The sequence below is a fragment of the Balaenoptera borealis genome (assembly GCF_965194805.1).
Source record: "Balaenoptera borealis genome assembly, chromosome: 8".
NCBI classification, from domain to species: domain Eukaryota; kingdom Metazoa; phylum Chordata; class Mammalia; order Artiodactyla; family Balaenopteridae; genus Balaenoptera; species Balaenoptera borealis.
In genome coordinates this window covers 99,661,593-99,733,681 of record NC_138865.1, presented here as the reverse complement: position 1 = coordinate 99,733,681, position 72,089 = coordinate 99,661,593, and the positions used below count along the sequence as shown (strand labels likewise).

At 40.9% G+C, this 72,089-nt stretch overlaps 1 protein-coding gene and 1 long non-coding RNA gene across 2 annotated transcripts; one reads left to right on the top strand and one right to left on the bottom strand.

Moving 5' to 3' along the window:
* Positions 1–23,430: 23,430 nt before the first annotated feature.
* On the top strand, positions 23,431–43,697 carry LOC309634274 (thioredoxin). The gene is made up of 5 exons (XM_082404253.1): positions 23,431–23,650; positions 34,515–34,619; positions 35,069–35,128; positions 42,867–42,932; positions 43,426–43,697. The coding sequence occupies exons 1-5, from the start codon at positions 23,627–23,629 to the stop codon at positions 43,486–43,488; spliced, it is 318 nt and encodes a 105-aa protein (XP_082260379.1). The 5' UTR covers positions 23,431–23,626; the 3' UTR covers positions 43,489–43,697.
* LOC309634337 lies at positions 43,563–55,255 on the bottom strand. Its single transcript, XR_014247997.1, has 2 exons — positions 54,387–55,255; positions 43,563–54,356 (listed from the first exon to the last, which is right to left on the bottom strand). It is a non-coding gene; the product is annotated as an uncharacterized lncRNA (long non-coding RNA).
* Between the last annotated feature and the right edge of the window lie 16,834 nt (positions 55,256–72,089).

The following is a 72,089-nucleotide window of genomic DNA, read 5'->3' as shown; positions in this document are numbered from 1 at the left end:
TCTGTCAATGTCAACATACCTTAAATAGAAGACCAGTATTGTTCTTACTCTCCCTTCCCCTCCCCTCTCCTCCTTTTGCCTCCCCTCTCCTCCTCTCTTTTCTTTCTCTCTTCCAACAGGATGAACAACTATTAGAGAGGTGTTAAAGATAGAATGGCACCAAATTAAGACTTTCTTCTTGAGTGATCCGTATTGAAAGAGAATAAAAAAGGTATCAAGAGGAGGTATATGGAAACTCCCTGTACTTTCTGCTCAATATCTCTTAAACCTAAAACTCTAAGAAAAAAGCCTATTAATTTTTTTAAGTGTACTCATAAAAATAAAATTAAGAGTTTTAAATTGAACAACAACAAAAAGAACTAACATTCTCCCTGCATGAGTCAAGGCTATTTAATGCTGCATTCCCCATACTACCCCAAATCATCAGAAATTACTATCTGAAATTACCTCTCATGGTCACATGGGTCCATGGCCTCCATTTTGTGAAAATGTAGCCAAAGTCTGACTATATGAAAAAATAAGAAGAAAAAGTAGAGATGGGATGGTTTCCTATTGATGGCAGAATGAAGTTGTGAATCATTCATCTTTCTGTCAAAGCCCTTCATGATCTGGCCCTCATGTTCATGTTTGCCCTCCTCCCATTGCCCACAGACCCCAGGCATTATCATTATGTCAAACTCTGTACTCTTCCCTGCATCTGGAATTTCCTCCCCACATCTCTGCCTGTCAAATCTTCTTCCTCAAGATCACCCAGCACACACACCATTCCTTCAAATGGGCCCACACAGTCATGTGAAGCGTCCCTCGGCTATCCCAGACAGGGAGAGCATTCTTTCTCTTGGGTGTCTGTGGAGCTGTGTGTGCACAACCATTAGAGCCACCATCTTTTGTGGGGTGTGGTGGATTTTTACATCTGCCTAGGGTACTAGATAAAATACATGGTGCCTAGTAAAATTTGACTTTCAGGTAAACAAAGGATAATTTTTAGTATAAGTATGTCCCATGTAGTATTTAACTGGGTGTCCTGTATTTTTTATTTGCTAAACCTAGCAACCCTGTGTTTGTCTCCCGTGAGACTTAGCTTCCTAAGAAAAGGGTGGTAGCTTTCCATCCCTGTGCATGCAGTACCAAGGACATTACCAAGCACTTAGTAGAAGCTTGGTAACTATTAGATGGAGAAATGGCGGCATGAATGACTTCTGCCCAGACTCACACAGGAAACCCTAAGATTGCAAATAAGGCCAGGAATACATTTCTATTCCTGCCTAGAAATGCAGGTTTGGAAGAGGGAAAGATAATGTGCTCAAATCTAATACATTCATAATCTACAAACTAGAAGGAGCAAAGCTGTCTACATTGTTCTCTAGCTTGTCTTTAACACATGTAATAACAAGTCACAGACTGCTTGGTTTCTGTAGACTTTACAAGTCTACAGTCGGCTCCCACACGGATCCCATTATGAGGGTGAGAACTTGGTCTACTGAATCCAAAGCCAGGCATGATAAATAGTAGCCACAACCAAGAACAAATCTACTCCATGTTAGGGCCAGTTCTGTCCCTATTACTCAGGTAGGCAATGAATCACCATGTTTTGCTTTCAAGCCTTCCTGTGAGGGCAGTGTGTGGTGATGGAAGAAATCACAGGCTCTAAAGTCAGATAAACCTGGATTTGCAGTTATGACTCAGCCACTGCCAGGCCAGAGGCCTCTCTGGGGCTCAGTTTTCTCATCTGTAAACTGGGCTATCATGGATACCTCCAAAAGGTCAATGTGAGTATTAAATGGAATAATGTACTTGAAGCGACTGTATGGGACCTGTTCACAGCAAGTGTTCCCGTGATGATGGGGATAAGGATGATGGTCTTTTTATTTCTACTGTTCCAGCCAGAATGGAATCTCTTTGAACATATGAACTGATTTATTTATTTTCACTTTTTTTTATATGGTCCAACAGCCTCTAGTACTGTATGCAATAAAGATTTTTCATCCTAGAGACATCAAAAGAGACCAAAGTTTTTAAAATGTTCAGTGTTTTAGGGCCTTTCAGAAATCTGACAGTATTTAACCACAGTAGGGTAGGGTAGGGCCAAAAATTAACCTTTGTAGGTGACTCGTGGACTGCACATCGTCTTTCATAAATCCTTGATAGACTAAGTCTGGGCAGATAAGAAATACTAGAGAAGTAAAGAAGTAGGCACGTCCTTCTTAAAATAGTAAAGAATAGTTTGGCATAAGAACTGCCATTCTCACATTTCCTGCCAAGATGTTCTATTGGATGTGTGCCCTAATCACAGGTACCCACCATCTGGAACACACCTTCATGAGGTGATGGTTGCCCTTCTCACCAGCTGCTCAAGTTCAGAATGATTGATAATCTACTCTCAGCAAATGAATACTCACCATTTAGAAGGCCTTCTCCAATCTTTTTTTTTAACATCTTTATTGGAGTATAATTGCTTTACATTGTTGTGTTAGTTTCTGCTATATAACAAAGTGAATCAGCTATACGTATACATATATCCCCATATCCCCTCCCTCTTGTATCTCCCTCCCAACCTCCCTATCCCACCCCTCTAGGTGGTCATAAAGCACAGAGCTGATCTCCCTGTGCTATGTGGCTGCTTCCCACTAGCTATCTATTTTATATCTGGTAGTGTATATATGTCCATGCCACTCTCTCACTTCGTCCCAGCTTACCCTTCCCCCTCCCCGTGTCCTCAAGTCCATTCTCTATGTCTGCATCTTTATTCCTGTCCTGCCCCTAGGTTCTTCAGAACCATTTTTTTTTTTAGATTCCATATATATGTGTTACCATACGGTATTTGTTTTTCTCTTTCTTATTTCACTCTGTATGACAGATTCCAGGTCTATCCACCTCACTACAAATAACTCAGTTTCATTTCTTTTTATGGCAGAGTAATATTCCATTGTATATATGCGCCACATCTTCTTTATCCATTCATCTGTTGATGGGCATCTAGGTTGCTTCCATGACCTGGCTACTGTAAATAGTGCTGCAGTGAACATTGTGGTACATGACTCTTTTTTTTTTTTTCTTTTTTTCTTTTTTTTGGTTTCAATTTTCTTTAGTTTTATTTTTTTGAATTTTTGAATTTTATTTTTTTTTATACAGCAGGTTCTTATTAGTTATCTATTTTATACATATTAGTGTATATATGTCAATCCTGATCTCCCAATTCATCACACCACCACCACCACCCCTGCCACTTTCCCCCCTTGGTGTCCATATGTTTGTTCTCTACATCTGTGTCTGTATTTCTGCCCTGCAAACCAGTTCATCTGTACCATTTTTCTAGGTTCCACATATATGTGTTAACATACGATATTTGTTTTTCTCTTTCTGACTTACTTCACTCTGTATGACAGTCTCTAGATCCATCCACATCTCTACAAATGACCCAATTTCATTCCTTTTTATGGCTGAGTAATATTCCATTGTATATGTGTACCACATCTTCTTTATCCATTCGTCTGTTGATGGGCATTTAGGTTGCTTCCATGACCTGGCTATTGTAAATAGTGCTGCAATGAACATTGGGGTGCATGTGTCTTTTTGAATTATGGTTTTCTCAGGGTATATGCCCAGTAGTGGGATTGCTGGATCATATGGTAGTTCTATTTTTAGTTTTTTAAGGAGCCTCCATACTTTTCTCCATGCCTTCTCCAATCTTAGTTCTTATTCATTCCTAGCTTCATTTAACTACAGCTATCATTAAATTTGTATTTCCATATTAAGGTACCTTGACTTAAACCTAGCAAATTCCTCATTGACACCTGCCTTTATAACCATGTCTCTCTCTCTCTCTCTCTCTCACACACACACACACACACACACACACACACACACAGTCATCTTGGAATTCTGTGGCTTTGAACAGTTTACCTGGGATGGAATTTTTTCACCTGTACAATAAGAAAGTTGGAATGGTGTGGTCTCTAAGTTCCCTTTTAGCTCTGTATCCTTAGGATCCTAGCCTTCTGTTTTGTCACTGCATCTCCTTTAGTTGATCTGGAGTCCCACCCCCCCGCCCCCCATGCTGAGTCTAAGTCTATGAAAGAATGCATTGGTCAAATTATTTTTTTCTCATCATTTTCACATTCATTCCTAGATCAGCTCTAATGTGTACTCAGGCTGATCCAGGTAACAAAGGATCCCAAGATTGAGGTTTACCTCTTATTAACCAGGAAGTCCACTGAGAACTTCTTTCACAAGGCTTGGAGATTGAAAGGGGCCTGACACCTAGGAAACATACAGTAATTGTTGATTGTGTCATTGCTGTTACTGTTGTTATCACTGCAATGGGGAAAAATTAATATATTGGAATTATTCCATCCTTGTCTATGCCCTTGATTGAGCATGGGAATGCCCACCCAGCTGCTCTTTTGTGCAGAGAGGGCCAAGATACAGGAAAGGAGAGGAAGAATCAGCTAAGAGTAACAGCCTAGATTGATGAGAGCAGAATTTGATATTTCCCAACTTTTCTCTCTTTTCTTATTCAGTCACCCCACGTGTGTAGTTTGTATGAGGAGCTTGTCCATACTGAATGATTTAAAGGACTCCAGATGCCTTCAGTTACACCAGTAGTTATTCATTTCCTTATGGTAAACAGTATCCTCTCCCAGTGGTCTTTAAAATGTGGATATACCCAGGTGGTAAGACATCAAATTCCTAACACTTTTTTTAAGGTAAGTTCTTTGGGGGGAAAAAAAGAAAGAAATATCCTGAGAACAGTTTAAAGTTAGAGATCAGCTAGAGGAAGAGTGTTGGTGAAGTGCATAAGAGAAAAGGATGCTAAGATGGGGGACAAGATTCTAGAAAGGTCGGGCAGGAGACAGAGAAGATATGCCCCACTTCATGGTTTCACCTCTGGGCTACTGCCCCTCCTCCACCCCAGATATTAACAGTTTGTGGAGTCCCTTGGGAGCTGGATCTGTCACACATACATCAGAAGAGCTCTGTGCCTGTGGCATGTGTGGCTTCTGACAGCATCTGGTTGCCCTGTCCTCAGGAGACCTGGCAGAAACAGCCCTAGAACCTTTGGTGAGGAGTCAACTCTGAGGATATTATTGAGGACCTATAAAATCACACTGTGACAGGAGGATGATTGTTCTTCTTGAGAGAAGCTGGTTTTGACTCTCTGGGCCCTATGAACCATGAAACTGAGCAGGAGTCCTATAGCAGATGCTGTAATGTCCCCCCAGACCCCCTACACCAAGTGGAGGTCCCCAAACCCCAGTTGTTGTGGTTATTGGCTGATAATGGCTACCAGCTGCCCCACTTCTCCTGAGAATTATCCTTGGCTGATGGGAGCCCTTGGCCCAGGTGGTTATGACCCCTCTAAAGGCAACCCATAGTCAATAAATAATTTGGGAGTAAAACTATGGTGGAGCTTGCACTCCGGAGCCCACTTCCTATGGATCCGCCAGAGGCTAGTCCTGACCTAAGATTTTGTTTGGCTCTGTCCCTGTCCCTCTCCTGCTTGATTCCCTCCCTTACAGGCTTTTTTGAATAAAGCACCCTCAATAAATTGTATAAAGCCCAAGACCTGTCTAGGAACTTGTGCCCTTTACTTCATTCATTCTGAGACACTACCAATGGTAAGGTTATTATGTATCACCAAGAAAGAAAAAAATGCTGACACTTAATATGGGATTTGCTTCAGTTCTGAGACATACCCTAATTTCAGTGAAAAAAATATGCATCTTTGAGTTAATTAAGGTATGTTTAATATGTATGATCTCGCTCCATTGCATACATCTCTCTATGCCACATGTTTATACAAAGGCAAATAAACTTTGTTTCAACTATCTTTTTATACATAATAATTTACAAATCTAGAGAACCATTGCCGTGGTCTGAATGTCTGCTCCGGCCCTCCCCCCAGTTCATATGTTGAAATCCTAACCCCCAAAGGTAATGTTATTAGGAGAAAGGGCCTTTGGGGGGTGATTGTGTCCTGATGGTGGGGCCCTCATCAAAGGGATTAACGGTCTAATAAAAAGAGATCCCACAGAGCTTTCTTCTGCCACATGAGGACACAAAGAAGTCTGCAGCCCAGAAGAGGTCCCTCACCTGACTGCGTCTGCACCCTGATCTTGGACTTCCAGCCTCCAGAACTATGAGAAAGAAATTTCTGTTGTTTACAAGCTACCTAGTCTGTGGAATTCTTTTTAATTTAATTTTTATTTTATAGTGGAGTATAGTTGATTTACAATGTTGTGTTAGCTTCAGGTGTACAGCTAAGTGATTCAGTTATGCATATACATATATCCATTCTTTTTCAGATTCTTTCCCATATAGGTTATTACAGAATATTGAATATTGAGTAGAGTTCCCTACGCTCTACATTTGGTCCTTGTTGATTACCTATTTTATATATAGTAGTGTGTATATGTTATTCCCAAACTCCTAATTTATCCCTCTTCCCCCACCATGTTTCCCCTTTGGTAACCACAAGTATGTTTTCAAAGTCTATGTGTCTGTTTCTATTTTGTAAATAAGTTCATCTGTATCATTTTTCTTTAGATTCCACATATAAGTGATATCATATTGATATTTGTCTTTCTCTGTCTGACTTACTTCACTTAGTATGATAATCTCTAGGTCCATCCATGTTGCTGCAAATGGCATTATTTCGTTCTTTTCTATGGCTGAGTAACATTCCATCACCTTTAGAGCCAGTTTCTTCCTCAAGCTCCCGAAGACCAGCTGCTTCTGGGCTTTCATTACCATCTGCGACACCTGCAGATAATTCTAGGCATTAGTCTCCCATTGGTGGTCGGAACTGCTTCCTTCGCCAGGACGATGCACTTATAATGAAGACTTCTTTGCAGCTCAGGGAAAATTGCCACTGTCCTTTCCTGGTTGTCTGCTTCACAGTCTCCCAAGTGCCTATTTTACCAGTAGGATCCAGGTAAGTTTTTTCAAGCTTGATCTGTTGTCCTTCTGAAATTAACTCCTCTGAAATAACAGACTGTTTTGGTATTTGGGAAGAATCTGTTGGTTCTTGGTTTTCCGTTTTCAAACGAGTTAGTCTTCACAAGTCCTCTGGCAAGAAGTGCAAGTCCAAGATGTGGGGTGAAGGGAAGGGGGCCAAACGAAGAGAGCATGAGCCCAAGGCAGCGGTCTAAATGCTACTGCGTTTAGATCTTAGGTTGTTGTGAGAATTGTGTTCAAAAATTCAAAGTGCATCGTTTATTCATCTAAAATCCTGGGCGCACAATAATGAATCATCATCATCTCCTGGCAGATACGACCACGTCTGCCAGGCAGCCTTTAGCCTCAGTGTCCTTCCTTGGACACCTCTGGAAGGACCAGGCCAGCTGACGTTGCACAGACAAGGCACAGCCCTCAGATGAACTCATTCTTTCATTCATTATAGTAATGGAAACAGTCAGGAGCTGGGAGAAATTCAGGCTTTTTCAACTGTGCAGCTGGGAAATTACAACTCCCACTAGAACACCAGTACCATGAGGGCAAGGATTTTCGTCTGCTTGCTAACCACCATCATCCCAGTGCCTGGGACAGGGCTGGGCACCTAGCAGGTACTCAACACACTTAGCTGAATGATTGTGTGAATAACTCCACAGATATTTACAAGAGTTAATAATAGTGAGATGAGAGAATTCACACTGGGGAGGAGATGACTCACAGCTGAGTCAAATGTGAAACAGGCTTTAATCCTGTAGTCTCCCCTTTTCTATAACAGCCTTTAAAATATCCCAGTTTTTTGGGGCATTTTAATGGAGATAAACTTAATAAGTTAAAGTTATGTAATTAGTTATACTCAGCTTCGGTTATAATTACTTATTGATCCAAGGCTGCTTATGGAGCACCTGGCAACAGTGAAAGAAAAACAGTAGCAGGTGTTTGGACTTAGTTTGTGCTTGCTAACTAATTAGATGAGGATTTTTTTCCCTGGAAACCCTAAGCAGTTTTCATTTGGCTCCAAAATTGAGAGTCGGAACCCAGGGGCTTCAGCCAACTCTGTTTCTCTCTCTTGCTTCTGGACTGGAAGACATTCTACCATTAAGATGCTTTTGCATATTACTAATGTTATTCATTAGAGGTTGATTTTGTAGTTAAAGTCTCAGCATTCTATTGATGCCAGAGTTTACACAGTGGGCAGACTGGAGTCAGACTGTTAAGAGTTTGAATTGCAGTTCTACATTTACTAGCTGTGTGACCTTGAGCACATTACTTAAATTTTCTGTGCTCCAGTTTCAAAATCTGTAAAATGGGGATAAGGATGGTATTTACATCACTCGATTATAATGACGATTAAACAAATAAACAACGCCTTGGACACAGTAAGTGCTATATATGTTCCTTTAATCATAAAACTACTTGAATTTCTAATAGTTTAGTTCCCAGTAAAGATTTTGTTAATAATTGATTATCTGATAATTTAGGCATATGATCGAAGTTGTTACAAACAGGCTTATATTTACACATGCCTAGTAAAAATTAAAAGTGTAACTCCTAAATGAAGCCTGGGTTGTGTTCAAGGATTGACTGGGTGGAGAGGGTCAGCCTGCCAGAGAGATTCACGCTGGCTACCTTAAGCAAATGGAGAGGCCTCCAGAATCAATCCTCAAGAAGGACAGGAATCAGGCATTTCCAGGGATCTCAGGAGCAGGGACCCAAGGGGAATCCGTTTAGGAATGACTCCAATGATTTTCCCTCTTGCATCACTCCCCTTGAGAGCTGAGCTCTTCTAAGAGAGTTTGACTGGCCTGAAGTCAGCTGCCCACTCTTGGGCCTAGTGGTAGGGGCAGGTCCTAACAGGATTACAGGGAATGGAGGAGAGAGAGTTATCCAGAGGAAGAGCAGGGTGTCGTTACCCAAAGAAATGGGGAGGGTTGCTAGGCAGGCCAAAGCAGCAGCTGTCTCCTCCATGAAGAAAGAAGAAGGAGGGAGGGTAGTGTTTCCTAAAATACTATTTATGTTTGTCCCGGAGACCTTTCCAGGAATTTAAATGTATCTCTCTCCCTGAGAGGCTGGCTCATCCTCTCGGGGCATTCATGCAAAAAGAGCAAGAATCTGGCAATAATCATAAACTACTTCTTTCCCTGGCCTAATGAAGCAGATCTCTAGTTGTTTATGTTGCATTAATTTAAATCTCATCTTTGCCTCACAATTTCATAAGAGCAACAATTCCTAGTTCAATCAAAACACATTATACTAAACTCTCAGAATTCAACAGATGATAAGCTTACAAAAATGGCTCACATATTCATGAATCTTTTCCCCAGTCAGGTTGTTTTTGGCTGTAAGTGCTAGAACATCCAACTTGAAGTTGCTTAAGCCAGACAAAAATGTATTGATGCACATGACTGAATGTCCAGATGCAGGAGAGGTGTCAGTGGTGGGGAGGGATTTCATCCAGTGGTTCTAGCCCTCTCCTCTGCAGTTACCATGATGCTTTCTGCCCTGTTTTCTCCCCATGTGCTTCATCTCAGGCTGGAAGCAAGATGGCTCAGAATTTCCAGGCCTCAAGACTACAAAAAACAGTATCTGGAGAGAAAATGAGATCATTGCTTAATGCAGCCTCAGGAATAATGTAACTTTCCCCAGAATCTTCTAGCAAACTTTCCTCTCATCTCCTTAGCCCAGATTGGGTCACATTCCCAATCCTGAAACGACCCTGGTAGTCAAGCAGATTCCATCTGCTAACTGGCTTAGACCTGGGTTCTTGAACCAGTCAAACTGGCAAAGGGAATTATATTATCATGCCTGGTTCCCAACTCACAGGCCACTAGATGAGAAAAAGAAGGAACGTATGTTAAAAAGAAAATAGGGTAGGCATTTATCTTTTTATTCTCCCCCAATATCTGAACCTCACTGCTGCCCCACCCCTATGTCTGAGAAATTTAAGATTTAATGGAGGGCTTCCCTGGTGGCACAGTAGTTAAGAATCCGCCTGCCAATGCAGGGGACACGGGTTCGAGCCCTGGTCCGGGAAGATCCCACATGCCACAGTGCAACTAAGCCCGTGTGCCACAACTACTGAGCCCGTGTGCCACAACTACTGAAGCCCACGCACCTAAAGCCCGTCCTCTGCCACAAGAGAAGCCACTGCAATGAGAAGCCCACGCACCGCAACAAAGTGTAGCCCCAGCTCACTGCAACTAGAGAAAGCCCGCACGCAGCAACGAAGACCCAACACAGCCAAAAATAAATACAAATAAAATGACATCTTCTTCTAAAAAAAGAAAAACAAGATTTAACGGAAGACAGAGGCCACTTCGTGTTAATGTTGGAGACACCATCAGCTTTCTGACTCTCTCTCGGCAAGAGCAGGGACATGTAACTGAGGCTCCACTGATCACACAGAACTGTCTCAGGTTCTTTTCAGAACCTTGAGGCGGAGAGCCAGGCACCTCCTAGAAAATCCATTTGAATGGCAGGTGGTAGCAGGCTTCCAGGGACATCAGTGGCCCCAGCAATGGTACATCCAGTGTAGGGTTGCCAGGTTTAGCAAATGAAAATACAAGAGACCCAGTTAAATTCAAATTTCAGATTTAAAAAAAACAGTCTTTAGTATAATTTTTTTTTAGTGTGTGTCCCAAATATTGCATAGGACATACTTATACTTAAAAAATTATGCACTGTTTATTTAAAATTCAACTTTAACTAGGCATCCTACGTTTATCCCACAGCCCTAATCCAATGGCATCCAGTTTCCAGGGGCAACCACGTGTTCAGTGGCAATGGCAGAAGGGTCCTCACCAGACTGGTTTTGTGGCTTCTTTGGGGTTGTGGTCCAGCCTGCTATCTCCCTCCCTGGCTCCTGCTCAGTTTCCAAGCCTAGTTCTGCATCATGACCAGAAATTCTGTGCAAATAAATCATACCATGTAAGCTTTGGTTGCTCGCAACTCTGAACCCTGGTAATACAAACCTCGACATCCACTACAAAAATGTGAACCTGTCCTTTGGCGTTGATGTCAGTACGAAACACAAAGGGAGAATGGAACATTTTAAAAGCAGAAGTAGCATGATACTGCCTTTTGAAGTCTGGGTCTTAGAACACGATGCTTGGCAAGCTTCTTCTTTGTCAGTGGCTTAAGGAATTTCCCAACAATGCCTCCCGCTTCAACTAACCTAAGGGTAAAATAGAAACAATTCTGGAATGTTCAATGACTTTAAAATTAAGGGTAACAAAATTCTGGCATAAACAGACAAAAGTCCCTTACCAGGACTTTTCCAATCTTTTAGCCTATCCTGACTAATAAAACGAAACTATTTTCATATATCATAATCTCACTACTACTACATTTAGCAATAAGAATACAATGAAAACCTGTAGCATGAAAAATGTTATTAATACTTTCTGGCTCCTAAGTTAAACTGTATTCCTATTAACCTTCTTATGTCCCCAGAATAAGACATATTCATGGTCTGGATTCTGTTTGGATTGGGGGCTGATGCTAATTTACCAGTTGTCATTGGGTAGTATAATAAAGCAATTTAATTACACTAATAGTTATAGACTCAAACACTGCCCTCCTTCCTTCTCTAGATCATGAAAGAAGCATCTTGGTTCTAGGTGGTGACATTTGCTACCCTGCATACATGCCAGGGGACACTGGGGTGCTTGGGCTACTGGCTTATTAGGTGATGATATAGGTTGTTTGCTGAGGTTGAACATGGTGCTTATAAGCTGGGCGCAGCCTCTCCAGCCTTTTTCAGCTTCACTCCCTCACAACTGGGATAGCTGGCATGGCTCTGGAAGCCAAATATGAAGCAAACATTCTCTTAGCAATTGACAATTCCAAACATGAACAGGCTCCTGAAACATAGGGGTGGTGGATTTTTTTTCACATCCAGCAGCCATTCCTTTTTTTCTGACATCCCCTGATTCCTACATAGAAAAGTATTGCTCCCACATGATGTGAAATCTATGAGACACAGTGAAACCAAAGGCTGCCATTCTACTGAAGAAGCTGAGGGGGCCCCTGAAGGCTCCTTCTATAGGACTGTACTCCTTCATGTCCCAGCCTAGCCAAAGGGGTAGAGGATGTGACCTCAGCCTGGCCCAATACGTGGCCGTGTTGACTGGTCCACTCAATCAGAGCCAACCAGACACAACAAAACCTGGATTGGGACTCCTGAGAAAAAAACATTTTTGCTCTTTTTCACTGGATTTGAAGTGCTAGAAAGTTAGGTTTGGAACTGTAGCAACCAAACTGCTACCACAGTGAAGAGGCTTTTCTGAAAGTAGGGCAAATCAGAGGCCAGAAGATCAAAGAGAAACTAGGTCCTGGCAACATCACTTGACCTTCTTCAGCAAGTCATAACTGAAGCCAGACCTACCCCTGGAATTGCCAAATTCCCTTTTCTAAGGTCAGAGTGTTCCTGTCACTCGGGACAGAGCTGAAGTGATACAATTGGTTTTCCCTCCACATGCAAGTGTGAGACTGTCCAGCATGAAGAATAGTCACAGCCAGGCCTCCGACCAAGGCCTTGGATCTCTGGATCGTTGTTGGGTGGAGTCTCATCCAGGGTCTCCTGCTGTAACTTCAGGCAAATCACCTCACCTGTCTTGTCTCCTCCCCATCAAAGGAATGTTCCTACTTGCCCTAGAGACTCATGTGGCCATTGTGGGAAGAGCAATATGGAAGCAACTAATATGGAAAGGCTACGATATTAATTTGTTCTAATATTATAATATTGTATTTGCTTTCCAAGCAATCTGGGAAGCTTTACCAAAAGAAGCAACTCTGGAACCACACTTCTTTGTGTTTTTGTTTTTCCTGAAGGGCATAATTTCTTCCAAAATCAGAGAATTTACAAACTCAACTGCCTTTTATTTTTTAATTTTTTAAATTTTTTTAGTTTTGGCTGCGCTGCACAGCTTGCGGGATCTTAGTTCCCCGATCAGGGATTGAACCCGTACCCCTGCAGTGGAAGTGGGGAGTCCTAACCACTGGAGCGGCAGGGAAGTCCCTCAAGTGCCTTTTAATTCAGTCATCTTGCAGTTCATTTTTCGCTTCATATTTAAGTGTTTGGTGGTCAGACCACATTTCGGCTAAGAGTTCATGGCTTGTTTTCAGGTGGGAATGATTAAAAGTTAAATATAATTGTTATCTGTTTGAGATCTATGAATGATTTTGATAAAATGTTCAGAAAGTGTTATTTCACAAAACCCTGCCCTCAACTCAAGATCAAATGGTATTGAATTATGGTTTTCTCAGGGTATATGCTGAGTAGTGGGATTGCTGGGTCATACGGTAGTTCTATTTTCATTGCAGCACTATTTACAATAGCCAGGACGTGGAAGCAACCTAAATGTCCATCAACAGATGAATGGATAAAGAAGATGTGGCACATGTATACAATGGAATATTACTCAGCCATAAAAAGGAACGAAATTGAGTTATTTGTAGTGATGTGGATGGACCTAGAAGCTGTCATACAGAGTGAAGTAAGTCAGAAAGAGAAAACAAATACCGTATGCTAACACATATATGTGGAATTTTAAAAAGCAGTACTGATGAACCTAGTGGCAGGGCAGGAATAAAGACGCAGACGTAGAGAACGGACTTGAGGGCACAGGGGGGGAAGGGGAAGCTGGGATGAAGTGAGAGAGTAGCATGGACATATATACACTACCAAATGTAAAATAGATAGCTAGTGGGAAGCTGCTGCATAGCACAGGGAGATCAGCTCGGTGCTTTGTGACGACCTAGAAGGATGGGATAGGGAGGGTGGGAGGGAGGCTCAAGAGGGAGGGGATATGGGGATATATGTATATATGTAGCTGATTCACTTTGTTGTACAGCAGAAGCTAACAAAACATTTATTCTCCAATAAAGGTGTGAAAAAAAAAGATTAAATAGTATTGACACACTGGTTTGTTTGGTTTGGGGTCGGCAGATGGGGCTGTGCTAGATTATATGTTTCAGTTATCAGATTTCACTAGAAAAACGAATGATTTTCTAAACGTGTTTCCAGAAAACATGAGTAAGTGTGAGTAACACTAAAATAAACTTCCTGTAAATTGCGAGAGGGATACATTGAAGGGGAGAAAAGGCTCAGTGTTTCTACCACTGTTTGTGAATTGTGTTACCATGGAAACTGGTACCATAAAACAGGCCATTTTGTTATTGGACAAGGTATTTATTAGTTTCTGCAATCAAAAAAGAAAACAAAAGGGGATTTGAAGTAAGTACAGATAAAACCCCTATTCCTCAGTCCTTGTATTTCTACAAGGAATTTTGGCTCCTGACAAGGTCTGATCAGAGCTGCACATCTAAGTCTGTTTTCCGTTCTTGTGACCGTGGGCAGTATTTGCGTTCTATTCAGGGAGCAATGAAAAGGTCATTGAAGGGTTGGTTTTAAGCAGAGGTGTGACGTGTACATCAGATGTACATACTGATGTGTAAAGAATGGATCATAGTGGAGCAAGCATGGTAGAAGCGGGATGAGTCACAAAGGTATGGCTGTGGTCCAGGTAAGAGATGAAGTGGTCTGAACCAGGACAGTAGCAGTGAAGTAGAAATGAGGAAATGCCAAGTGCTTTATTGGAGTAAAGATATCCTTTATGAGCAAAACAAAGATGACCTCACGTGAATCCAGTAAAAGTTACTACAATGATTCTTTGGCTTTTTTCATAAGTTTATTTTTGGCTGCATTGGGTCTTCATTGCTGCACGCGGCATTTTCTCTGGTTGTGGCGAGCGGGGGCTACTCTTTGCTGCAGTGCGCAGGCTTCTCATTGCGGTGGCTTCTCTTGTTGTGGAGCACGGGCTCTAAGCGTGGGGGCTTCAGTAGTTGTGGCACACGGGCTCAGTAGTTGTGGCTCACGGGCTTAATCACTCCGCGGCATGTGGGATCTTCCCGGACCAGGGCTTGAACCTGTGTCCCCTGCATTGGCAGGAGGATTCTTAACCACTGCGCCACCAGGGAAGCCCTGATTCATTTTTAAATATTGTTGTCTCTTCAATTCCCTTTGCTGATAAAGACTCTAATTAAAGACTAACACTATTTTTCTAGGAGGAGAATCATGAGAGAACACAGGCCTCACAAACATATGCCAAGTGACAAAGATAAACAAAAGGTAAAGGCCAATATAACAGAAAAATCCAACCAATAATGTGTTTACATCTTTGCTTGTGACACCTTGACTGTACCCTCAAAGTTGCCAACATCAGGAATAATCTTGAATGCACTTGTTGGACCACTTAATTACTTCTTTGTAAAGTGATTTCTAAATAGTTCTAGGATTAGACATCCTAGACAATCATGTATTTCAAATGAAGTCTTACTTCTTTTACATCTTAAGGCTCCAGCCAAGTAAAATTCTTTTATGGCATCAGCCTCTTTCCCTTAAAGGTTATCTGCTGGTAAGGATACTTGTGCATAGTTGGATTGAGTTCCAATGAACGGTGTAGCACACCAGCAGCCATGTAGGTAAGGAGCAGATAATCGAAAATATGTACTCCTGATTGACTGGTGGTTATAGATAAGCAAGTTGTCCTCCCCACAAGAGTCAGGGTCACTTTTACCTCTAGACCAGTTGTTAATGACACCGGGCAAAGATAATCTACCCACATTTTATCTCTCTACCTTCTGGAGAAATAAAATTTCCAAAGTACAATTAGAGGAACTGGACTCAGCCAGCTTCTGTAGGAAAGGTTTTCATTTCTTTTTCTATAATCTGCAGAGCATGTTTATTTATATTAGATGATTTGGTGAAGGCACAATAGATATCTTTATCCCATTTTTGTTTTATAGTTAAATGGTTTTTAACATATTCACAAAGTTATATAATCATCACCATTATCTAACTTCAGAACATTTTCAAGACCTCAGAAAGGAACTCCAGGACTTCCCTGGTGACACAGTGGTTGGGAGTCCTCCTGCCAGTGCGGGGGACACGGGTTAGAGCCCTGTTCCAGGAGGATCCCACATGCTGCAGAACAACTAAGCCTGCGAGCCACAACTACTGAGCCCGCGTGCTGCAGCTGCTGAGGCCCGCACACCTGGAGCCAGTGCTCCTCAGTGGGAGAGGCCACTGCAGTGAGAGGCCCGCACACTGCCGTGAAGAGTGGCTCCTGCTCGCCACAGCTGCGGAGCGCCCGCACGCAGCAACGAAGACCCAATGCAGCAAAAAAATTAATTAATTAATTAATTAAATTAAAAAAAAAAAAGAACTCCATATCCATTAGTAGTCACTCCCCATCTCCTACTCCCCCCACTCCCTGGAACCACTAATGGACTCTATGGATTTGCCTGTTTTGGTCATTTCAGATAAATGGAATCATATACTACATGGCCTTTTCTGTCTGGCTTCTTTCACTTAGCATGTTTTCAAGGTTCATCTTTATTGTGGCATGTATCATAACTTCATTCCATTTTATGGTCAAAAAATATTCTGTTGTATGGCTATCCCACATTTTGTTATTCATTCATTAATTGATGGATATTTGGGTTATTGCTACATTTTTGCTATTAAGAATAATGCTGCTATGACCATTCATGTGCAAGTTTTTTTGTGTGTATGTATATATTATCAACTTTTTTGGGTATATACCTAGGAGCAGAATTGCTAAATTATATAGTAACTCTATGTTTAATTTATTGAGGAACTGCCAAACTGTTTTTCACAGCAGCTGCACCATTTTTCATTTCTACCAGCAGTGTATCAGCATTCTGATTTCTCCACATCCTCACCAACACTTGTTTTAATCTTATTATAGCCATCTTAGTGGGTGTGAAGTAGTATCTCATTGTGGTTTTGATTTGCATTTCTGTAATGATTAACGATGTTGAACATATTTTCATGTGCTTCTTGGCCATTTGTCTGTCTTCTTTGGAGAAATGTCTATTCAAATCCTTTGCCAATTTTTTTTTTAATGAGTTGTCTTTTTACAGTTGAGTTGTAAGAGTTCTTTATGTATTCTAGATACAAGTCTCATATCAAATATGTAATTTACAAATATTTTCTCCCACTGTGTGTCTTTTCACTTTCTTGATGGTGTGCTTTGGAGAAAAAAATTTTAATTTTGAAGAAGTCCAATTTGTCTATTTTTTACTTGGTTGCTTGTTCTTTTGGTGTCATCTCTAAGAAATCATTGCCTAATCCAAGGTCACAGAAATGTATACCTATGTTTTCCTCTAAGAGTTTAATAGTTTTAGCTCTTACATTTAGGTCTTTGATCCATTTTGAGTTCATTTTTGCCAATGGTATAAGGTATGGGTCCAATCTCATTCTTTTGCATGTGGATATCCAATTGTCCCAGCACCATTTGCTGAAGATACTGTCCTTTCCCCATAATGGTCTTGCACCCTTGTTGAAAGTCAGTTGACCATAGATTTATGGGTTTATTTCTGGACTCTCAATTTTGTCCTACTGATCTATATGTCTATCCTTATGCTAGTACCACACTGTTTTGATTACTGTAGCTTTTGTAGTAAGTTTTAAAATTAGAAAGTGTGAGTCCTCCAACTTTGCTCTTGTTTTTCAAGATTCTTTTAGCTATTCTGTTTCCTTTGCATTTCCATATCAATTTTAGGATCAGCTTGTCAACTTCAGCCAAAAAGTGCAGTTGGGATTTTGATAGGGATTGTACTGAATCTATAGATCAATTGGGAAGTATTGACATCTTAATAATATTGTCTTCCAATCCATGAACATGGGATGTCTTTTCATTTGTTTAACTCTTTAATTTCTTTCAATGAGGTTTTGCAGTTTTCACTGTACAAGTGTCACACTTCTTATTAAATTATGTCCAAGTAATTCATTCTTTTTGAATTTTATATACTGAGCCTATATCCTGCATCCTTGCTGAACTTGCTTATTCTAATAGTTTTTAGGATCTTTAGGATTTTCTGTATACAAGATCATGTCATTTGCAAATAGAGATAGCTTTAGTTCTTCCTTTCCAATCTGGATGCTTTTTTTTTCCTTGCCTAATTGCTCTGGCTAGAACCTGCAGTACAATGGTGACTAGACGTGGTGAGAGTGGACATCCTTGTTTTTTACCTCATTTGGGGGTGTGAGGAGTCTTACCCTACCTTTGTTAACTATGTGCTTTCTTCACTGTGGATGGCTCAGACACTCCCAAGGTGGCCCTTTATAAAGAGTCCACCAGGTTTTACTTGTATTTTTCCCTCAGTGGTTCTCCATGTCTCTGGATTTAGAGTAAGTAGGGTATGTCACACCAATTAGATTGTATATGTTTAACATCTTATATCCTATATGAATGCTACTTCATATAAAAGGATATCTAGTTTTGCATGCACCGTCTTGGTTAGCCATGCTTACAACTTATGTGGTGCAAATTAGAGCACTGCCTAAATGCTTCAATTTATCCCATCTCTGTTGCTTTGTGAGTATTTTAATGTCTTAAGGATGGCTTCTGTGACCAGAAAGGATTATTCAGAGACTACAGTTTAGCTGTTTAAATCAACTTTATTGCGGATATAGTTTGCACCCATAATAAATAAAATGTACCCATCTTTAGTGCATGGTTCCATGAATTGTAAAAAATGTGTAGATCTATATAATCACCAAAAAGTTTCCCTATGCCTCTCGGCAATCCCCCCACCCCAGCATCATGAAACTGTTGATTTGCTTTCTGTCGCTATAGATTAGTCTTACCTGTTCTAGAACTTCATATGAATAGATTTTTGGAGTATGTAGTCTTTTCTGTCTGGTTTCTTCCAACTCAGCATAGTATTTTTGATATTCATCCATTTTATTGTATATATAGTAGTTCTCTTTGTTGCTCAGAAGTATTCTATCATCTGGATATATCACTTCCATTAGTGGTATTAGTAATAGTTTTCACCTGTTGATGAACATTTGGGTTTAGTTTGGGGCTACTGTGAATAAAGTTGCTATGAACATTCATATGCAAGTCTTTGTGTGGATTTGTGTTTTAATTTCCTTTGGGTAAATATCCAGAAGTGGAATTACTGGACCATATGTTAAATGTATGTTTAACTTTACTTAAAAAAAAAAAAAAAAGGAAAACAAAACAAATTTACCAAACTGTTTTCCAATTTTACACTCCTATCAGCAATGTATCAAAATTACTTCCAGTTAATCTACAATCTCACCACCATTTGGTGTTACCAGTCTTTTTAATTTTACCAGTCTAGTGGGTACAAAGTGGTATCTCATTGTGGTTTTGAAATTCCCTGATGCCTAATGATGTCGAGCATTTTTCTGTTTGCATACTTATTGGTCACTCAGATATCTTCTTTTGAGAAGTGTGTGTTCCAGTTATTGCCATGTTTTTACCAGTTGTTTAACATTGTTTTTCAAAGAGTAGAGGTTTCAAATTTTAATGAAGTGAAATTTATTAGGTTTTTCTTTTATAGTTAGCGATTTCAGTGTCCTGCCTAAGAAATATTTGCCCCAAGGTTGCAAAGATTTATTTCCAACATCTTCTTCTAGAAGTTGTAAATTTTGCGTTATTTTGTTGTATGGCGTGAGGTAAGGGTCAAGTTTCTTGCTTCTTTCCTTTTTTTTTTTTTTTTTTTTAAATAGAGCCATCCGTGGGCTTCTTGGAAAAGGAGACGGAATCTGGAAGCAGCAAGAGGAGGGGTTTGCCTGACTTCCTGGGCCCTGGTGTACATGGAGCCCACACTTGAGAAGAGCAGAAGTTTCAGATAAGGTAGAAGAAACATCTGAGAAGGGGCTAACAATATATCGGTGCTGCTCAATCCAGCTAGTTTCAGCAAGGTACACAGTGAAAGGGTTTGAGGGGGCAGGGAGGGGGGCGATTGCACCAGATGAAGGGAGGTAAAGAGCAGTGGTGTGCAGGCTACTCACAGGGGTTATTATACTGAAGTTTACATTAAAATACTTAGCACTGAAATTGTGGAATGTATTTATATGTATATTAGTTTTTAAAATCTAAACAGTTAACAGTTTAAGTATCTAATCAGGAGTCTACTCCTGGGGTGTTTAAATCAGCATCTGAAAATCCCCAAATAGGAACTGATGTTCTAGAGGGAGTTTCTGCAAACTATTCAAATATCCTTATAGTTAGAGTTCATAAATTAGTATAAGGAATGTTAGATATTTGTCACTGGTGGCATGAGGAAATTCAAGACATGTAGGTGGGCTGGCTTGAAAACTGTGCTGGCACTTTCTCCCCTTCATTCTCTCTGTAGAATGGGAAGAATTAAATCTATGTCCTAGGGGATGTTGAGAAGAATGATGCAATATGCCCAGCTCCAGGCCTGGAACTGAATGACTGCTCAACAGTTGTATTTGTTCCTTTTCCTTCTTTACCACTGTATTTTGAGCTCCATCTTCTTTACCATTGTATTTTGAGCTCCCAATTTCATATCACTTACATGTTCACTTTTGTGTCTTCATCTCAACTCTCTTGCTAGACAATCTTTAAGCTTCACTAATTGTTGGCCTCCCTTTGGAGATCCCAAGGCCAAGTTTATCAAATCTTAGTGTATCTAATCACCTGGGATGCTGCTTTAAAATGCAGAGTCCAGGGATATACCTCAAAAGATTGTGATCCTGGCTGTGGTCCAGGAGTCTGTGGTATCATCACATACCTTCAGCTATGCTGAATGAGGCAGTCAGGGTTCATACTTAGAGAAATGTGTGATCTGAGAGAAGCTTGCTCAGAAGCCCTAGAGCTGCATCTTCTTCAAATTCGAACCTGAACAAAGACAGCAAACCTAGTTTTCCAGTCCCTCAGGGAGCCCCTCAGACTGAGCTGACCCAGAAACTTGAAGCAACCTCATCACCCAAGCTCCTCATTTCTGCTTTTCTTGACAACATAGAAATACCATTTTAGTCTGTCCAAAATGCATTTCCCCTTTCTCTGGTAACCCCCTGGAATTTGCTCACTCCTAGTTGAAATAAATGGTTCAAGCAAGGCTGATTCCCTCCTCTACCCCCAACTCAAGTCAATGAAGGTCGGCCTCCAGGGCACTTACTAGAGCAGGGGAGAAGAGTGCCCTTTCTTCGGGGACACTAAAATGGTAGGGACCTAAGCCTGGAGGGGTTAGTCTTGCATTAGGTGGAGAACCCGCTGAGAATGAAACAGTAACTATGGTGCTCCTGTGACAGCTTTAGGCCTCTGGAGTTCCTACTTGTATGAGTTACTAATTCTTTTTGGTTTAAGTCCGTTTGAGCTGGAATTTCTCCTTACAACTGAGAGTTCTGACTAATACACAGAACCAACCCCCCCAAAAAAGGCCTTTATATCACCCCCTCTCTCTCTTCTCACCCCTACCTTTCTGCACAAACAGATCCTCCCTCACTGGGCTGCCCCAGCGATTCCCCTGCATCTCACTCTCCCCACAGAATGTTACCTCCTTGCCCCAACTGAAATCCTAAGGACTTGAGTTTCCCATGTCCCTGTAAGCAGGGGACCGTCCTCTTTGGGTAGGGCCAAGTCTAGCCCAGTTTTCTTTTGCCCTCTGAGGGGGGAAAAAATCCTTTTCCTTTGAGATTCATGCTACCGAGCTCACCATTCATTACGAATTTCCTGATAACTTAATTCACTTAGGACTTTGACACCTGTTTTACAGTCTCCCCTTCCACCTCTGCCATCATTCCACAGGGATGTCACCATCTTATTAATAGCCTGTAAACACAGTTTATGTAGCACTTACTGTGTACCAGGCATGGTTCTAAGCACTTTACATATATTTTAGCTCACTCGACCCTTCTAGTAGCACAGGGTATTATTATCCCCATTTTATAGGTGAGGAAACTGAGGCATAGGAAGGCTGTTTAGACTTGTCTAGAGCTACCCAGACACTAAGTGGTAGAGTGGTATGAGGACAGGGAATCTAATTGCAGAGTCCAGGCTCTTAATACACATGCTTGCCTGCCAGTTCCCTGTTCACTGTAATTGTAGCATCCCCCATAATCTCCCCTCTACATTGGTCCTGGACATTTGGAAGGTCCTTGAAGAGGAGATGTCAGCTGAGGGTGGTTTGGATGGCCAATGGAGATCTGTACCTCCACTTCCTACAGCTCAAATATTTATTGTCATCTCCCGTGTAAATGTACCAACTAATAGGCCCAGAAGCTGGGATGTAAGTTGGGCTGAAGACACAGCAGTAGCAAAGCAAATTTTGTATTGTGCTCCTGGTACCCCATAAGGCCTCTTCTCTGCCCCACTAGTCCTTATTCTCTACAGGAAGGTTGCTGCATTCAGGCCAGCCCATGCTCCCTCTGTCTAGGACTGTCTTTAGAATGTGTCCCTTGTCTATATCCTTACCCATGGACTGTGTTCCTCAACCTTTTAGAAACTTTGCACAAGAGGTTCAAAACCTCTGTTTTCCTTCCCTCCTCTCTGTTTGAAAGAGCAGACAGAAGCCAGGGAGCAGTTTCACCATCCCAGCCAATCACACCTAGATGAGCTGCATCCAGAGTGCCTCCACCTGAAAATTCATGCTCCACCCTCTCACCCCAACAGCATCCCACTCCTTTCCAGCCTCCTGGCTCTCATTCCAGCTCAACAACTTGCCCATTTCCACTTCCAGCTTCCCTCCTGGCTTCACAATGCCAGCTAACATACTCGCCTTCCACGATCCCCAGTCCTGCCAACACATGACCCCAAGCACGACTAATTAGTGCTCACAACTGCTTTAATTATAACTACGTTTTGAGTGCCTACCATGTGCCAAGCACTCTCCTAATCACTTTACAAGCACTTTATTTAATCCTCAAAACACCACTGCCAGGAGTTAGGGACCATCATGATTCTCCTTTTACAGAAAGGAAAGCTGAGGCACCGGGAGGTCAACGCCTGCTCAGGGTCACAACTGCGTCACTCTGGCGGGACTTTCAACCCTCATTAGCTGTCTGCTTCGCAGGATTCCAGCCACCTCCCGGCCGTCACTACCGCACTAAACTGCTGTGTCACGCTGGAGCAGCAGGTTCCCCGTTAAAGTGAAAAAACAGGAAGGAGGGAAGAGAAGAGAACCTTCGCGATAAATTCCGGAAAGGAGGCGGAGGTGCACACGCAGAAACACTTCCTGGTTATCGTTACTCAGCATTTTGTGGGGTTCGCGGGGCTGGCGGGCAGGGGTGCGACGGGCCTTTCCGAGGAATCGTAGGTGGCCTCTTCTCGAGCCTGGGCACGTCCGATTAAGGCCTGGCTGGCCCCTTCCCAGGTGACCCTGTAGCTCTAGGGGGGTGGCCTCCGCCCGCCATGCACAGTGCAGGCGCCCTTCACGTCGCCCATCCCCACTCCCAGGTGGGGTACAGGTGGGAGGCGCCGAAGGTCTCCAGCCCAGAGGACTCCCAGGAGCTCCGCCCCGCGCCCGCCCCAGCCCTGCCCCAGCCCTGCCCCAGCCCTGCCCCAGCCCTGCCCCAGCCCTGCCCCAGCCCTGCCCCAGCCCTGCCCCTCCGGCCCCGCCCCTGCCGGCGGTCCCGCCCCCGTCCGGCCGCATCCGGGAGGCGGGGCGTAGCCCAGACGCCTTGGCGGGCCCAGGAGGCCCCAGCGGGCGCGCCCCCGCCACACTTACGCCGCGCGCGCCCGCCCGCCCCGCCCACCGTTGCTATAAAGGGAAAGCGGGCTGCGCGCTCTCCAAGCTTCGTTCGGCGTCTTGGATCCGCTTCCGTATATTCTACTGTAAGGTCGCTAGTCAGACCCCAGCAGCCAAGATGGTGAAGCAGATTGAGAGCAAGGTAAGTGTTCCGGGGCCGGCCAGGGCGCGGCGCGCAGCCCCAGCAGGTGGGGTAGGCGGTGGGCCGGAGGTGGGCAGGCCGCCCCTTCGCATCCCTGGAGGAAGGGGACGCGGCGACTCGGCCTGGGACTGCGAGAAGCCCGGGCCTGGGCGCTCCCGGGGCGGTGGAGCGTGCCCTGGAGGGCTAGGTCCGCGTAACCTATGCGCCCGGGGGATGCACGCGCGTGGGGAGCGCCCTGGAGTCCTCCACTGAGCCTCCGCCCCCTCCCCACCCCAGCCGGGAAACCGCGATTGGGTAAAGGATGGAGGGAGTCTGCCTTTGGCCCCGACACGGGCCCGGGCAAGGAGGTGGAGGGCTCCTTGGAGAAAGCCCGGGCTTGCTGGCTGCCACTCTCTCCCCGGGGAGCGGCGTGATCCACCCGCGCTGGGTGCAGTGAGCTCCCTGGGGCGTGGATCTAGGCCGGACACCCCCGGCTGCCTCCAGCACTGCCTGGCCGCAGAGCTGACGCGTGCTGCATCCGCGCGAAGGGAGCGGTTCCGGGCTGGAGACACCCCCCAAACCCCTTCGCTTGTACTAAGTCCGGCTCTAGGGGCCCAGGTGGCGGCAAGGAGGTGAAGTCCGGGCCGCGCCCTCGGGACTCCTCCTCCTGCGGCGCAGGGCGTGTTTCCGGCAGCTCTGGCTTTGGAATGACTCAGCCCCCAAGGCTGGGCCCAGGGACCTTCACTGCCCTAACCATCTGTGATTCACCCACGGTGAACTTCGTGGTCGGTGGGTTTCGCTGGAGCCAGGAGTGCCCCTGAGAGCGGCCGCGCCCCGCTGTGTGCTCGTCGGCTTTCGGGTACCCAGACGGCGGTTCTGTCCTTTTAGGAATGCCCAAGACAAAAAGTGTTCCATGTCGAGAGTTATTGCAAACTTAATACCCTCCTGCTCGGAAAACTCAAGAGCCTAACAGTGTCTGGTGTACTGTGGCCCCTCAAGAAGTGGATGTTAAATGCAGAGGCACAAAACTGAGTGGGAGAAAACTGATGTTACTCAAACAGTGGGACGAAACCGTTTATCCTGCGATACCGCCCACCCCAGTAAAGCAGGGGAAAGGCGGGTCGAGTGCCCCGACCTGGTTTAGGTGCTGGGGTTAGCTTTGGAAATGGAAGTTTGTCTGTTAATGGTTCCTTATCTTTTTGTTCCTTTTACAACCAGAAAACATAAAGATCGTTGTAGAAGGTTTGGGAAGAGAGATCTTCTGTTTCCTAGACGCAACCACAAAATAGTTGAGGTTATTTTTATTTCCGAGCTGTGTGTTTGTCGTCTAATTTAGCCTGAACACTTTCCATGTAATTAGAAGCTTTTTGTAATCATTTCAATATCTGAAGACATTGCTGGACATTTGGGCAGTTTTCCACGCTTCAGTGAATGTTTCTGTTCGTGAGGCTTTATACAGAGTTCAGGCTGTTTCCTCAGGTTAGGGTCTTGAGTGCAGGGTCAAGGGATGTGAACCTTTTATGACTTATTAACAACCTTTTCATTGGTTGAAAAGAGAGCGCCTTGGGCTTCCCTGGTGGCGCAGTGGTTGAGAATCCGCCTGCCAGTGCAGGAGACACGGGTTCGAGCACTGGTCCGGGAAGATCCCACATGCCACGGAGCAGCTAAGCCCGTGTGCCACAACTACTGAGCCTGCGCTCTAGAGCCCGCGAGCCACAACTACTGAGCCCGCGTGCCACAACTACTGAAGCCCGCGCACCTAGAGCCCATGCTCTGCAACAAGAGAAGCCACCGCAATGAGAAGCCTGTGCACCACAACGAAGAGTAGCCCCCGCTCGCCGCAACTAGAGAGAAGCCCGTGTGCAGCAACGAAGACCCAATGCAGCCAAAAATAAATAAATTTATAAAAAAAGAAGAAAAGAAAAGAGAGAGCCTTAATATTGAGTTTTTTCACATATTTTTATTCAGTGTCTACTGAGTGACAAACAACAGTCTATGAGAGGAGGAGCAGGTGGTCTTCTGCAGAGTCTGGTGACCTCATCAGTAGAACATGTGAAAACCTATGAAAGGAGTGAGAAATCTTTGGTCTATATGAATTGTCTCAGAATCCAAACACTACAAGCAGAAAATTGGTTCCTGGAGCACATTTCGGTCTTTCCCTATTTTAGTTGTCATAATTGTGGCACCCTCCTCCCCTCATCAGTACCAAGATGTACAAGGGTGACAGGAAATTCATTACCCAGAAAAGCACTATGGCCTGGGGCCCAAATCCCTGATAATCAGTTGATCTTCAAAACTATGATCCAGAGTCAATCAAAAGCTAAGCTAATGTTTCTTGTAAATATTGAGTACACTTTAGATTTTCATCCTGATGGACTTGGTGCCGTGGGCCAGCCAAGACAACTCTGAGGTTTTGGTAGTTTAGAGCCACTGGAGCCATTTCAGCTCCATTTCAGTCCATTAATGGACTATAAAAGTGAGGAGGAAGAAATGAAAAGTTTTTTTAAGAATGGCCACTGCCATTTCTTTTCTTCTTTTTTTAAAAAATTTTTAAATTTTATTTATTTTTTTATACAGCAGGTTCTTATTAGTCATCAATTTTATACACATCAGTGTATACATGTCAATCGCAATCGCCCAATTCACCACACCACCATCCCCACCCCACTGCGGTTTTCCCCCCTTGGTGTCCATATGTTTGTTCTCTCCATCTGTGTCTCAACTTTGGCCCTGCAAACCGGTTCATCTGTACGATTTTTCTAGGTTCCACATACATGCGTTAATATATGATATTTGTTTTTCTCTTTCTGACTTACTTCACTTTGTATGACAGTCTCTAGATCCATCCACGTCTCAACAAATGACCCAATTTCGTTCCTTTTTATGGCTGAGTAATATTCCATTGTATATATGTACCACAACTTCTTTATCCATTCGTCTGTCGATGGGCATTTAGGTTACTTCCATGACATGCCTATTGTAAATAGTGCTGCAATGAACATTGGGGTGCATGTGTCTTTTTGAATTGTGGTTTTCTCTGGGTATATGCCCAGTAGTGGGATTGCTGGATCATATGGTAATTCTATTTTTAGTTTTTTAAGGAACCTCCATACTGTTCTCCATGGTGGCTGTATCAATTTACATTCCCACCAGCAGTGCAAGAGGGTTCCCTTTTCTCCACACCCTCTCCACCATTTATTGTTTGTAGATTTTCAGATGATGCCCATTCTAACTGTTGTGAGGTGATACCTCATTGTAGTTTTGATTTGCATTTCTCTAATAATTACTGATGTTGAACAGCTTTTCATGTGCTTCTTGGCCATCTGTATGTCTTCTTTGGAGTAATGTCTATTTAGGTCTTCTGCCCATCTTTGGATTGGGTTGTTTGTTTTTTTAATGTTGAGCTGAATGAGCTGTTTATATATTTTGGAGATTAATCCTTTGTCTGTTGATTCATTTGCAAATATTTTCTCCCATTCTGAGGGTTGTCTTTTCGTCTTGTTTATGGTTTCCTTTGCTGTGCAAAAGCTTTTAAGTTTCACTAGGCCCCATTTGTTTATTTTTGTTTTTATTTCCATTACTCTAGGAGATGGATCAAAAAAGATCTTGCTGTGATTTATGTCAAAGAATGTTCTTCCTATGTTTTCCTCTAAGAGTTTTATAGTGTCCAGTCTTACATTTAGGTCTCCAATCCATTTTGAGTTTATTTTTGTGTATGGTGTTAGGGAGTGTTCTAATTTCATTCTTTTACATGTAGCTGTCCAGTTTTCCCAGCACCACTTATTGAAGAGACTGTCTTTTCTCCATTGTATATCCTTGCCTCCTTTGTCATAGTCGACCATAGGTGCGTGGGTTTATCTCTGGGCTTTCTATCTTGTTCCATTGATCTATGTTTTTGTTTTTGTGCCAGTACCATGTTGTCTTGATTACTGTAGCTTTGTAGTATAGTCTGAAGTCAGGGAGTCTGATTCTTCCAGCTCCGTTTTTTCCCCTCAAGACTGCTTTGGCTATTCGGGGTCTTTTGTGTCTCCATACAAATTTTAAGATTTTTTGTTCTAGTTCTGTAAAAAATGCCATTGGTAATTTGATAGGGATTGCATTGAATCTGTAGATTGCTTTGGGCAGTATAGTCATTTTCACAATGTTGATTCTTCCAATCCAAGAACATGGTATATCTCTCCATCTGTTGGTATCGTCTTTAATTTCTTTCATCAGTGTCTTATAGTTTTCTGCATACAGGTCTTTTGTCTCCTTAGGTAGGTTTATTCCTAGGTATTTTATTCTTTTTGTTGCAATGGTAAATGGGAATGTTTCCTTAATTTCTCTTTTAGATTTTTCATCATTAGTGTATAGGAATGCAAGAGATTTCTGTGCATTAATTTTGTATCCTGCAACTTTACCAAATTCATTGATTAGCTCTAGTAGTTTTCTGGTGGCATCTTTAGCATTCTCTATGTATAGTATCATGTCATCTGCAAACAGTGACAGATTTACTTTTTCTTTTCCAATTTGTATTCCTTTTATTTCTTTTTCTTCTCTGGTTGCCGTGGCTAGGACTTCCAAAACTATGTTGAATAATAGTGGTGAGAGTGGACATCCTTGTCTTGTTCCTGATCTTAGAGGAAATGCTTTCAGTTGTTCACCATTGAGAATGATATTTGCTGTGGGTTTGTTGTATATGGCCTTTATTATGTTGAGGTAGGTTCCCTGTATGCCCACTTTCTGGAGAGTTTTTATCATAAATGGGTGTTGAATTTTGTCAAAAGCTTTTTCTGCATCTATTGAGATGATCATATGGTTTTTATTCTTCAGTTTGTTAATATGGTGTATCACATTGACTGATTTGCGTATATTGAAGAATCCTTGCATCGCAGGGATAAATCCTACTTGATCATGGTGTATGATCCTCTTAATGTGTTGTTGGATTCTGTTTGCTAGTATTTTGTTGAGGATTCTTGCATCTATATTCATCAGTGATATTGGTCTGTAATTTTCTTTTTTTGTAGTATCTTTGTCTGGTTTTGGTATCAGGGTGATGGTGGCCTCATAGAATGGGTTTGGGAGTGTTCCTTCCTCTGCAATTTCTTGGAAGAGTTTGAGAAGGATGAGTGTTAGTTCTTCTCTAAATGTTTGATAGAATTCACCTGTGAAGCCATCTGGTCCTGGACTTTTGTTTGTTGGAAGATTTTTAATCACAGTTTCAATTTCATTCCTTGTGATTGGTCTGTTCATATTTTCTATTTCTTCCTGGTTCAGTCTTGGAAGGTTATAGCTTTCTAAGAATTTGTCCATTTCTTCCAGGTTGTCCATTTTATTGGCGTAGAGTTGCTTGTAGTAGTCTCTTAGGATGCTTTGTATTTCTGCGGTGTCTCTTGTAACTTCTCCTTTTTCGTTTCTAATTCTATTGATTTGAGTCTTCTCCCTTTTTTTCTTGATGAGTCTGGCTAATGGTTTATCAATTTTGTTTATCTTCTCAAAGAACCAGCTTTTAGTTTCTTGATCTTTGCTATTTTTTTCTTTGTTTCTATTTCATTTATTTCTGCTCTGATCTTTAAGATTTCTTTCCTTCTGCTAACTTTGGGTTTTGTTTGTTCTTCTTTCTCTAGTTCCTTTAGGTGTAAGGTTAGATTGTTCGAGATTTTTCTTGTTTCTTGAGGTAGGCTTGTATAGCTATAAACTTCCCTCTTAGAACTGCTTTTGCTGCATCCCATAGGTTTTGGATCATCGTGTTTTCATTGTCATTTGTCTCTAGGTATTTTTCGATTTCCTCTTTGATTTCTTCAGTGATCTCTTGGTTATTTAGTAACGTATTGTTTAGCCTCCATGTGTTTGTGTTTTTTACGTTTTTTTCCTGTAATTCATTTCTAATCTCATAGCATTGTGGTCAGAAAAGATGCTTGATACGATTTCAATTTTCTTAAATTTACTGAGGCTTGATTTGTGACCCAAGATGTGATCTATCCTGGAGAATGTTCCGTGCGCACTTGAGAAGAAAGTGTAATCTGCTGTTTTTGGATGGAATGTCCTATAAATATCAATTAAATCTACCTGGTCTATTGTGTCATTTAAAGCTTCTGTTTCCTTATTTATTTTAATTTTGGATGATCTGTCCATTGGTGTAAGTGAGGTGTTAAAGTCCCCCACTATTATTTTTTCTTTTTTTTTTTTTAAAGAAAGTACCTGAACTGTGTGTTTTTTTTTTTAATTTATTTTTATTTATTTATTTTTGGCTGTGTTGGGTGTTCGTTTCTGTGCGAGGGCTTTCTCCAGTTGCGGCAAGCGGGGGCCACTCTTCATCGTGGTGCACGGGGCCTCTCTTCTTGCAGAGCACAGGCTCCAGGTGCGCAGGCTCAGCAGTTGTGGCTCACAGGCCTAGTTGCTCCACGGCATGTGGGATCTTCCCAGACCAGGGCTCGAACCCATGTCCCCTGCATTAGCAGGCAGATTCTCAACCACTGCGCCACCAGGGAAGCCCTAAAGTCCCCCACTATTATTGTGTTACTGTCGATTTTCCCTTTTATGGCTGTTAGCAGTTGCCTTATGTATTGAGGTGCTCCTATGTTGGGTGCATATATATTTATAATTGTTATATCTTCTTCTTGGATTGATCCCTGGATCATTATGTAGTGTCCTTCCTTGTCTCTTGTAACATTCTTTATTTTAAAGTCTGTTTTATCTGATATGAGTATAGCTAGTCCAGCTTTCTTTTGATTTCTTTTTGCATGGAATATCTTTTTCCACCCCCTCACTTTCAGTCTGTATGTGTCCCTAGGTCTGAAGTGGGTCTCTTGTAGACAGCATATATATGAGTCTTGTTTTTGTATCCATTCAGCAGGCCTGTGTCTTTTGGTTGGAACATTTAATCCATTCACGTTTAAGGCAGTTATTGATATGTATGTTCCTAAGACCATTTTCTTAATTGTTTTGGGTTTGTTTTTGTAGGTCCTTTTCCCTTTTCTTCTCTTGTGTTTCCCATTTAGAGAAGTTCCTTTAGCATTTGTTGTAGAGCTGGTTTGGTGGTGCTGAATTCTCTTAGCTTTTGCTTGTCTGTAAAGCTTTTGATTTCTCCTTCGAATCTGAATCAGATTCTTGCCGGGAAGAGTAATCTTGGTTGTAGGTTCTTCCCTTTCATCACTTTATGTATATCATGCCACTCCCTTCTGGCTTGTAGAGTTTCTGCTGAGAAATCAGCTGTTAACCTTATGGGAGTTCCCTTGTATGTTATTTGTCGTTTTTCCCTTGCTGCTTTCAATAATTTTTCTTTGTCTTTAATTGTTGCCAATTTGATTACTATGTGTCTTGGCATGTTTCTCCTTGGGTTTATTCTGTATGGGACTCGCTGCACGTCCTGGACTTGGGTGACTATTTCCTTTCCCATGTTAGGGAAGTTTTCGACTATAATCTCTTCAAATATTTTCTCTGGTCCTTTCTCTCTCTTCTCCTTCTGGGACCCCTATAATGCGAATGTTGTTGCGTTTAATGTTGTCCCAGAGGTCTCTTAGGCTGTCTTCATTTCTTTTCATTCTTTTTTCTTTATTCTGTTCCACAGCACTGAATTCCACCATTCTGTCTTCCAGGTCACTTATCGTTCTTCTGCCTCAGTTATTCTGCTGTTGATTCCTTCTGGGGTAGTTTTCATTTCATTTATTGTATTGTTCATCTGTTTGTTTGTTCTTTAATTCTTCTAGATCTTTGTTAAACATTTCTTGCATCTTCTCGATCTTTGCCTCCATTCTTTTTCCGAGGTCCTGGATCATCTTCACTATCATTATTCTGAATTCTTTTTCTGGAAGGTTGACTATCTCCACTTCATTTGGTTGTTTTTCTGGGGTTTTATCTTGTTCCTTCATCTGGTACATAGTCCCTTGCCTTTTCATCTTGTCTATCTTTCTGTGAATGTGGTTTTTGTTCCACAGGCTGCAGGATTGTTATTCATTTTATATATATATTTTTTAACTTATTTATTATTTATTTTTGTCTGTTGGGTCTTTGTTGCTGTACGCAGGCTTTCTCTAGTTGTGGCGAGCAGTGGCTACTCTTCATTGCAGTGCGCGGGCTTCTTATTGCTGTGGCTTCTCTTGTTGTGGAGCACGGGCTCTAGAGCGCAAGCTCAGTAGTTGTGGTGCGCAGGCTTAGTTGCTCCTCGGCATGTGGGATCTTCCCGGACCAGGGCTTGAACCCATGTACCCTACATTGGCAGGCGGATTCTTAACCACTGTGCCACCTGGGAAGTCCCTGCTGCCATTTCTTGAACTCCCATCTTTAACACACAGGCACTTTGCTAAATGCTTTACAAACCACTCTTATGCCTGTTGATTACCTTCGGAATGGGTGTGTTTAGGAAAAGAGATGCTAGATGCTGCTTTTATTCATCTGCCCCAAATACATTGTTTTGTTTTCAGAATGTTTGTGTTAGTGATGGGGACCTTTATCAGTCCTCACTGGTAGTTTCTGGGAGGTAGAAATTATGGTTTGCTTCTTAGTCAGATAATATTGAATCATTCTCACACTGATGTCTGTTTTAGGCAAACTTTATTATCCAGAGAATAGAACTTGTCATGAAGTCTTACATATACCTGGCTCTGCGACTCATGTTCAGTGAAGTCAAAAGTCATTGCTGAAAGATATTCTAGGTTGAGAGTAACCTCACCAGTATTTACTGAGGGCCAACCATGTTCACAAAACCATGTATTCATCTGACCAGACATTGTCAATCTTTATTTTCCTGTCTTATCTGGATCTTGCAGTAAAGAATGGCTGGTTTGACCTAAATAAGTCACATTAGGGAAGGCTTTGAAGGAAATTCATCTGGAAAAAAATCGGTGATAGTTTGGGAAAATAATTTCTGTACTTCTTACTCTCTGTGTGCACCCTCCACTGCATGCACACACCTCCCCACACCCAAAGGTGTGGTGTGTTTATTTGTATGCAGGTTTGTACCTGCATAACTGAAAAGGGTACAGAAGTCATGACCTACCATTCCAGGAAACACCATTTGTGAATTGTTTTCCCCAAAAACATGAGGCAGAAATTAGAAATCTAGAGAAGTAACTTCAGAGGAATTCACTTTAGTTTTTTTGTTGTTGTTGTTAACAGTGCTTTATTTACTTTCTTCTTTACTTGGACCAAATCTGATCTGATTCTTAGCTTTTAAAGGAGGGGGGCAGTTTTTAATTAAACCAATGTGACTGCATTTTTCCCCTTGAAGAAAACCGAGACTTCAGATATAGATGTTTGTGTTTTGATTTCTCTTCATGGCCTTGGTTTTGGTCAGCACCAGCTGACTGACTGTGGTTAAAAAAGAGCCGTCCCTTGTTAACTAGAAGGTTAGGTTGCTAGGGTTACAGTATCAAAACCATTGGTAAATTATTCAGGGAGGTTGGTGGTAAGGGATTTCTTGATCGTTTCTACTGGTGGAATTTTATTCAACAAGCATTGCTTCCAAAAAATAACAAAGAAAATTCTCTTCATGAGGGACTAAAACTTTTTCATTTGGTCAACAATGAGGGCAGAAATCAACGATAGCATGTATGATCTCAATTCTGGAAACTCCATTAAAAAGAGTATAAGGACATATGCTTAATGTCAGCAGTGAGTGTAAGGCTGTGGAGAAGGTTATTTTCCTTGATTGATATTTATTTTTTTGAGCTTTTGGATGTTCTACCATAGATAATACTAGCTTAATCAAAAAGTTTTAGTTTTTAAAATAACTTGTGGTGTTTTAGTTGCAAGATTCTGTGCCTTTGTGATTTATTCAATTGAAGTGTGATTCCTTGGATCAATCATTGAGCATTTAGTGAATGTCTACTATATATTATACCTAGATTTGATGTGGAAACTGTTTTTTATAAATTTATTTTGTGTATTTATTTTTGTTTGGCTGCGTTGTGTCTTCGTTGCTGCTCACAGGCTTTCTCTAGTTGCGGCAAGCGGGAGCCACTCTTCATTGCGGTGTGCGGGCTTCTCATTGCGGTAGCTTCTCTTGTCACAGAGCATGGGCTTTAGGCGCACGGGCTTCAGTAGTTGTGGCATGCAGGCTTAGTTGTTGTGGCGCACAGGCTTAGTTGCTCCACGGCATGTGGGATCTTCCCAGACCAGGGCTCAAACCCGTGTCCCCTGCACTGGCAGGCGGATTCTTAACCACTGCACCACCAGGGAAGTCCAGATGTGGATACATTTTTAATACAAATGTCTTTATTTTCCTTTCATTTACTTAGTTTGGATGTGGATTAACCAATTAATATTTTATATTTATGAAGACATGAATATTGATACACTGTATACATCATACTTGTTTCATCTTATCAAATAACATTACACCACAGTAGGATTTCTTCAAACAGTTTATTTGCTTTGTTTTCCTTTTTTTATTAAAAAAAATAGGCCCTGCCTTTTTATTTTTCATGAATTTATTTAACATTTGGAAAATCCATTTGTATTTCACCCTGTAACAATTGTAACAATAAAGATTTCTGGAAGCTGAGAGTGAGTCTATTATATAAAATGTTGTTCTTATTGGTTCCATTCTTGCCAGTATGTCTGGAATGTGTGATCAAACCTCTAGCTTCCTCTGGCCCATCCCTAGCCAGTCAACTCATCTTGTCTGTCCCTAGCAATTTCTATTACTGTGCTTCCAGATCCCCAGATTTTCCTGATCTGATTACATTAGATTTTGACAAATTCTCTACTCATTGATGATTCATTTTTTTAAATAAATTTGTTTATTTATAAAAAAATAAAAATAATAAAAATGAAAAAATAAAAAAATAAAAATAAAAAATAGGCCCTGAAAGCAGGACCTCCAAATTGTGCTTTGTGTCGCATTTTATCAGGGCTTTTGGAAATAAATGTAACTTCTTAACATCTGCTTTTCTCTTTCCCTTAGTATGCTTTTCAGGAAGCCTTGAACAGTGCAGGAGAGAACCTCGTAGTAGTCGACTTCTCAGCCACGTGGTGTGGGCCTTGCAAAATGATCAAGCCTTTCTTTCATGTAAGTATTTATTAGCCAACTTCTGCTTTTGTAAACTATTAGTGTGTTTGTTTGGGGTTGGTGGTCACAAAGCTAGGAAAGAAGGACAGAGGTTTTGTTGTTGTCGGATCTTTGGTCTAAAAATCATAGCATGACAATTTAGGTTTGACACATACAGCCTATTGAAGACAACTTTCAGCAGTTAATTTGTTTGTCTTAAGTGGTTTTGTTTTTCTTCACAGTGAAACATGGGCCCTATTTGAAGTTCAGGAATCAGAGTTGATGTTACAAATCATTTTATACCAAGGAGAATTTGATTCAGGGAAAATGTCTTTTATGCTTACCCATCCCTAAATATTTGGATCTTTAGTCCCTACTTTTAAGTTTCCATTTAAGAAGCTTGAGTGTGTTGGCTGCCATTGCCCAGTGCTAAATCTTTGTGGATTTTTTTTTTTTTTCTAATTTTCTAGTCTCTCTCTGAAAAGTATTCCAACGTAGTGTTCCTCGAAGTAGATGTGGATGACTGTCAGGTACGTGGCTGGAAATTTGGAATAATGTTGAGCTTTTTGCATTGGCCTTTTCCTCTGAATTAATTACACATTGCTTGTTCTCATAAATAAGTAAAACACTAGAATTACAACCCTAGTTAAAAAGTTTATTTCAGAAGAACGGGTGATTGTGCCAATTATGAGCTTAATCCTAGATGTCAGGAGCTAAGTACATCACATCCTAAAATAGAATGATTAAAGCATCTGTTACCCATCTTTACTAGTCACCTTTTTTTTTTTTTAATTAATTACTTTTTTCTGTGGCTGTGTTGGGTCTTCGTTTCTGTGCGAGGGCTTTCTCTAGTTGCGGCAAGTGGGAGCCACTCTTCATCGCAGTGCGCGGGCCTCTCACTGTCGCGGTCTCTCTTGTTGCGGAGCACAGGCTCCAGACGCGCAGGCTCAGTAGTTGTGGCTCACGGGCCTAGTTGCTCCGCGGCATGTGGGATCTTCCCAGACCAGGGCTCAAACCCGTGTCCCCTGCATTGGCAGGCAGATTCTCAACCACTGCGCCACCAGGGAAGCCCTACCTGTCTCTTTCTAAAAGCCCAAGTAATCTACCTAACATTCTGAGGAGCTGCTTAACAAACAGAAATTGAAAAGACCAAACACCAAGATGCCTGATAGAGAGCTGAGAGAAGAATTTGGGGGAACATTTCAAGATGATTGGTTTAATTTAACAAATGCTCGTTTAGCACTTTGGGCCAGGTGCACTGTTCTTTGTGCATAACAAGTATGGATTCATTTAATCCTTTGTCCTGTCATCCTGCCCAGGTTGACCATGGAGTTACAGTTAGTAAGTAGCAGAGCAGGGATTTAAATGTGTGTGGGCAGGTTTGCTTAGCCCCAGCAGGGCAGGAGTGGGTTAGGGTATGAAGTGGCAACAAAGGTGCTGGACCTGGCTTCCAGTCATGGCCCCATGGCCCAGTGACTTCTGCTTTAGGCTCATTCTAGTATCCCTTGAGCCTTGGTTCTTCTGTCTATGACCAGATCTTAATACCTGCCCCCACCAACCTTGTAAGGTTGATTATTCATTGAGCAAACATGGAAATCCTGCTAAAGGTCCAGAAGGGTCTATAAAAAGGGTGTGTGGGGGGGAAATGTATGGCAGTATTTTCTAAGCCTGTGGGCACCTCCCAGTACCACATTGCTTATTCCCAGCACATTTCTCATCTTTCTTTCTTGCCGGACAAGCTCCTTGACTTAAGCTTCACATCCTCTCCAGGAATTCTCCTCTAGTTACTCCCTTTTATGCCCAGACTAGGTTAGTTCCCTTCCTCTGTGTCCCCCTGGGTCCTCTGCCCCTCTTTTTCGTGGATTGATGGTTGTCCAATGGGAGGATTGTGTCCCTTATTAGCTCTGTGGGCTTGGTGAAGTTATCTGTTCTGTGCCTCAGGTTGAGCCTCTGTTAAATGGCATCATAAATCCAGCATCATAAGGCAGTTGTCAGGATCATGTGAGATAAGACCTGTGAAGTGCTTAGAGCAGTGCCTGGCACATGATAAGCATTCAGTAAGCTTAGCTATTACTATAACGATCTTTGTGTCTGTCCTTCATTAGTCTGTCAGTTTCTTGGGATCAGGGACCCTGTCCTTATTCGCCTTTGTTTCCTCTTTATCAGCACACCTGTCTGACCTGTGGTTGGTAGGTGAAGAATGAATGAATTGGTATGGTTGTCAAGTAAAGTTATTCTAATGTGTCCTGGGTTTTTGTTCTAAGTAAGAGTAGACAGCATGTGTTGTTTGCGAAAAAAACTCTTGCTCCCTATTTTCACCTAACTTATTTTTTTAAATCTCGTCACCTTAGCCAGGTGAAAATGGCACCTGGAAGGGACTAAAACTGGTACTGACCCTATCAGACAGCAGGTGAATACATTTTTATTCGGAAGTACTAACATATGCTAGATGCTGCACTAAGCCCTCTGCCTACATTGTATCATTTCATCCAGGCAGTGACCATTGAGAACTATTTTTATCAGCATCCCCCCTGAACAGATAATGGGACTGCAACACAGAAGGGAAAAAGGTTGATTGAGGCAGAGCCTGTGGATTTGGCCCCTGTACTGTGCTGGGTCCAGGACCAATGCTTTCTGCCTCAATCCAAAACCTTTGGGAAGCAGGTGTGCAGAGCAGGCCCAGACTTCAATATGACAGCCCCTCCTTTAGACGCGGTTGTCATCCTCAGCATCCCCCTGAAAGTATGTAGACCTCTAGACCTTGAAGTGACCTCCTCATAAGTTGGGGACCTTTCACTTTGAGCAACATACGATTTTTTGTGTGTGTGGTTTTTTTTTTAATACTCTTAATGACAACTATTACACTGTCTAAATAGCCTTATCAACCTTTTGCGGCATTAAAAATTGAATTCCAGAACCCTTTGGTCACCCCATACACACAGCAATAGTCTGTCAGTTCCTACTTACCTGGCCATTCAGCAGTTAGCAAGGCAGTTAATTCAAACAAAAAGGAGTTCATTATCAATCCGTGAGTTGTTTTTCCCCCATGGAATTTATGAATTACACGAGTGGATCTTCTTTTTGTTGCTTTGGAATGCTGTAGGTAAAACCATCCCCTGATTTTGGCTTGAAAAGAATGCAGATGAGGGATAAAAATGACATCAATTCATTATTTTGAGTATTAGATCATATCAAATAGATGGAATATTTTAGGGCTGAATTTGTTTTTATATTTTTTATGCAGATAATTCCTGTCCATGCAGACTCAGGGTACTTAATGTTTATAAGTATCTTTGGGGCAAACAGCAAAGAAAATAGAAAAATCTCCAAACACTTGGGCTGGAAGAGATTATCTTTTAGGTGTAATAGATTCAAATGGACAGTTAGGAGGCATGGACGTATAATGTGGTACACACACAAAACAACTCTGTATGCATAGTGAAGTGTGAATACTACTTTTGAAAATGATAGACTGATCTTATTTCCTTAACAGTGGACTCTACTCCCAACTCTACAGAGTATGTTACTTATAAGCTCAAAAGAAACAAAGTAACTTAGGCCTGATTGTTTTGCAACCTTCTAGAATGCCATGTGTTTCCATTATGATGAGAACAGCCAGGAATGAGTTAATAACAGGTGACAACAGCAGATTTAAAGTTATTTTGGCTATACAGCATGCTGAGCTAGAAACCAATGAAACAAAAGTTAATAAGGTAAAATGTAGCCTCGTTACACTTACTAATAAAAATCTGAGATGGGCCAAAACTATAGGGATGGAGAACAGGCGGGGGGCGGGAAGGGGGGATGTGCGCAGGGGTGGGGGCAGAGGGGGAGTGTTTGACCGCAAAGAAGCTACTGAGGAGGTTTTATGGGAGTGAGGGAAGAGTTCTGTATCCTGATTATGGCAGTGTTTATATGACTACACAAGTTCCAGATTGTTTATTTTTTTTTTAAATGGCAGGAACTGGGTCTGTCATTAGAGAGTGGCTAGCTTTCTGTTTTTAAATGAAGGAAGTGGTAAACTTGAGATCAAGAATGTTTTTAAAACCTCAAAGGTAACTACTTAATTTTTAAGTGTGCATGCCTTTCAAATCACTACAGGAGTGGGCAAATTGGTCCATAGAACAAGTAATAGAAAACAAAAGAAAAAAAATAAAACATTAACAGAGGCAGCAGAGATCAAATATTAGTTATAGAACTACTAACCTTTACTGAGGTCCATAAAAGATTTTACTAGATGGGCATACTGTCTTCCAGGATGTTGACTCGGTATTATTAAAATGCTAGTTAGTACTCTCAGATTCATCCAACATTTTTGGGAAATTGATCATGACATTCTGAAATAATGTAGTCAGGAAAATCCTGGAAAGTATTTTAAGAAACTAATTAGGAGGGAAGTCATAGAGGATGGGAAAGGACAGGCCCCATAAAGTACATTAGCAGCAATAGTTAAACCAGTGTGGTCTTGTAACCAGAGTAGGTATGTAGATCCATGGACAAGACTAAAAAGTCCAAAAAAGTAGAATCAAATCTATTAAACCATGCATTAACAATTAACCATTTGGGGTTAAGATGTTGCATCTCTACCTCATTCTTTGCCCCCAGATACAAGCTAGAAGAAATCCAAACATAAAAATTCTAGAAAATACTGAACATGTAGAAGTGATACACTGTCAAGCACATTAACTGCCCCATTTCTTATATTCTTAAGAATTTGATTAACTGTTTTTCTCTGTGGCCATTGCAGAAATGGGCCTGAACAGTTCACTCACAGAACTGGAGTCTCTTTCTAAATCCAGTAAAGCACATGCATTCAGTGACTGGCGTAGGGAAGGGCAGATGGATCCTGTTACATGAAAAATCTTAAACTGGATGTCAGAAATCATGATACATACTGATAAACTGACACATTCAAATTGGGAGGTGGTTTAACCATGTGTATCTAGAGCCTTTAAAGTGAATATTTTCATTCCCTTAGCAATGCTTATTTTCATGGGTGGGGATTGAACCATAGTGTAGAGATGCTTAGGCAAAATCTGAGCCTTTTACATATTGACCAGCAGGTGAGTTAAAATGATCCATCCATACAGTGACAGCTTTCGGACCATAAAAAGGTGAGATTATACTTATCTAAATAATTAAAATTGAAAATGATCTTCTTAAACCGAGCAACTTTAAGGTTTTTTGCCCTGGGACACGTCTGAATTTATTCACAAGAATGTGCGTAACCTAAAAGTCCAGTGTGGTGGATTCAATTATGGTACAGAATCCTGCGTCACCTTTAAAAAAATCACTTTCATACCCAATGAGAGAATTCTTAATGCTTCAACTAAAAATTTACCATGTAAAGACTTGACTGCAATTTTTTTTTAATTTTATTTATTTATTTTTGGCTGTGCTGGGTCTTTGCTGCTGTGTGCGGGCTTTCTCTAGTTGCGGTGAGCAGGGGCTACTCTTCGTTGCGGCGCGTGGGCTTCTTGTTGCCATGGCTTCTCTTGTTGCAGAGCATGGACTCTAGGCACGCGGGCTCTAGAGCGCAGGCTCAGTAGTTGTGGCGCACAGGCTTAGTTGCTCCACGGCATGTGGGATCTTCCCGGACCAGGGCTCGAACCCGAGTCCCCTGCATTGGCAGGCGGATTCTTAACCACTGCGCCATCAGGGAAGCCCTTGACTGCAATTTTAAGACATAAAACATATGAACGTGATTTAAAAAACACTTCAAGTCTTTCTCAAAGCATTGACACCACTTCTGAGCATTTATCTTGTTTCTAGTTTTTTGTCTTATTTTATTGTAAGTTAGGCAGTTGTACCAATGCAGGAATGCTAAGCTCTGGCTAGGAGAGGTATAAGGCATCCAGAATCTGAGACCAGCAATGAGACTCATTTCCGTTGACTGGGAGCCTGTATTTTCTGCTGATGAAGCTTTGCGATTAGCTTTTTCATCTGAACGTTGTGATCAGTGTTCAGGTCCTGCTGTCTTTGGATGCGGAATATCTTTTTTTGGTAGGTTCCAGTCTTTGTCAATGGTTGTTTAACAATTAGTTGTGATTTTGGTGTGCTCGAGAGAGGAGGTGAGCTCAAGGTCCTTCTACTCCTTCTTACTTACTTACTTATCTCCAGGTCCTGTTTTGCATGCTTTCATATGTGATGCAGGTCAGTTGCACCCCCTGTATGTTTCTATGATTAGAAGTGGCGGAAAGGGTGGTTCACACTTTCCAGACCACTGCCCTTCCACTGTGGTATTATAAAAACAAAACTAACACCCACCTCTTTTGAGGCTTCTGCCAGCTGCTTGCATGAAAGATGGTATCCAACTGGCGGCTTACAAGTGTCAGGAAGAGAGAGGGAAGGGACTGCACTAAACTGCTGCTCTCCAAGTGCTGGGAGGGGCCGGCCCAGTGTTCCCAAATATTCAACCAATTCAGAGATTTTTTTTTTTTTAAGCATTTACATGAACCAAGTAACATATCTAGACCAGCTTCAGCCCCCTAGACAACCAGTTTCCAACCTTTTAGCTAAACCAGTCCTTCTACCCTTCTAACTTGTCATCTTCTGGTTTCCCCATTACTCACGGTCCAGAACCTTGACATGCGCAGCTCATTGTCTTCCTGTCAACTCTCCACCCCATTTTCCATCCTGGATTCTCATACTACAAGGAAATTTCTGGAATTGTAAATTGGTACAATTAAAATGTTATGATCTTCATTTTGATGGTCTTATCACAGGTTCTTGGTAATTTCCTTATGACTGTTGCTTTCAGTTGAGTACTTAGTGCCTGGAATATAGTAGACATTCAGTACATACTAGCCATTTTATTGCAGCCATTACTGCCCTTGTGCTTCTTGTTGCCGAGCATTTAAAGAAAAAGTAAAGGTTATCTGGAAACAGCAGTGTCCACCACCCTTCCTGCCCAAACTGGCAACAGGACATGTGCAATTTCATAAAGACGTAAAACCACACTTTTCTTCCCATCAGAGGAACAGGTAAAGTTAGGCTGGTGTGCTACCATTGACTGGTGGCTCAATCTAAGAACCGCTCCTTTTTTTGGCGGGGGGGCCATGCAGCCTGGCATATGGGATCTTAGTTCCCCAACCAGGGATCCAACCCACACCCCCTGCAGTGGAAGCTTGAAGTCTTAACCGCTGGACCGCCAGGGAAGTCCTAGGACCACTCCATTTTTAATTCCCATGCCCCTTACTCCCAAATTCCCACCTGGAAGTCACCACGGTGTTTTTAGCTGAACTTCCTTCCTTTCCTGTGGAAGTTCTTTGGTTTGCGTGGTCTGCTTCTCAGAGTTCTGCCTCCGTGGTTGGTGTCCTCCACAGCTTTTGCTGCTTGGTGAGGGCTGTGTGGTTCTTTCTTCACTTCTCTCCTGATCCTCTTTGCGGTGCCAAGCTGATGTATTTGATCCCTAATGGACCTGTTCACTTGAAACTCTTGTCCAAACCAAACCATTTTCATGGCATTCCCCCCCCCCAAACCTGGTGTGAACAAGGTGTTGAGAGGTAGGGGTTATAAAACAAAAACAGGGGGCTTCCCTGGTGGCACAGTGGTTGAGAATCTGCCTGCTAATGCAGGGGACACGGGTTCGAGCCCTGGTCTGGGAGGATCCCACATGCCATGGAGCAACTAGGCCCGTGAGCCACAACTACTGAGCCTGCGCGTCTGGAGCCTGTGCTCCGCAACAAGAGAGGCCGCGATAGTGAGAGGCCCACGCACCGCGATGAGGAGTGGCCCCCGCTTGCCGCAACTAGAGGAAGCCCTAGCACAGAAACGAAGACCCAACATAGCAATCAATCAATCAATCAATCAATAAATCTTTAAAAAACAAAACAAAACAGAAAAACCAGTGTGGAGCTGTCCCTCTAGATCACCATGACCTTATTCTTGAACAAGTCCTTTGTAAATAAGTTGTTCCTCTCCCTAACTAAACTTTTGCCTTTATGATCATCATCTATGTACCTCACTCCAGTACAACTGGGAATAATTCGATTAAACAATTTGAGTCATTGTATAGAATCTGATTCTAGTATCTCTCAAAGATGAGAGTACATATTAATTAGAATTTTAATTAAGAATATAACCAATTTGGCTTTTGTGCTGCCATTGTAGTCCTTGTTTAAGCATATAAAAATTGGCACAAAGTCCTAATGCTGAGTTCTGGATATATAACAGGAAAAAGAATCTGGTTTTAGATCACGGGTGCCAGAGCTCAATACTCCTCATAGTCTTATTTTTATCTTCTTTCTACACCTCCCTTCCCCCCAGGATGTTGCTTCAGAGTGTGAAGTCAAATGCATGCCAACCTTCCAGTTTTTTAAAAAGGGACAGAAGGTAGGTACATCTGACCTTGAAGAAAACCAGCTGGGTAATAGGAAAGCATGATATATAAAAGAAGAAACTGAAGTGACTTACCCTTCACATTGGGAAGCACATCCCCGTTTTTTCCTTTTAAGAATATTTAATATGTCATTCTTCATTAAGTACATAATGTGACATCTCATTGATAATTGATCTTTGCTAAAACTAAAATCACAGGGATTTGGTGATTAATCTCTGTGATTGGTGCTTCATATTTATATCACAGTGCATTTATCCTTGTTCAGAGGTATTTGTGTAAAAAAACTGAGTCTTGACTTTTGAGGGGTTTTTTTGTTCTGTTTTAGTTTTAGTTTTTAACTTTAAAGAACTGGGTGTTACCCGTGGATGTAAATTTTAAATAAGCTTATACTTCCTCTCCTCCCCAGGCCCATTCTGTGGTCATATCTGATATACAAAATAGGGATGCAATGCTACATCTAATGGCAATTCAATATTCTCTCAACAGGTGGGTGAATTTTCTGGAGCTAATAAGGAAAAACTTGAAGCCACCATTAATGAATTAATCTAATCATGTCTTCTGAAGACATGACCAGCCTTTGGCTGTTTAAAACTTGTAATTTTTTTTATTTACAAAAAAGAAAGATGATCAAGTATGAAGACTATATACCTAACTGCCATCTGATAAGTGACAATAAAATATTAACTGTATCCTTTTTAAAACTGTCTGGTGTCTTTGCATAGTTTTCAAAATAAATGAAAACTGGCCATTTGATGATATTTAATGTCCTAGTTATTTTCGTATGTTCTTGATCACTTTTTTTTTTTTTTTTTTTAACCTTGTAGGCCACTGATTGAAGATTTTTCTTGTACTTCTAGGAAAATCTTGTTGGAGGCAATGCACAGATAATAGAGTAATATGTTAAAATTCTGTTATTATTTTTGACCTTATGCACAGAGAAAGTATTATTTTTTGTTCTAGCAAGCAGATCTCCTATGCTCTCTGAATGGTCCTCATGACCAAAATTGATGTCTGCCCATGAAGGAATTGTTTATCTCTGGTTTCAGATTCCTGTCCCAAAGGTTACGGTGAGGTGCCAATTTTGCTAATGGTAAAGGAGTTCTATTATCTGTTAGGAATTCTTCATAGGTGGCTCACAAGGGAGTTCCCGCAAACATTACTGTGGGAATTTGATTCTCTCAAGTATCTAAGAAACTGGTTTTATAGGCCAGATAGAAGTTCCAACCTAAGCAGTAAAGAGTGTGGACGTTACTGTTAATTTCATTCAAAGAACATTGTTTCTTGTGTTCTAGACCCAAAGTGCTGGAGGAATGCTTGCAGAAATAGTTTTTAAATTTGTGCTGTAAAAAATCAGAATTAAATCATATGCCCCTCACCATCCTTATATTAATTTAATCTTTGCAACAATCCTATGAAGTAGGCACTGTAATCCCCACTTCCCAGTGAGGAAACCAGCAAAGAGGTTAAGTAATATCCCCAGCATCACACTAGTCAGTGGAGGATACAAGATTCAAACCAAGTGAGTCTGGAGCCTGAGTGCATGCTCAACTATTACACTGCTGCTCAGTGTAACAATGTAATAACTAGGTAAAATGATGGGCCCTTAGCTGGGTTTCTTTCCTCATCTGAAAATCAGGATACTGAACTTAGATGAACTTTCAAAATATTAATTGGATGCTTATTATGTGCCAGGCACTGTGCTAGGCTAGGGATATAGCTGTGAATAGGACACCCTTCTCATAGATCTTACATTCTAGAAAGGGAGGCAAACTAATGAATAACAGACTGGAATATACTGTGAGGCCAAAACAAATGGGCACAGTAATTGAGACTAATAGGGGGACCTGCTTGGGATGGAATGGTTCTGAAAGGAGACTAAGCTGAGACCTGATGGTGAAAAAAGACTGACCAGCAAAGAGCTAGGCACTCTACTTCCCAGCAGAGAGAACAGCATGCAGCAAGACCCTGAGTCAGAGAACTTGGTACACTGTAGACCCAGCAGAGATGCATGAAATAGAGGCAGATGGTGGCAGCACCCAGTCATCCAAGGCTTGTTCTAGGTGCAAAGGGAAGACATTGAAGGGTAAGCCTGAGGTAACATGCTTGGATATTAAGAGTTCATTTTGGCAGCTGTATTGAAAATGGGTTGGAGAAGGAGACAAAGAAGTAGAAAATCAGTTAAGCTTTGGCATTTACCTAGGCCAGAGATGATGATAGCTGTGATTGGTTGATGGTGGGAGAGAGGGAACAAAGTGAGTATGGACTCAACATTTAGGAAAGACAATCCGAGGGACGTCTAGGAGTAGGATTCTAGAGTAAGTACCAGGTTTTTGACTTGAGCAAATAGGTGGTTGCAGTGCCATGTAATGAGTAAGCTAAGGATGGGGGGGGGGCAGGTTCTCTTGGGACATGTTAAGACATGCTTTGGTGGTGTACATTTAAGATGATGTTATGCAGACTGTTGGGTACTAGCCTGGCTTGGAATAGGAATTTGAAAGATGTAATTGAGATGGCTCTTAAATGTGTGAGATCACCCAGGAAGAGAATCCAGAGTAAAGAGGGCTCAAGACAGCTTGATGAGCTCCCAACATTTAGAGACCAAGTAGAGCAGGAACCAACAAAAGAGACATAATGGAAGCCAGAGGGGAAGGAGGAAAACCAAGAGGGTTTTATCCCAAAAGCAAAAAAAAACATTTCACAAAGGAAGGTGTGTCAACTATCAAATGCTATTTTGAGACTAAGAAAGATGACAGGAAAACACAATGGAGAGTGATTGTGACAAAATTCTTATGGAAGGATAGGGATGGAAGCCAGGTTGGTGAGAACTGAAGAGTGAGTGATCAGAAATGACCCGGAAATCACACCTTTCATATCCATCCTAAACAAAGTATCATTTGGAAAGAAAAATGTCCAAGGATGATTGTTGCAGCATTGTTTATAGCAGCACAAAACTGGATCTCCATCAATAGAGAAATAGTTGAATCCAATATGATAAATCCTTTCTAGGTAATATAGAATGTGAAATAAAATTCATATTTATGGCAAGACAAGAAAAATCTAAATATAAAAGTTCTTCTCTGCCCTTTGGCCCCCCCCCCTCCCCTCACTGTGCATTGTGTATCCACATGATGCGTTGACCAAACCTCCCCCATCAGCAGGAATACCTGCTCAACCGTAAACAGCAACATTCACCTAACATCAATAAGACAACTTCTTAAAAGATAATATTCCTTCTTGATCTTGTAAAGGGTCACATGACCTACCACAATGGCACTTAAATCTGGATTATGTAAACTGTCATTAATGCACCATTTAATGTACAGCCCTCTGTCTCAAAAAACATATATAAACTGTCTTGACTTCTAACAGGTGGAAGAGTTCTCAGAGCTTTCTGAGATGCTCTTCCTGGGTTAAAATCCTCAAATTTAGCTGGAATAAAATTTTCCAATTGTTTCTTAAATTGACTGAGTAATTTTTCATCAACAAGAATAAAGAGTTATTAATACTGAAATAGGAAAATTTCAAAGTCACTGAGTGAAAAATGTTACAGAATGTGAACAGTACAGAACACTACAATTTTATTTGTGTAAAACACAAGACATGCTAGATACCTCAGTAGGTATATCTGCATGTAAATTAACATGAGAAGATCTTGAAGGAAACATTTCTAACTAATCAGAGCAGTGACTTCTGGAGAGGAGGGTAGGTAGAGATTGATGAGTTTTAGTTTTATCCATAAATGTTTGGATTTTTCATAACAAGAATGTACTCATGCATTACTTACAAGTTAAAAAAAGTTAATAGATTGTAAAGATGGGGAAGCAGGGTCTGTAAAACTCGTGCAAAAATTTCTCTAAAGTAGAGCTGAGAGATACAGCTAATAGACATTTTCTGTATAAGACAGTGGGTTTGCTAGCATGCAAATGGAAATGATACAGAAATAGAGATCAATTTGGTGGAAAAAAGGATTCCTGAAAAGGAATTCTTTGTGTAGTCAAGAAAGAATAGCGGGGGGGGGGGGGGAGGGGGGGCGGGCAGAGCTTTCAGGAGACAAGATGGAGGAGTAGGAGGACCTTGAGCTCACCTCCTCTCATGAGCACGCCAAAATCACAACTGCTGAACGACCATTGATTAAAAAGACTGGAATCTACCCAAAAAAGATATTCTACATCTGAAGACATAAAGAAGAAACCATGAGACAGTAGGAGGGGCACACCTGAAATATAATCAAATCCCATACCACCTGGGTGGGCAACCCATGACCTGGAGAATAATTATATCACAGAAGTTCTCCCACAGAAGTGAGAGCTCTGAGTCCCATGCCAGGCTCCCCAGCCTAGGGGTCTGGCAGCAGGAGAAGGAGCCCCTAGAGCATTTGACTTTGAAGGCCAGTGGGGCTTAATTGCAGGAGCTCCACAGGACTGGGGGAAACAGAGATTCCACACTCAGAGGGTGCACACAGAGTCTCGCACACACCGGGTCCCGGGGCAAAAGCAGTGCTTCCATAGGAGCCTGGGCCAGACCTACTTGCTGGTCTTGGAGGGTCTCCTGGGGAGGCAGGGGGCAGCTGTGGCTTCCCTGGGGTCATAAAGGCTGGTGGCAGACATAGCAGGGACCTATGTGAACTCTGGCTGGAGGCACATTTTGGGTCCTTGGCACCGAGACTTGGCCCCACCTAACAGCCTGTAAACTCCAGTGCTGGGATGCCTCAGGCCAAACAACCAACTGGGCAGGAACACAGCCCCAGCCATCAGCAGACAGGCTGCCTAAAGACTTCCTGAGCCCACAGCCACCTCTAGACATGCCCCTTGACACGGCCCTGTCCACCAGAGGGTCAAAACCCAGATCTACCCATCAGTGGGCAGGCACCAGAAGCAAGGAAACTACTATCCAGTAGGCTGCAGAACTGAGTCTGCAAACACAGGTCAGAACCTACCCTGGGACCAACTGGTCCCTGCCCCTTGGGTGACCAGAGGGGATTGTACTGCTGGGACACATAGGATATCCCCTATGGAGGGCCACTTCTCCAAGGTTGAGAAATGTAACTAAGCTACTGCATACATAAGAATCCAAATAGAAATTTATACAAAATGAGAGAGCAAAGGAATACGTTCTAGATGAAAGAACAAGATAAAACCCCAGCAGAACAGCTAAGTGGAGATAGCCAGTCTTCCTGAGAAAGAGTTCAGAGTAATGATCGTAAAGATGATCCAAGAACTTGGGAAAAGAATGGATGCAGAGAGCGAGAAGTAGCAAGAAGTTTTTAGCAAAGAGTTAGAAAATGTAAAGAACCACCAGAGTTGAAAATACAATAACTGAAATAAAAAATACACTAGAAGGAATCAATAGCAGAGTAACTGAGGCAGAAGAACAAATCAGTGAGCTGGAAGAGAGTGTTGGAAATCACTATCACAGAACAAAGAAAAAAGAATGAAAAGAAATGAGAACAGTTTAAGAGACATGGGACAATGTCAGACGCACAAACATTCGCGTTATAGGGGTCCCAGAAGGAGAAGAGGGAGAGAAAGGGCCTGAGAAAATATTTAAAGAGATAACAGCTGAAAACTGCCCTAACACAGGAAAGGAAACAGTCACTTCCACTTAAGTCCAGGAAGCACAGAGAATCCCATACAGGATAAACCCAAGGAGGAACATGCCAAGACACATACTAATCAAATTGACAAAAGTTAAAGGAAATACTAAAAGCAACAAAGGAAAAGCAATAACATACAAGGGAATCCCCATAAGAATATCAGCTGATTTTTCAGCAGAAACTCTGCAGGCCAGAAGGGAGTGGCATGATATATTTAAAGTGATAAAAGGGAAAAACCTACAACCAAGAATACTCTACCCAGCAAGGCTCTCATTCAGATTTGACAGAAAATAAAAAGCTTTACAGACAAGCAAAAGCAAAAAGCATTCGGCACCACCAAACCAGCTTCACAACAAATGCTAAAGGAACTTCTCTAAGTGGAAAAGAAAAGGCCACAACTAGAAACGAAATTACAAAATGGGAAAGCTCAGCAGTAAAGGCAAACATACAGTAAAGGTAGGAAATCATCCACACACAAATATGATATCAAAACCAGTAATCATGAGAGGAGGAGAGTACAAGTGCAGGATATTTGAAATGCATTTCAAATTAAGACATCCGTAACTTAAAACAATCATGTATTATATATAGACTGCTATTTCAAAACCTCATGGTAACTGCAAACAAAAAGTCTATAATAGATATACACATGAAAAAGAAAAAAGAATCCAAACACAACACTAAAAATAGTCATCAAATCACAAAAGAACAAAAGAGAAAAGGAAGAAAGAAGACCTATAAAAACAAATGCAAAACAATTAACAAAATGGCAGTAAGAACATACATATCGATAATTACCTTAAATGTAAATGGATTAAATGCTCCAACCAAAATACATATACTGGCTGAATGGATACAAAAACAAGACCAGTATATATCAATATGTTGTCTACAGGAGACCCACTTCAGATCTAGAGACACGCACAGACTGAAAGTGAGGAGATGGAAAAAGATATTCCAAGCAAAGGGAAATCAAAAGAAAGCTGGAGTAGCAATACTCATATCCAAAAAAATAGACTTTAAAATGAAGAGTGTTACAAGAGACAAGGACACTACATAATGATCAAGGGATCAATCCAAGAAGAAGATATAACAATTGTAAATATATATGCACCCAACACAGGAGCACCTCAATATATAAGGCAAATGTTAACAGACATAAAAGGAGAAATTGACAGTCACACAATAATAGTGGGGGGCATTAACACCCCATTTATATCAATGGAAAGATCATCCAGACAGAAAATCAATAAGGAAACACAGGCTTTAAATGACAAATTAGACCAGATGGACTTAATTGACATTTATACGTTCCATCTGAAAGCAGAATACACATTCTTTTCAATTGCACATGGAACATTCTCCAGGATAGATCACATGCTGGGTGACAAAGTAAGCCTCAGTAAATTTAAGAAAATTGAAATCAGATCAAGTATCTTTTCTGACCACAAAGCTATGAGATTAGAAATCAACTAGAAGAAAAAAACTGCAAAAAACAAAAACATGGAGGCTAAACAACATTTTATGAAACAACCAATGGATCACTGAAGAAATCAAAAGAGGAAATCAAAAAATACCTAGAGACAAATGAAAATGAAATGATCCCAAACCTATGGGACACAGCGAAAGCAGTTCTAAGAGGGAAGATTATAGTGGTACAAGCTTACCTCAGGAAGCAAGAAAAATCTCAAACAACCTAAGCTTACACCTAAAGCAACTAGAGAAAGAAGAACAAACTAAACCCAAAGTTAGCAGAAGGAAAGAAATCATAAAGATAAGAGCAGAAATAAATGGCATAGAGACCAGGAAAACAATAGAAAAGATCAATGAGACTAAAAGCTGGTTCTTTGAAAAGATAAACAAAATTGATAAGACTTTAGCCAGACTCATCAAGAAAAAAAGGGAGAGGGCTTAAATAAATAAAATTAGAAATGAAGGAGAAGTTACAACTGACACAACAGAAATAAAAGGACCATAAGAGACTACTACAAGCAACTATATGCCAGTAAAATGGACAACCTAGAAGAAATGGACGAATTCTTAGAAAGGTACAATCTTCCAAGACTGAACCAGGAAGAAATAGAAAATATGAACAGACTAATTACAAGTTCTGAAATTGAATCTGTGATTTAAAAACTTCCAAACAAAAGTCCAGGACCAGATGGCTTCACAGGCAAATTCTAACATTTAGAGAGGAGTTATTCCAAAAAAATTGAAGAGGAAGAAACACTTCTGAACTCATTCTATGAGGCCACCATAACCATACCGAAACCAGACAAAGATACCACAAAAAAAAAAAAAAAAGAAAATTACGGGCCAATATCACTGATAAACATGGATGTAAAAATCCTCAACAAAATACTAGCAAACTGAATCCAACAATACATTAAAAGGATGTTATACCACGATCGAGTGGGATTTATCCCAGGGATGCAAGGATTTTTCAATATCCCCAAATCAATCAGTGTGATACACCACATTAACAAACTGAAGAATAAAAACCGTATGGTCGGGGCTTCCCTGGTGGCGCAGTGGTTAAGAATCTGCCTGCCAGTGCAGGGGACACGGGTTTGAGCCCTGGTCCGGGAAGATCCCACATGCCACAGAGCAACTAAGACCGTGCGCCACAAGTACTGAGCCTGCGCTCTAGAGCCCGTGAACCACAACTACTGAAGCCCATGCACCTAGACCCCGTGCTCAGCAACAAAGAGAAGCCACCACAATGAGAAGCCCGCGCACTGCAACAAAGAGTAGCACCCACTCACCGCAACTAGAGAAAACCCGTGCACAGCAACGAAGAGCCAACGCAGCCAAAAATAAGTAAATAAATAAATAAATAAATAAATAAATCTATTTTAAAAAAACAAAACAGTATGGTCCTCTCAACAGATGCAGAAAAAGCATTTGACAAAATTCAAGACCCATTTATGATAAAAGCTCTCCAGAAAGTGGGCATAGAGGGAACTTACCTCAACATAATAAAGGCCATATATGACAAACCCACAACTAACATCGTACTCAGCGGTGAAAAGCTGAAAGCATTTCCTCTAAGATCAAGACAAGGATGTCCACTCTTGCCACTTTTATTCAAAATAGTTTTGGAAGTCCTAGCCATGGCAATCAGAGAAGAAATAAAAGTCATCCAAATTAGAAAAGTAGTAGTAAAACTGTCACTGTTTGCAGATGACATGATACTACACATAGAAAATCCTAAAGATGCCACCAGAAAACTACTAATGTTCATCAATGAATTTGGTAAAGTTGCAGGTTACAAAATTAATATACAGAAATCTGTTGCATTTCTATACACTAACAACAAAAGATCAGAAAGAGAAATTAAGGGAACAATCCCATTTACCATAGCATCAAAAAGAATAGAATACCTAGGAATAAACCTATGCAAGGAAGCAAAAGACTTTTCTCTGTACACTATAAGACACTGATGAAAGAAACTGAAGACCACACAAACAGATGGAAAGATATACCGTGTTCTTGGATTGGATGAATCAATATTGTCAAAATGACGATATTACCCAAGGCAATCTACAGATTCAATGCAATCCCCATCAAATTACCAATGGCATTTTTCACAGAAATGAACAAAAAAATTTTTAATTTGTTTGGAAACACAAATAGCCAATAGCAATCTTGAGAAAGAAAAATGGAGCTGGAGGAATCAGGCTCCCTGACTTCAGACTATACTACAAGGCTACAGTCATCAAAACGGTATGATACTGGTGCAAAAACAGAAATATAGATCAATGGAACAGGATAGAAAGCCCAGAAATAAACCCACACACTTATGGTCAATTAATCTATGACAAAGGAGGCATCTATACAATGGAGGAAAGACAGTCTCTTGAATAAATTGTGCTGGGAAAATTGGACAGCTACATGTAAAAAAATGAAATTAGAACACTCTTTAACACCACACACAAAAATAAACTCAAAATGGATTAAAGACCTGAATTTAAGACAGCTACTATAAAACTCTTAGAGGAAAACATAGGCAGAACACTCTCTGATATAAATCACAGCAATATCTTTTTTGATCCATCTCCCAGAGTAATGGAAATAAAAACAAAAATAAACAAATGGGACCTAATTAAACTCAAAAGATTTGCACAGCAAAGGAAACCATAAACAAAAAGAAAAGACAACCTACAGAATGGGAGAAAATACTTGCAAATGATGCAACCAACAAAGGATTAGTCTCCAAAATTTACAAACAGCTCATGTAGCTCAATATCAAAAAAACAAAAACAAACAAACAACCCAATCAAAAAAATGGGCAGAAGACCTAAATAGACATTTCTCCAAAGAAGACATACAGATGGCCAAGAGGCACATGAAGATATTCAACATCACCAATTATTAGAGAAATGCAAATCAAAACTACAATGAGGTATCACTTCACACCAGTCAGAATGGCCATCAACAAAAAATCTATAAACAATAAATGCTGGAGAGGGTGTGGAGAAAAGGGAACTGTCCTACACTGTTGGTGGGAATGTTGGTGGCTGTTGGTGCAGCCACTATGGAAAACAGTATGGAGGTTCCTCAGAAAACTAAAAATAGAATTACCATATGATCCAGCAATCCCACTCTTGGGCATATATCCAGAGAAAAACTTGGTTCAAAAGTACACATGCACCCCAGTGTTCATTGCAGCACTGTTTACAATAGCTAAGACATGGAAGCAACCTAAATCTCCATTGACAGATGAATGGATAAAGAAGATGTGATATATATATATAATGGAATGTTACTCAGCCATAAAAAGGAATGAAATAATGCCATTTGCAGCAACATGGATGGACCTGGAGATTATCATACTAAGTGAAGTAAGTCAGACAGAGAAAGACAAATGTCATATGATATCACTTATATGCAGAATCTAAAAAAAAAAAAATGATACAAATGAACTTTATCTACAGAACAGAAACAGACTCACAGACTTAGAGAATGAACTTATGGTTACCAGGGGGGAAAGTGGGGGAAGGGATAGACTGGGAGTTTGTGATTGACATGAACACAATGCTATATTTAAACAGATAACCAACAAGGAACTACTGTAAAAAAAAAAAAAAATGCCATCACACGTACTCTTATGAGAAAAAGGCAGAGAGATATGGCACATACACAGAAGAGGAGGCCAGGTGAAGGCAGAGTCCGAAGAAGGAGTGATATGACCAGAGGCAAAAGAATGCTGGCAGCACTGGAAGTTGGCAAGGAACTGAGTCTCTCCTGGAACCTTTGTGGGGAGCATGGTGGCCATGCTGATGCCTTGATTTCAGCCCAGTGAAACTGATGTTGAACTCCTGGCCTCCAGAACCATGTGAGAATAAATTTCTGTTGTTTTAAGCCAGAAAAATAAACAAACTTAAAAGCTTTTGGACAGCAAAGGAAACCATAAATAAAACGAAAAGACCACCCACAGAATTGGAGAAGATATTTGCAAACGAAGCAACCAACAACAGATTAATCTCTAAAATATACAAACAGCTCATGCAGCTGTATGTCAAAAAAACAAACTACCCAATCAGAAAATTTGCAGATCTAAGAAGACACTTCTCCAAAGAAGACATACAGATGGCCAAAAAGCACATGAAAAGATACTCAACATCACTAATTATCAGAGAAACGCAAATCAAAACTACAATGAGGTATCACCTCATGCTGGTCAGAATGGCCATCATCAGAAAGTCTGCAAACAATAAATGCTGAAGAGGATGTGGAGAAAAGGGAACCCTCCTACACTGTTGGTGGGTATGTTAATTCGTACAACCACTATGGAGAACAGTAATGACGGTTCCTTAAAAAACTAAAAATAAAAAAAATTAAAAAAAAAAACTAAAAATAGAGCTACCATATGATCCAGGAATCCCACTCCTGGGCATATATCCATAGAAAACCATAATTTGAACATATACATGCATCCCAATGTTCACTGCAGCACTATTTACAATAGCCAAGACATGGAAGAAACCTAAATGTCCATTGAAAGATGAATGGATAAAAAGATGTGGTACATATATACAATGGAATATTATTCAGCCATTAAAAATATGAAATAATGCCATTTGCAGCAACATGGATGGACCTAGAGATTATCATACTAAGTGAAGGCAGACAGGGAAAGACAAATATCATATCACTCATATGTGGAATCAAATTTTTTAAAATGATATAAATGAACTTATTTACAAAACAGAAACAGATTCACAGATTTTGAAAACAAACTTATTGTTACTAAAGGGGAAATGTGGGGGTTGGGGAGGGATAAATTAGGAGCTTGGGATTAACATATACACACTACTATATATAAAATAGATAACCAGCAAGGACCTACTGCATAGCACAGGGAACTCTACTCAATGTTCTGTAATAACCTTTATGGAAAAAGAATCTGAAAAAGAATGAATATATGTATATGTATAACTGAATCACTTTTCTGTACACCTGAAACTAACACAACATTGTAAAACAACTATACTCCAATAAAATTTTTAAAAAAGAAGTCATGAGGACCTAAATATATGAAGCAAATATAATATATATTTGGGAGAAATAGACAGTAATGCAATAATAGTAGGGAACTTTAATGTCCCACTTATGTCAATGGGTAGAACAGACAGAAAATAAGGAAACGTTGACCTTTAACGACATGTTAGACCAGATAGACCTGACATATAGTAACATTCTATCCACAACAGAATACACATTCTTAAAGGGCACATGGAACATTCTCCAGGATAGATATCATGCTAGGCCACTAACCAAACCTTGTTAAGTTTAAGACTGAAATTATATCAAGCATCTTTTCTGACCACAATGGTATGAATCCAGAAATCAATTACCAGAAGAAAACTGGAAAATTTACAAATACATAGAGCTTAAACGACATGCTACTGAACACCAATGGAACAAAGAAAGAGAAATCAAAAACTATCATGAGACAAATGAAAATGGAAATACAACATACCAAAACTTATGGGATGCAGCAAAAGCAGTTCTAAGATGGAAGTTCATAGTGATAAGTGCCTACCTCAAGAAACAAGAAAAATCACAAATAACTACACCTCAAATAAAGAATAAGTGAAGCCCAGCACTAGTAGAGGGAAGGAAATAAAGAGCAGAAATAAATGAAATAGAGACTGAAATGAAAAAAGACAATAAGAAAAAAAGAAAAGGAAACCAAGAGCTGGTTCTTTGAAAAGATAAACTGACAAAACTTTAGGTAGACTCACCAAGAAAAAGAGAACTCAAAATCAGAAATGAAAGAAGAGACATAACAACTGATGCCACAGAAATATAGAGGATCATAAGAGACTACTTTGAACAATTATACATAAATTGGACAACCTAAGGGAAATGGATAAATTCTCAGAAACAAAAAACTTTCCAAGACTGAATCATGAAGAAATACAAAATCTGAGCAGACCAATTACTGATAAGGAGATTGAATTATAAATCAAAAACCCCTAACAAGAGTCCAGAACCAGATGGCTTCCCTAGTGAAATCTATGAAACATTCAAAAAAGAATTAATACCAATCCTTCTCAAACTCTTCCAAAAAGGTAGATGAAAACTAATTTTACCCTGATTAGGCCAGCATTACCCTGATACCAAAACCAGAAAAACACACTACAAGAAAATTACAGACCACCATCCCTGATGAATATCGATGCAAAAATCCTTAATGAAAATTTGCAAACCAAATTCAACAGTGCATAAAAGGATTGTACACCATGATCAAGTGGGATTTATTCCAGGGATGCAAGAATGGTTCAACATCTGCAAAATCAATGTGATATACCACATTAACAAAATGAAGCATAAAAACATATCATCAATAGATGCAGAAAAAGCATTTGACAATATTCAAGATCCATTTATGATTAAAAAAACTTTCCAAAAAGTGGGTGCAAAGGGAATGTACCTCAATATAATAAAGGCCATATATGACAAGCCCACAGCTAACATTATACTCAGTAGTGAAAAGCTGATCAGGAACAAAACAGGATGCCCACTCTCACCACTTTTATTCAACAGAGTACTGGAAGACCTAGCCAGAGCAATTAGGAAAGAAAAAAAAAAAAGTAAAGGGCATCCAAATTGGAAAGGAAGAGGTAAAACTGTCACTATTTGCAGATGACATATTATATATAGAAAACCCTAAAGACTCGACTAAAAAAAACTTAGAATAAGTGAATTTAGTGGATTTATAGGATACTAAAACATATGGATCTGTTGCATTTCTGTACACTAAAAAACTATAAGAGAAATTAACAATCCCATTTACATCAAATAGAATGGAATACATAGAAATAAACTTAACCAAGGAAGTAAAAGACCTGTACACTGAGAACTATAAGACACTGATGAAGAAAACTGAAGGCACAAATCAATGAAAATATATTCTGTGCTAATGGACTGGAAGAATATTGTTAAATGGAATATTGTACACTTTAACACTACCCAAAGCAATCTACAGACTCAAAGCAATCCCTATCAAAATTCCAATGGCATTTTTCACAGAAATAGAACAGACAATTCTAAAATTTATATGGAAGTACAAAAGACCCCAAAGAGCCAAAACAATCTTGAGAAAGAAGAACAAATCTGGAGGCATCACACTCCCTGATTTCAAACTGTATTACAAAACTATATTAATCAAAACAGTACAGTACGGGCATAAAAATAGACATATAGGGCTTCCCTGGTGGCGCAGTGGTTAAGAATCCTCCTGCCAATGCAGGGGACACGGGTTCAAGCCCTGGTCCGGGAAGATCCCACATGCCGTGGAGCAACTAAGCCCGTGTGCCACAACTACTGAGCCTGCGCTCTAGAGCCCATGAGCCACAACTACTGAGCCCATGAGCCACAACTACTGAAGCCGACGCACCTGGAGCCTGTGCTCAACAAGAGAAGCCACCGCAATGAGAATCCTACGCACCACAACAAAGAGTAGCCCACGATTGCCACAACAAGAGAAAGCCCGTGTGCAGCAACGAAGACCCAACGCAGCCTAATTAATTAATTAATTAATTTTTAAAAATCGACATACAGATCAACAGACCATAATAGAAAACCCAGAAATAAACCCATGCATAAAGATGCATGCAAATTTAAACCAGATTGTGGGTTTGGGAACAGGAGGGTGGAATTTCCATCAGATAGTTTCTATTTTCTAAGATGGAAATGGGATGAGAGCAAGTAGGCAATTTTAAGGAAAATGTATGAATTAGTAGTCTTCAAAATGAGGAAGCAGGGGCTTCCCTGGTGGCACAGTGGTTGAGAGTCTGCCTGCCAATGCAGGGGACACGGGTTCGAGCCCTGGTCTGGGAAGATCCCACCTGCCGCGGAGCAACTGGGCCCGTGAGCCACAATTACTGAGCCTGTGCGTCTGGATCCTGTGCTCTGCAGCAGGAGAGGCCGCGATGGTGAGAGGCCCGCGCACCGCGATGAAGAGTGGCCCCCGCTTGCCACAACTAGAGAAAGCCCTCGCACAGAAACAAAGACCCAATACAGACATAAATAAAATAAATAAATAAAATTTTAAAAAAAATAGAAAATGCTCCCTATTTCACTTAAAAAATTAATTTAAAAAAAAAAGAGGAAGCAGAGCTCAGTTTCTGGGCAGGATTGAGTGCCCTATGAGAAGTTTGTTAGCATTTCAAAGCCCTGCTCTGTGCCTCTCCAGTCACATTCAGCTGCTTCAGTGCAGGCAATCAAAGCTGGAGAGTCAAAGTACAAGCAGGAATGGGTCTTAGGTGAGTCCAATAGAGGGAGGATACAAAGGAGTTGGTAGCATTTTCAAAGCATTGATTCTACTGGTACAGTACAGAATCAAGCTTAGATGAGTAGAGAAGAGAAACCAGAAAGCAGAGGGTGAAGATGGTGAAAAAGTGATGGGTTTGGGGATGGAAAGGTGGCAGTGGGAGTGACTGAGTAAGCAAACTAAAAAGATAGAAGATGGTGGGCAGAGTGGGATTTAAAAAACAGATTTTAGAGGTAATACACTTTCTAAGGAAGACAAGGGTTAAGGTGACCATCAGAGGGTAGTGAGATGAGAGTAGAGGAAGATGGTCAGAACTCAGTGGGTTAAGGATCTGAGACCAGGAGATTAGATGGGTTGCTGAGAAGAATATGGAAATAGGAACAGAAAGCATCTTTGAGGTAAACCATCTTCAGTGAATGGAGGGATGTGATAAGGAGGGTAAGAATGGCATGAATACGTCTCAAAGGAGTGGGATATTTTGCAAGAAAAAGTGGTTTGTATGGGGGTATTGGGGACAAGGGAAATCCCCAATCACCTCCTTATCTGAGGTATGTGGGGTGTAAAAGGCTGGGAAGGGAGAAGCTTTAGGTGATTCCTGTTAAGGAAGGAGGTGATATTCCAAGAACACACTGAAGATACTGAGAGGGGTCCTGATTTAGATTCCAGGAGATACCATGAAAGGGACTGGGAGGCAAGGAGAAAGGTTGGCGCAGTCTTTGGTTAGATAGGGGCGTGTCTCTCAATCTAGACAACACATTGGAATCAACTAGAGAGCTTTAAAGAAAATAAACTGGGTTCAACACCCAGAGATTTTAACTCATCTTGGGTGTTGCCTGGACACCAGATGATCGGATATGCAGCCAAGGTTGAGAATCACCAGTTGAGGAGATGTACAATACAGCCAGGGGATGAAGGGGGACTGGCTGAAGCTCGGACTTCTGACGGTGATTGTGGTCAATGGGTTTCATTCTGATAGTCTCTTAGAGTGAGACGGGCAAACACCCAAATTGTTGCAGAAGATCATTAACAGATAACCTTTTAACTTCAGAAGCATTTTAGGAGATGAACATAAATATCGTGGTCTTTCTTCCTCCCCTTCATAGAGTTTTATAGCTCTTTCCTGCCAACCTCCAGACAAAATCTCATAGTTGCTAAGCTTCGTTGCTTTACTGCGGACCAAGTGGCTAGGATGCTTCATAACTGGATGTATACATTGTTAGCTATTTAAAATATTAAAGATGTTAGTGCTCACTAAAGACTCTATAAAAATCTCAGTAATTGGACAGTATAATTGTCACATAAGATGTTTTTTCTCCAAAGTGGATAACTAATGAATCTAGAGATAATAGTAAGCACTTTACATTTGTTACCAAACTCATGTAATAATGAAGGTGAATACAAGATTTACAGTTCCACAGGATATAGAGTAACTAGGGTCATGAAAAGACGGCAAATATAGTATTCCATTATGTGGCTATCCTGTAATTTATAGTATAGCACACTGGTCTAGGGTTGTTCATGGTCTAGCAGGGGGAAGAGGTCAAAACAACTAACCATCTGGCTCATCAGGTCATTAAGGGCTCTGGAAAAGAAAGAGTTATTCTGTCTAGGAATTGAGAAAACCCTTAACAAAGGTGGTGGTGTTTGACTAAAGCCTAAGGGAAAGAAAAAGGGCACCCAGGGCATCCCAGAAGTGGCATGGGCTTAGTGGCATGGTGGTAGCTTTGGAGAAGGGCAAGGAATCCAGCTTGAATTTGGAGCAAAGCAACAGATGAAGCCACAAGGGAAGGCTGGGACCTTGAAGGCCTTTGAAATAATTTGGCTTCAAGGTCCTTGCTTCCCAATGTATTTTATGTCACAGTACACACAAAAACAATACTTGAACAGCCCACTGGGTTAGAGAACAAAGGTTTTGGGGACATCTACATGTGTCTTAGTTAAATACTAATATTTTTATTTTAAATAATTTTAATACAAAAACCAAATACAAACTACTAGGAAGGATATTAAATATTGAATTTGTATAAAACTTCCACAAAAACCATCCTAGTTTAATGTGGAACTTCAAGCTTGTTTTCATGAACTTTTTAAAGGTTCACAGGTGAAATATAAGACACATGTGCAAATATAAATAGAATTATTCTAAATGTATTATTCTGAGGTCTGCTCCTTGCACTCAATTTAATGCTTGTGAGTGTCACCCATGTTAATACGCAAAATTGTAGATCATTTGTTTTCCTGACTGTATAGGATTCCATATTATGGCTATACCATACTTTGTCCATTTCACTGTTATGGAACTAGGCTTAGTCTCAGTTTTTATTTATACACAATGCTGCCATGAACGAAGTTCTTTAAGGTATATGTGTGAAGTGGAATCTCTGGGATATGGAGCGGTGCTTCTCAAACACTTGTGTGCACATGAAATCACCTGGAGATCTTAAGATGCTAATTGCTTCAAGTAGGTCTGAGGCAGGGTCTGGGATTCTGCAGTTCTAACAAGCTCTCAGGTGATGCCAATGCTGTTGACCCATGGAGCACACTTTGAGCAGGAATTTGCTCAATCTTATTAGATAATGCCAGTTTTACCAGGTACTTACGGGAATTACAGTTGTTACTCCACATACTCACCAATACTTAGTATTCTCAGATTTTTAAATTTAAATGATAGTAAATCCAATTTAGTGGCTGTGCAATCACATTTTCTGGTTTTCTTTTGCATTTCTGTGATTTCTAATAATGTTGAGCTTTTTTATTATGATTATTTATGTTTGCCTGCGTTGGTTCTTTGTTGCTGCGTGCAGGCTTTCTCTAGTTGCGGCGAGCGGGGGCTACTCTTCCTTGCTGTGCATGGCCTTCCCATTGCGGTGGCTTCTCGTTGCAGAACACGGACTCTAGGTGGGCAGGCTTCAATAGTTGTGGCTCACGGGCTCTAGAGCGCAGGCTCAGTAGTTGTGGCGCACGGGCTTAGTTGCTCCACGGCATGTGGGATCTTCCCGGACCATGGCTCGAACCTGTGTCCCCTGCATTGGCAGGCAGACTCTTAACCACTGCACCACCAGGGAAGTCCCATGTTGCACGTTTTTAATATGCTTAACGGCTCCTCAGATTTTCTTTCGTGAAGCACCTGTTAAAGTCTTTTCCCCTCTTTTTCTACTGTTTATTCTTTTTATTGATTTTTCAGCATTCTTTTTCCATTCTAGATACCAGCTCTTTATTGATTTTATATTGCAAATATGTTCTCAGCTTGTGAATTTTCACCTACTTTGTAGACTTTTTGAGTAAACAGAAGTTCCTAACTGTAATATTGTTGAAAACTTGAGGTCAAGTAGATAATTGCCTTTAATATTTGGGAACTTTTTTTTGGATAGGTTATACTACACATAACAATTCCTATCACACTTTTTGAAGTTTTCTCTTCATATTATAGCTAGTAACCGTCAACCAGAAACCAAACAAAAAACACTTTAATCACACAAGTAGGCGATAAAACTTTAAACAACGGAACAACCAACATCTGAAATATTATTTAAAAGAAACACATCTTCTTCCTCTTTCATTGCACAACACAGTGTTAAAATTTACTGGGATATGCCAAGAGATTTCAAATCCATTTTCATGTCTTCAAGCCATATCTTTCAAAATGGCAATGCAACTTATTTCTAGAACACACATGCACAGTTGGAGTAGTCACCCTGTAGCCATGTGGAGGGCACATCAACCACTATCGTGCAAAATCATCAAACACATGTGAAGACAGAGATCTGGGGGCTACCGCTGGCAGCCGGTCCTTCCACCCGCCCCCCCTGCCCCGAGCCTGCATCACACCCCCTTCCCAACTAGCCATACCTTGGGGTTGAGCTTCCTGGGCACCTGGGCCATGTTCTCCTTCTGCATCTCAATGGGTACCTCTCTGCAGTGGGCAGTGGCGAACACAGAGTGGAGGAGAAGAAGACAAACGCGACTCAGCTCGGGCTACCATCCAAGGAGCCACGGAGACACTACTTATACTGGAGCTCATGGGCCCTCGAGCAGCCTGATTACTGATGGATCAACGTTTTGTGCCACACCTGTAGCCTGTTTGCCTTCTCTGGGATACAGGCTGGGAAGCTCTGCTTGAGGAAGGAACTCTTAGAATACTTTAAGGCAGGAGCAGGACAAAAGGTCCATGGGAAGTAGTGGATGGACAGGAACAGTCGTTCTCAACCCCGGCTGCATAGTCAGATTCACTGGGTTGGCTTTATTGTTATTCTGGAATCCGAGGCCCCACTCCCAGAGAGTCTGATATAATTGCTATGGGGGAGGCACAGGCATCAGTAAATTTTTAAAAGTTCTCCAGGTGATTTAAATGTGCAGCTGGTAATGAGGATCACAACATTAGTATGCCTCAGGGTAGGGATGTTAGTGGGGAATCTACGCTGTGAGAAGCTGGAGGACCCGAAATGCTCCGGAGCATGGAGTTGAGGAGGAGATGCTGGTGTAGACCAGTATTTTCTTAGAGTGTGGTCCTGGGAACTTCTAACAAACACAGATTCCTGGGCTTTACTGATATAATTAGGATTTCTGGGGGTGGGACCCAGTGATTCTGCGTTTTAAATAAGCTCTTTCTAGGCGATTCTTAGAACACTAAAGTTTGAGAAGTGATAGATATTCTGGAGGTAGAACCTACAGGATTCTATCATTACCTACAGGTATGAATATAAAGATGAAAAAACTGACTTTAAGAATTCACCAGAGGAGGGGCTTCCCTGGTGGCACAGTGGTTGAGAGTCTGCCTGCTAATGCAGGGGACACGGGTTCGAGCCCTGGTCTGGGAAGATCCCACATGCCACGGAGCAACTAGGCCCGTGAGCCACAACTACTGAGCCTGCGCGTCTGGAGCCCGTGCTCCGCAACAAGAGAGGCCGCGACAGTGGGAAGCCCGCGCACTGCGATGAAGAGTGGCCCCCGCTTGCCGCAACTAGAGAAAGCCCTCGCATAGAAACGAAGTCCCAACACAGCCAAAAATAAATAAATAAATTAATTAATTAATAAAAAGAATTCACCAGAGGGACTTCCCTGGCGGTCCAGTGGTTAAGACTTTGCCTTCCAGTGCAGAGTGTGTGGGTTCAATCCCTGGTCAGGAAGCTAAGATCCCACATGCCTCATGGCCAAAAAATGCAAACATAAAACAGAAGCAATATTGTAACAAATTCAATAAAGACTTTAAAAATGGCCCGCATCAAAAAATCTTAAAAAAAAAAAAAAAAAAAAAGAATTCACCAGAGAGTTAAACACCCCCAAAGAGATATGTGCATGTATTCACCAAAAGGCCTGCATTGGAATGAGCCTCAGTGAAACCAGTGAAGAATGTATCTGGCCCCCTTCAGAGAATTAATATACCACTGCTCTTGTAAGCCTCAGTTCTGAGTTTGTTTGTGTTGTCACAATCTAAGTGGAGCTGTGACATATTCGGGTCACTGCTCATGGAGGAACTGGGTGTTATTTTTAGTGTGCAGGAAGGAATTGGGTGGAAAAAGCAATAGGTAAGAAAAAAGAATAATACATATCGACTCTTTTTTTTTTTAACTTGAAGTATAGTTCATTTACAATGTGCTAGTTTCAGGTGTACAGTACAGTTTTATATATATATATATATATATATATATATATATATATATATATATACATATTTTTTTCAGATTCTTTTCCATTATAGGATATTACAAGATACTGAATATAGTTCCCTGTGCTATACAGTAGGTCCTTGTTATTTATCTATTTTATATATAGTAGTGTGTATCTCTTATTAACCCATCAACTCTTCTCAGCCTTGAGGTGGTTGATTCTTCCATTACAAAGTATCATTTACCTGTAAAGCTAGAGATTTCTTCTTCTTGCTCCCCCTTATGTTTCAATTCTCAGTTCCTGAGGTACTCACAAAATAGTGTAGTGTTTGCAACAGTTGCACATGGTACCCCAGGAACATTTGCAGTATTACAGAATTCATATTGCTCTTGCATTTGTATATAAATATATAGGCCTACATGTAACATAAGAACTGTGACATTAATGATTAAATCTTTACATTGGCAAGTAGATGGACCTTGACTACTAGGATTGAGCAGTTTTACTTTTTACAAAAATATTTGACAAGATTTAATTTCACAAATTAAGTAAAAGTTTTGCCTTTATTGGATATATTTTTGTCCCTCACTTTTTGGGGCAATTGTGAATATTTAAAGAGAAAATTAATTTTTGAAAACATGAGACCATTCCAATGTTTTAAAAATTTTCTTACTCTTAATTTACACTTTTAGATTAAAATATATTCAAATTTTGAATATTTGAGAACAACTACACATCATTTTAAAATACTTTAGATCATTGAAATCAGTACAAGTCAAGGTCATACTAAGGACTTCCCTGGTGGTCCAGAGGTTAAGACTCTGAGCTCCCAATGCAGGGGGCCCGGGTTTGATCCCTGGTCAGGGAACTAGATCGCGCATGCCACAACTAAGAGCCCACATGCCGCAACGAATATCCCGCATGCTGCAACTAAGACCCGGAGCAGCCAAATAAATAAATAAATAAATATTTTTTTTAAAAAAGATCATACTAGAAATAGATAATAAAGCAAAAGAAAAAAATTGAAAGGGATAAATAGAAAATTTCTAAATGAGAAGGCTGCTTACATTAAAAAAAAACTGGCAATAATAAAGATTAGCAGATTTTATTGAGCATAATCCATGTAAAATTTAGAAATAAGGCATTATAAATTATTTATTAATAAAGATTTAATTACTCATGATAATAATGAAAATGAATAAGATAATTATTCTTATCAAATCTACACCTTGAACTTCAAGTCAGATTAAATCCTTACAACTTCATGTTATTTGCTAAATGATTCTTTGGCTACAAATTAAAACATTTAGATGGAAAAGAGAATTATTCATGTCAAATGCATAATTCAGAAGTAGCAAATGTAACCCTGGGCTGCTCCTTGCAAGATATAGAAAATATCTCCATGAAACAAGCAAATTGATCAAAAAAGGACAAAACATCTGGAATGTTACTATGTTTGTTGGATAATGATGCTGGAAAGTAACTCCAATGCTTTTGATAGCATAAGATTATTTCTAGCAAAACACAAATGTGCTTCAGATTAATGGTAATGATTTTCCACTGGATAAACATGGTAGAAAATATAGTATTTCATTTAATACCAAGTCTTTGAAACAGAGTGTATTAAGCATGTCTTTTTATTCTCATGTTTTAACATCTGAGGGCTTACTCACCCTGAAGGGATTGCCCCTTCCAAGGCTAGCCAATTCCTAGAGCTAGTACAGGATTTACATCTGAGCATGTAGGACTCACCAGAGCCCACACAACCCGCAGCTTCCTCTATCAGGCTCTCACACTCAGAGTCACTATTCACCTGCCCTCATTATCCCAGCAAACACACACACACACACACACACACACACACACAGAAAAAGATCATATTAAAAATCTGTAGTGTGAATTCTCACCATGTGTCACAAGCATGGAAGACTAAGTTTTCCCTGCAACTTCCCCAGCTATGTCTCCCATCAGTACGATACTTGCTCCCACTGGCTGAGAACTGAATACAGGTGTCTTTCTAAAAGTTGGAACAAAGGGGCCTTGCTACCCAGCTGAGCCGAGCCCAGAGCTAGGATTCTGGAAAATCCAAACCGAAGGCCTGCCTGTGATGCCAGGTACCAGGCAATGAGGGGCAGCTCCTTTGCCCCAGAACCCACTGAAATTATTCAAACTAGCCACCCCTAAGCCTATTTACCCTGCCTCTCCTGTTCTTTCCTGTGGAAACCACAATAATGGCTCTCATCTACATTTTCCTCTCACTCTTTATGCTTCCTGACCCTGGTGCTTCCCTGTGTGGCCCTTACATGGCATGGTATGTTCCCTTTTCTTGCAAACTGTGAGTAACAAACTATCTTTCCAATGGTAGACATCTGATTTTTTGGCCTCACCATATCCTACTGTAGGAATAATAAAACCTACATTTTTTTTTTTTTTTTTTTTGGCCACACAGCATGTGGGATCTTAGTTCCCTGAACAGGGATCGAACTGCACTCCCTGCAATGGAAGCACAGAGTCTTAACCACTGGACCTCCAGGGAAGTCCCAAAACCTACATTTTAAAACACAGAAAGAAACTGTGGAAATTGGCTTTTATACAAAGTTCAAGGAAAAGTATTTTATTACTCCTGTTATGTGTTTTACAACCAGTCTGCAGGATTATCTCTGGTCAATGTTGGTATTTATGACTGTAAACTAGATTCTTGATTAAAGGGGTATGAGACATCACTTATACACAAAGAGAAGCACATATGCGATTACTAGAACTGGGAGGAAAGGTGAGTAAACAATTGATGATGCTGAACAAAGACAATTTCATGCTGACATAGAGTATTGGCTCAAAGTTCTTAAAAAACAAACAAACCAGTGTTAACCAAGAATTTTATGTTCTGTTTAAGAAATCTTTGCTCAACTTACTGCACAATATCTACAGAAAACAATAGAAAGTAATATGAATGATTTTAAAACTTGGTGCTAGAATGAACAAATAAAAAACAGTAAGACAAATGATTACTAGCCAAGATGGAGAATTCAAAATGGAATTTGTAGATAGAAGAAATGATCATACTTTCAAACAAGAAATTTATATTCAGTTCATTTAGATTATGGCAGAGACAAATGTCATTTCAACTAACAGTTATTAAACGTATTGTTGAACTACTGGAAGAAAACAAGAAAGTTGAGGTGAATATCTCATTCATTTTACACCTATTGTAAAAAGCACAGCTATTGACTTCAGTGATGTGGAGATTGAACATTTTCTGTATGCTTATTGGCCTCTTTTTTGAAGTACCTGTTTAAGTCTTTTGACTATTTCTGTATTGGATCTCTTTTTCTTACTGATTTATAGTTCTTTATATTTTCTAGATATGCACTTACTGACTGACATTTGTATATCCACTCTATGCCTTGCATTTTTACTTTTAACAGTATCTCCAATAAGAAATCAAGAATTTCTAAATTTTCATACAGTCCATTTTATCAATAATATTCCTTTATTAACAGTAGTTTTCCTGTCCTGATTAAACAATCTTTGCCTTCCCCAAGTAAATATTATTTTATGATGTCTTCTAGAAAATTGATTTTTTTTTTTTTTTTTTTTTTTTTTTTATCAGTTGGACCTACAGTTCTTCTAGAATTGAGTTTTTGGTATAATCTGAGGCAGAGGTCAAGATTAGTTTCTTTCCCATAGGATATCCATTTGACCAGACACTGTTTATTAAAAGGATCATCTCTTCTGCCCCCACTGCTCCGCAGTGCCACCTTTGTCATAAACATCTTAAGCTGTTTTATTTCAAGGGAGTTTTCTGTTTTCATATGCTTGAAGGTGGCTTGAAATCTCTTTAATTTAGGTCCACCTTCTGCTTGGACCCCTAAGTGAACTCATATAGGAACTTTTGGGGGGGATGTAATTGTTGTCAATAAACAATCACGGGGGGCTTCCCTGGTGGCGCAGTGGTTGAGAATCTGCCTGCCAATGCAGGGGACACGGGCTCGAGCCCTGGTCCGGGAAGATCCCACATGCTGCGGAGCAACTAGGCCCGTGCGCCACAACTACTGAGCCTGCGCGTCTGGAGCCCGTGCTCCGCAGCAAGAGAGGCCGCGACAGTGAGAAGCCCGCGCACTGCGATGAAGAGTGGCCCCCGCTTGCCGCAACTAGAGAAAGCCCTTGCACAGAGACGAAGACCCAACACAGCCATAAATAAATAAATAATTAATTAATTAAAAATAAACAATCACGGGGTGTCTTCAGGTAGTATGTCAATTAGCCTTCAAGCAAAGTACAAATTCCAGTTTCTGGATGAACCAAAACTTTTCTCCAATTTCTTACTCCATGGCTTTTTGCTTCTACGGATGGCAGGTAGGGAGAAGTCAGAGCTATAGATACCTGGTTCTCTTTCATGGTCACAAACTTCCTAAAGGCCCAAAGGGTCTACATTTTAAATCAGAGACCATTTCATTGCTACTCTCATTATCCTTTGACCATTCAATGGAATGTCCACTCCCCCAAGAGAGCTGGGCTAAATCTGGGGGCACAGAAGCTAAGTTGAGACTCATAAAAGGCTTATTCCTTCATGATTCATCAGTGAAGAAGTAGGGAGTCTGCCCAGGCCCATCTCCACCCAGAGCTTCTGAGGAAAAAGAATAAAGCAGCCCAGGACAAATGGAAAAATAACTTCCCAGGAGGTTGAAGTTTCAGCCAATGTTTAACCTGACTCCAATCCTCAAATGCCCTTGTGTTCTTGGACTCATCCCATCTCCAAATCCACCAAAACACAAAAAGAGCCCATTAGAATATCAAAAAATCAAATTAAATATAAAAAAATCAACAGGAAAATTATGCCAAATTGAGCAACTCTCACCGGGCCTGTTCATGTTGGGTGATTTCTGTAAGCCCAGGGGCTGTTAACAAAACCTCCTGGGATTCAAAAAACAAAACAAAACAAAACAAAAAACAGATGGAGTTGAACTCTTTGGTAAAAACAGAAGCAGAGAATGGTAGGACTTTCAGTGACTTTCCCTGGTGTTTAGAGCACACATCTGGATCTGTGCATAAATTAACATGCTATTTAGACATCCACAGTGTGGGTGAACAACAGAGCAGAGGCCTGCTACTTGGATAACACAGCCTAAACAGAAACTCATAGTTGGGGTAACAAGAAAGGGCAAAATTTACAGGTGGGACAGCTGTGGGTAAAGTCCAGACTGTAAGTCTGTGAAATTAGATTTGCTATTTTTCCCTGAATGTGTAACAGATCAAGAGTCCAGGTAGCAGTGCAGAGGGCCCAGGCCACACCTGTGTTAAGATCGGGCCAAGAGCTCAGGCCTACAGTGGATCCCTTCTTTCATGCCCCCCTCCCCACCCCGCCCTCACTCCCATAGAAATGCAGCTCTGCAAACAGACCTGCCAGGAGTGTGAACAATACAAAGTTTCTCCAAAACTAGGTAGCTTGGCAAACAGCCATTTAAATAGTTCCGTCTCATAACTACTGTTGTTTTGAATAGAAAGCAGCACAATCTCTACATAGCATTTTGTTAAAATTCAGCAAAGTTATTAACTGCATACACCTTTTAAAGTAACAATTCTACTTCTAGGTACATGGCCTAGTTATTTTTTGCACACATGTGAAATTGTATGCTTTGTGTGCGTGTGTGTGTGTGCGCACATATTAGCACAAATATCTGTCAATAGAGGATTGTTTTTTAAAGAAATGTAGTACATTTTATAAAATGGAATGTCAAGCAGCTGAGAACATCCTTTATGTCCTAACATGGAATGAGATCCATGCAATATTGTTAACTGAAATAAGCAAGATTTTGAGAGAGAGAAGAGAATGTATTTACGGATATTTGCTACCAAAGTCCTAGTCATGAGAAGTACCAGTTGCCTCTGGGGAGAAGGAATGCCTGGAGGATAGGGGTGGGAGGGAAATTTCACTGTGTTTAAAAGGTTTTTGGATATTGCGTTATGCACAGTATTACTTATTAAATAAATAAAATTTAAATGTAAATCTTAAAAAAATAGTTTATTGCTTCTTGGCCTCGGCTGCACCCCAGCAAGTTGTTTTGGGTTTTTTAAAATATTTATTTATTTATTTTTGGCTGCATTGGGTCTTCGTTGCTGTGCACAGGCTTTCTCTAGTTGTGGCGAGCGGGGTCTACTCTTCATTGGGGTGTGTGGGCTTCTCAATGCGGTGGCTTCTCTTGTTGTGGAGCACGGGCTCTAGGCACACAGGCTTCAGTAGTTGTGGCACGCAGGCTCAGTAGTTGTGGCGCACAGGCTTAGTTGCTCTGCGGCATGTGGGATCTTCCTGGACCAGGGCTCGAACCCGCGTCCCCTGCATTGGCAGGCGGATTCTTAACCGCTGAGCCACCAGGGAAGCCCTAACCTAGTTATTTTTAAAAGAGACTTTTGCTAAAATCAAATGTGGGAGAACATCTAATCTCATATCTCCATTTAAGTCAGGTTTCAATACCATGGGTATGGGTTATGGAGTAGTGGAATGAACATGAACTTTGATAGCAAGGTGTGAATTCTGTGCTGCTAGTTATTAGCTATGCGACTTCGGGTAAGTAACTCAACTTCTCTGAGCCCCTGGGGGATGATAATACCGGTTTCTCAAGAGGTTGCAAAGATGAAATGGGATGGATATTTAAAGCTTCTTTGGGACTTCCCTAGTGGTCCAGTGGTTAAGACTCTGTGTTCCCAATGCAGTGGGCCCGGGTTCGATCCCTGGTCAGGGAACTAGATCCCGCATGCATGCCGCAACTAAAGATCCCCCGTGCCCCAACTTGGACCTGGTGCAGCCAAATAAATAATTTTTTTTTTTAAGCATCTTTGTTAGGTTCTTTAACACTGGAACTACCTGGGTTAACTCAAGGTTACAGTAAAGATGTTCAGGGAAAACAGGAAAAAGGCAACAGTCACAGCGTCACCTGGACTTGCCTGGGACTACTGCAATATCTTCGGGATGGGAGGCAGCCCTGGCTGGTCAAGAGCAGGCATTCTTCCTTCTGATACTGTCATCCTCAGGGTTCAAATACTTTCCATCTCTTTTCTTTGACTGCAGATTAATTGGCTCTGTCTTGATCTGCTTTGAGGCTGATTAGTTGGGCCTATCGCCCTCCTATATGGGGAGGCTTATGCAGTAGAGCTTTTACCCCAGGCCACTTCACAGGCCACTGACTAGCTATAGATGGTGCCCAGGGAGGATGGTGAGGTCACATGGCACCAAGCATGCACAAGGAGGCCCTCTGAAGGAAGTTATGGGCATGCGGGGCCCTGTGGCCAGCAAGCGTCTTGCATGGCTTATCGAGCACCGTGCTGGGCTCAACCAACAGGAGCTCATTAAACAGCTGCTGAAACATCAAAAACACTTAACCTGAGATTCTCAGTTGCTTGTGTGGCTATGACTCAAAGTCCCCACTAGAGGGCAGGAAACTTCAATTTAAGATGATGGAGTTTTTTAAACAGGTGAATAAACTGGATAAATTATAATTATTAGAATAATGAATAATCATAGATAACTTTTATTGTATGCATTCTAAGGACCAGAAACTCCCCTAAACACTTTATACACGTTATGTAATTTATTTGTAGCATTCTCTTCACCTAGTTCTTCTCAGAAATTGTAATAACACAATTGTTAGTTAACTTGTTTTTCATTTCTGTCTCTACCACTGGATTGGAAATTCCATGAAGATAAGGTGTCCTTAGTTTACTATTCTATACTGATTAGTGAGTCTTAAACATTGTAGTTGATAAGTACTTTTTGAAGGAATAAATATTGAATGAATTGAATCTTGCCCTCAAAACCAAAGGTGGGGGCTGTTATTATTATAGTACATGGTGTTTTGTCATTAGTAAAATTTTTTAAATTAAATAATATCTCTTTTAAGGTATTTAAAGTTAATTATTAAGTGATTGTCCCATAGCGTTCCTTCAATAGCCTTTGTATGTTATCTTTTGGGGGAATAATGTTCTTTTATAGGGAGTGTTAGGCATTGTTAAATTTAAGATCCATAACATCCTCCTTTAGAAGAACTTTACTATTAACTTATTATCTTGATTAAAGGTGTTGTAATTATCTGGACCAATTTGTGAATCTGCATTCAACAAGCTTTTATAGTGCAGACTTCATGCCAGGTACTGGTCCAAGAACTTTACATC

Excerpts from the sequence above, each read along its gene's own strand:
- LOC309634274 (XM_082404253.1), top strand. The coding sequence starts at position 23,627 with ATGGTGAAGCAGATTGAGAGCAAG. Across the intron at positions 23,651-34,514 it reads TGAAGCAGATTGAGAGCAAG|TATGCTTTTCAGGAAGCCTT; the intron begins GTAAGTGTTCCG and ends TCTTTCCCTTAG. Across the intron at positions 35,129-42,866 it reads TAGATGTGGATGACTGTCAG|GATGTTGCTTCAGAGTGTGA; the intron begins GTACGTGGCTGG and ends CCTTCCCCCCAG.